Here is a 60,948-nt window from a genome sequence, read left to right as displayed (position 1 = left end):
CTGGGAAAGTTTCTCTGTGTTCACCTTGAATCTGAGTTTAAGGCTTATACTTACAGCATGATTTGTGACATCAAAATTAATTTGGAGCCAATCATATGCAACTTACACAATTGTGTAATTGAAGCCTCCAGTGCACAAATACTGAGAATGGACTTTTCAGTCAAGTATAGGAGACATCTTGTGTCAAGTAATTAAACTTTTAAACATTGCAGATTTATAGATTCTGGATTTTTCAAGGAGGGGAAAGGAATATAAGTAATTTTAAAAATTTGTAATGTAATTTAACTTTTTTTTTTTTTTTTTTGAGGAAAAACCATGTCATAAACACATTATCATTCAAGGTTAGAGAAGGGAGCTTGTGACAAGAAAGTTGCCTCAGAATCCTCAGACCAGCAGGATAAATCTCGGTGGGATAAGTGAAAAAGTAGTGCTTGACTTTTCCTCATTACCACCACTGAGGTGCCCTTGAGCAAGGCCCTTAATCTCAAACTGCTCTAGTGGAGCCGCTCAGTGGCCGGCAGATCAGACTGTGGCTTCCAGGCATGAATGTGTGTAAGTGTTTGAATGTGATCAGGGTGTTCCTGCAAAAGAGAAGCTTCCTCTCAGTGAAACTCCCTGAATAACTGTGGTCAAAAAAACAGAGTATTTTTATATTTATGTCCTTATTTTTTATATGTCTGAGGAGGATTTTTAAACAATTGTCATTATCAAGGCTGAGATATCTTGACTTTTAGTCTCAAGTATAGGTGAAAGGCCAAAAATACTGAATCCTATATTTCTCATAATACATCTCTTTAGTGCCTCCCTGCCTGTAGATGCCCATGTCTTTCATACTCCATGCCAGTTGGTGATGGAGTCTTCCTATTAAAAAAAAAAACACACACCTAAGCCAAAATAAGCTTGATGACATCATCAAGGTTGATAAATGGATTGCACTTATGTTGCACTTTTGTATCGGACAAAGCGCTTCACAGTTTGCCTCCCTTTCACTCATTCACACACACACTCACACACACAATGGAGCAGCCATGCAGGGCACTGCCTCCCATCGCTTCAGAGTCACTTTGACATGTGGACAAAAGCAGCCAGGGAGTGAACCACCAACCCTGCAATTTATGGACAACCTGTTTACCTCCTGGGCCACAGCAGCTTTCCAGGGTTACTTGGAATACACAGAACATATAATACAACTATTTTCTCAGGCTAAGCAGTACTGACCTTGATGAGTAAACTGAACCTGATGTGCAAAATATGGGAACTGCACCTTTAATATGCTACTATAACAGCCTAGTGAGGTCAGGTACTGATAAGCGGTGATGGGGCCCAAAGGTGTTTGATGGGTTTCCTTCACACCAAAACTGAAAATCAGTTTCTCTTTGTGTACAGGGACATCATCATGTTGAAAACAGGGAAAGACCGTTCCAAAACTTTTCCTTAATTGGAATCAAGAGGCCGAGTCCAAACATGAGAACCAGTCCCAGATCAAAAGTACATAAAAGTATGTGGGCAGGGAAGAGAACAGATCAGAATAGAAGAGTGTGTATGGTGGAGAGACTAACAAGAGACATTTATATAGTATATTACACTATTAGGTATACTACATACGTTTCTATGTATAGCCAGAATTATGTGGACACAGGAAAATTACACTTGTGTGTTGTTAAGTATCTCATTCCAAAACCATGGTCATTAATTTAATACAGCCTCCATTCGTCTGGGAAGGCTTTCAACAAGATTTGGAACCTCTCTCTATGAAAATCAGAATCTATGAATATGCAAACATTTCTTCTTTCAAAAGTTTAACTACTAGATACAAGATGGCCTCTATTTCACAAAAAAGTTCATTATCAGTTTATGTGTACCAGAGGTTTCTCGTTTTCACATCACACTTGTGTAAGTTGCATACTGGACCATGATGGTTATGTGTGATGTCACAAAATCCTGTTCGTACGAATGTAAAAACAGCCTCCCACTGTCAAATTCTACACATACATCATTCTGCACAGTGAAGCTCAAACATCCAACTGAAGTAACAATAAGTAAAACACATTTTTGAGTGGAGGGGAGCTTTAAATAGTCCCAGGAGGGCCAAAAATGAAAAACAACCCCAGTCAGAAGGTACACGAAATGTGTAGACAGGGGTGTCCACATACCTTTGGCCATATAGTGTATATGTTATATACAAAGACACAGTTAAACAGACAAAATTAAAACATAGAAATGAATATGGGTACATGTAGACAGGACAGATTCAATGAGATGGACTGTCATGTGGCTCTCTTACTCTTTAAAAAACACATTTGAAAAACATGACAGCATGGTTTTTGTAGTTCTGTGCGTCGTCTCCGTCTGCTCTGACACTCTCCAGGGCTCTTCAGAAGTCAGCCCCAGACTGTAAATGGGCGTTGCAGAATGCAGCTCGCCCGGGGTGAGTTGCAGGCCGTTGCCATGGCAGTGGAAGGTGACGACTGTAGAGATCTCCCCATGCTTCCCATTGCTCACTGCATCCAGTAATGAAGAAGGTAACCTGTCTGGCCCTGCAGCATCTGCAACTAGACCTGTATAACTCTCACACACATTCACACTCACACCCTACATCAACTTCATACTTGAACCTCCCATTGCATGTCTGCAGCCTCCAGGCTCCATCAAAAAAAAGGTGTGTGTGTGTATGTCTGTCTGTGGCGGAGAGGGTGAAATAGGCGGAGGAAAAGAGAACGCAGCAGAGAGGGAGCATCAGAGGGAAAGAGACGAGAGACTGTACGAAGTGACTGCTCCTGCCCCCTCTATTTCATCTTCTTTTACAAGCTGCACTGCCTCCCCTGGCCTGATGAATATTTGATAGTCATTTGCTGCTTCATCTGCATGCTTTACAACTTGGGTCATACGACCGCAACAGCGGTAAAGGCTGCTGTACCAGCCGTTCTTTCACCCACGCTCTCTGTTCTCCCAGAGGTTCCTTTAGATTTCTTCAGAAGAGAGCAAGGGAAGGAAAAAAAAAAGGGTATTTCCTCTGCTGTTTTTTTCTCACATACAGGTGCCTGCTGTGCTACCATGCAGTGAGCTGCATTTAGATAACAAAAAAGTAAAACTGGAAGGCGCTGTCAGCACGAGGGTAACCAGGGCTCAACTGGTGTTTTACTCCAAAAAGGTTTACAATGTTGTGCTTTTAATGAAAAATCTTCTGTCAAACACCAACACCGGAAAAGAAACACCACTTTATTTATATTTGTATTAATTTTTTTATTCCTCATCCCTAAAACATACAGATCATGGACAAGAAGCTAACTTTCCCAGGATTATATTGAGTGGTCTGTCTTGTATATTGTAATGATATAAGATTAAAACACATATTGGCGTGAATTTATGTCATCTGTACAGATTCATCATCCTTTCACAGATGCAGTTTACTGTCATAACAGCAGCCTCTGATATTAAAAGCTTTCAACTACAGCTCCCCATCTGTGCTAATATAGAGGCTGTGAACATCAAAGCTCTATAAGGATGGGAAATATTTTTACACTTTATGCTGTACAGCCGCCTAAGTAAAGAGAAGGTTATATAGTTACCAAGTTTGTGCTGAGTTTGATGTGGAGATGGTTATGACTACTATTTTGTAGACAGTGTTGTGTTAGGGAAGTAATCCAAGCTCTGTTGCTCACCAGAGCAAACTCTGAGTCAAATCGATCAGGTGTGTGATAGTGTAGATTAGAAACAGGCCACTTTAACTTCATATATGCACCTTCCTTACCCTCAGTAGAATCAGTCACACTGTTAATGGCCAGTGGCATGACTGCCAGATCGATTGCAGCTGCCTGATGAAGATGATAACGGCTGTTGAAAATTGTTCATTTCCCAAAGGAAAAGTCAACCAAAGGACGGAGAGTTTGTCAACCAAACCTAAGATGCTGGTACAAAAATCGATTTGATCCACAAGTACCAACACAATTTCCCAGTGAATGGTGTGAGTGTGTAGTGCTACAGTATCTTTCCAATTGATGGCAATACAAAAGGTGGTTCTTTAACTAAGGACATGTTGCCCTGTTCGTCAAAGTAAAATGTGCAGCTAGTACATCCTGGATAGGTTGCCAATCTGTCACAAACAGACAAACACACTGAAATTCACCTTCTGTGTCTCATGTTGCTATTATTATGTCCCTTCTCCTGCTGGGATCCCTCTGGGTTGAGTACCTCATCTGGCCTCAGTACACTGATAAAGTGTATACAGTATAAGTTCTAATATGCTTAAATACTGTCTAATAGTGTAACAGGAAGCTAGATTTTAATTAATTCATATAATTAATCCAATTACAGCATTATCGTATCATCTCTGTTTGACAAACAATACAGAACAGGTGGGTTTTAATTAAAGACCAGATGTTTCCACAGACAGTCTGAGTGGTTTTGTTGTGTCAGAAAACACTAGGAATGTGTACACGGTGATGGTGAGCAGTATGTTAGGTAGCTGTTTGTGAAAGCAGCTGGCAGGGGGGTTACAGGGGTGACGCAAACGTTTATCTTTTTTTTTTTTAATTTAGCCTTTCCAGACTCTTGCTGTTGTGAATTAATGGAATATGACAGTTATGAGCTATAGCAGGAAATACTAAATACTGTGTGCTTCTTAAATACCGCTAAGCTCTTAAATTACCTAATCACACACAAAAAGAAGGCATCTGTGAGTGTGTGTGCTTGACTGTGTGTGTAAGAGTGTTGTAATAAAGTCTGGGCTTCTATCAAAGTGAGAAATGACAACCTCGTCTACATTATACCCACAGATATCTGAAAGCCCCATCTGACAGCACACATACAAATAGCCTGGAGGAGTGGTGTATATGTGTAACGTGTGTGTCTGTGTGTGTGTGTGTGCTTGGAGGAGCTTTCATGAGCTGTCTTGTACTATGCAAGTGATGCAAGCGTCAACAGACAGGTGTGAAATCAGCTTGTCAGTAAAGAGAAGAGTCTTCAACAAATATGGGCAATAGCTAAGAAATACATACAATATTCATCTGTTAAAATTGCGCATGCTGCCCACCCACCCACACACACACACACACACACACACACACACACACACACACACACAAGCACACATCTGTCTATATAAATTGGTTTACTTTCCTCCTATATTTTTTCATCAGCATGTTTACACAACTGGCAAACATAGCATGTGTATGTTCATGTACAATCAAATAAATCAAATATTCAGTCTTTGCTGCCCTCTAGAGGTTGCTTGTGGTTCCAACCAGGTTCTCTCAGTGTGTTTCTATAGAAAAATCACGGAGCTGCTTTAAAAAAAAGTGAATACTGAAATGATGACAGCACTTTTGGAAATTTGACTGGGTTTCAGTTGGGTGTAATATCTAACACAAAAAATATATAAGCACACAGAGTCACTCACCAATTCATTGTCAAGGGATCAGTGTCATTTCACGATATTTCTTCAAGGTTTGATGCTGTAATTCCAACTTTGTGGGACAGTCGACCTTATTTGCTCATGTTGAGTCTAATTTACAGAATCACTATTTTCTTCCAGTGCTCCTCATGTGCTCCTGGTGTCTTATTATAAAATCACACAAAAATGCGGTATTTTATGTTGTAGTAGGTAAACTGAGAAAGAGGGCAAAACAGGACAGGAATACACATTTGTATTGTAGTATATATATTACCACAGATGTTTTGACAATACAGACCGTAGCCTGAATGATACACTTTGCGGTCTACATTGGGGGCGCTCGGCTAATTCCGATATTTCCGACAGCACAGGAAGGTTACATGAACGTTACCATTCATGACGACGGAGGAAGTGAATGTATCAGCCAGTTAGCATTTTGCTCTGAACAACAGGCAAGTTATACAACTTACACCGTACTCAATAAGGTAACGTTATTGTTGTAAACATTTAGTAAGTAAGTTATCAAGTTTGACAATGCGTCCGTCCATGTTCGAGGCGCTTATTTTGCTCAGGGTCGTGGTCTATCTGACCAACCTTCGTTAACGTTAGACCAACACCTGCCATTGAAAGTAGCTAACGTTATTGCTATGTTGGTAATGCTAACAACTGCTAGCTGCTAATGTTAGCTAGGATATGTTTTAAATGGCATTGTCAGTTTGCTGAGACGTTAAAACCGAAAACAGTAGAATGATACAGCAGCACACTGGTTGTTTTCTCTTTTGATTATCATTCCGAAGAATGTAACTGAAGCTAATATTAATTTGGTTAACGTTACTTAACTAACGTTAAAGGCATTTCTTAGAGCGGTGGCAGTGTGTTTGTAACGTTTAGGTTACATACGTAACAGTTAGGTAACTAGGTTACGTGATGTAAAACCAGCAAACTACTTACCACAGTTAGCTAATAAGTCAAGAGTTCCTATCATATTCTCTGATTTCACTGGCAGCTGGTAACTAACTAGATTAACATCTCATCTTTACTTTGAGTAATACAAAAGTGTTGCTTGTAGACTGTATAACTGTTTGTTGCCAGCAAATCCACTGTGACTTGAAGTGCTCTTTGATGACTCATTCTTGAATTGTAGATTAAAACAGTGTATGCGTTTTGCCTTTTCAGAGACCGCATCTTCAAGGATTGCCAGATGGATTCTCCTCGGCAATCTAAGAAGCCTAACCTAAACAGAGAGCCGAAGCGCAGCCAGAATCAGTCAGGCACTCCTCCTCAGAAAGATGCCTACGCCAGGCTTCTCAGTCAGCACCGCAGCGCCAAGTTCAGTATGTATTTAGAACAATATGCAAAGGAGTCGTCACTTCAAAGGGATGGACCTGGGCCGAGCACAGTGCTCAAGGCTCAGAGTGACAAGCTGAATATACCACAGCGAAAAAGGGACCAACTGCCAAATGACTTCTCTGATTCAAGTGACTTTTCCCCCTCATCCATGAAAAATAAAGGAGAGGAGAGCTCCCTGTCTTTGTACATGGAAAAACTAAGCAGTCGCAATGCACAGCAGGACTGTGAAAGGAAGATGGGTGTGTCTGACAGGCAGCGACGGGGACAGAGAAGGGACACCACCACCAGCCAAGATGGAGACATTGAGTCGGGTGAGGAGCTCAGTTCTTTAAAACCAAATGACTCGAAGAAACACCAGAGGCAGCAGAAGAAAAACAAAGACGCCAACAGAGATGTCGCCTCAAAGGAAACTGACCCAGTCATTGGACAGTGCCCCCTGTCCCCAAACAAAGCCAGTACAAATAGACAGGAACAAGAGAAGACGAAGAAGTCAAAGAAAAAGAATCCCAAGCATCCTGAGGAGGAGAAGGGCAGAGATGGGATGTTAATATCTGGGGTTGATGCTCACATGTCAAGGCCCAAGTCCCCTCATGGTAAAGACAAACTGCAACAACCCAGAGGTAAATTGTACATTAGTGTTATGGTTGTCTGTATATGGTTGACTATGATCATGCATTTTTATACTCTTTGATGTATTAAATCACTGACGTAAATTGTTTTCAGCTTCAAGTGCCAATTCTCCTGCTGACAAGAGTAAGAACAAAGGAGGCAGAGGATCAAAGAAGCAAGTGTTTGAAGCCTACATGACCTCCGAGGAAGTTTCCCATGGCCTTAAAAGAGGAGAACTCATTCAGGTATAAATGTAAAAAAAAAACAGCAAAATTTGAGCTGAGTATGGATGAAATTACACAAGGTGGTCAAATGATGTGGACATACAAGTTGTATTGGTGTTTTGTGGTGGTTAAACATAATTTGATTTAGAAATATCCAACATATAATCCCAAAACTGAAGAAACAAAAGTTTTAAAACTGGAATTCGACACAGGGCCCCTCTTCAATTTTCAGTTCAATTAGCACAAAAGCAGTCGACACACACAAAGTCTGGAGGCTGTGTGGCCCAGTGCAGTTTCCCACTTTGCCCAGTTGATAACTCAGCTTTGATGCCACTGAGTTTAATGTCAAGTTCCCTCCTAAACAAACACCTGGTATGGTAGCAATTCCTGTTGAAGCCGTGAAGGCCTCAGTAAGCCAATGGGGTAATTTCTGAATTCTTATTTTCTCTTCAGGGACAGTTACGAATCAACCCCAAGAAGTACCATGAAGCTTTCATTCCATCTCCTGTAAGTTGGTGTAACTTGCTTTCAAGCATTTTTGTCCTTCTAACCAATCCATTAAGAATTTGTCACATAATGTCAGTTGAGATCTGTAAACCTGCTAACATCTACCTTGAAATGTTTACATCAAAGCCACACAAAAAACAAGCGATCTCTTTCATGTTTGCAGGATGACACGAGGGATATATTTCTGGATGGGATTGTAGCTCGCAACAGAGCACTAAATGGAGACGTAGTAGTGGTGCGAGTCCTACCTCGGGAGCAGTGGAAGGTAAACTACGCTTAGCTATCTATGTATAGTACACAGTACTGTTAGTTTCAAGCCCTGTGTCCTTAACTTTGGTAACAGCTTTCAGAAGTTATATTATTGTAACAGGCTATTTTTCCACAGGACAGTAAAATACACCAGTAGACTGTATCAGTAGGAAATAGATGTTCTTGTCTGTCTAGGTTGTGAGGTCTGATACTGACTGCGAGGGTGCCAGTGAGTCGGACACTCAGAAAGAAAACATGATACAAAAAGCACAGAACAAGACAGAACGCCCCCCGAGGCTTGAAGTTGCTGTGGAAGACCGGTGTAGCGACCAGGATGAGCTCATCACCAGAGTTCAGAATGTCACCCTCACTCACCCAGGTACTGTGATCTAGTAGTGACTATCGCAGCCATTTCAAATCATAATCAATATAGGAAACGTGGCCATAAACTATAAATGTTTCTGCTCGTATTGGGCATTGTTCAATATACTTGGTGTTCAAGTATTAATTTACTGTTTTGAAGAGTGTGTCAGTGTACAGAAGGTCTCCAGAACAAAGTGAAGTAGTAACAATAAATTAGTAAATTTTTCCTCTCATCCGGTGGCAATAGGGGAACCTCTGGAAGACCCCTCAACTCCACAGTCCAATGGGGAAATACTCCAAAAGACCGCTAAAGTGAGCTCCCTACACACATGTTATTCTGTATTTTCTTTATCAACACTTCTGTTACATTTTTCCACATTTCCCAAATTAAAATAACACTAATGCAAGGTTTGTCCTGCTCAGTGTGAGACTACAATAAGGGAATGACAAAAAAGGCCCCACATGCATATTTATTTAATGTTCACCCACATCCATTGAACACCTAACCTCTTCACCCTAACAAAGTCTCTTAAGTAGGTAGTAAAAAAAAAAAACCCTTAAGCCTTAGATTTCAAATCATAGCCATACTCTCCCCCCCATCTTCCATCTCTGTCTACCAGGTGGTGTACATTGTTGAGAAGAAACACTCAAGAGCTGTGACAGGCTTCCTGAAATTTCTACCAGACAAGCCTTTCGCCATGTTCTCCCCTGTGGACCACCGTGTGCCACGGATCAACATTCCCCTGACTGACTGTCCCGAAGACTTTTCTTCCCGTCCAGGTGACTACACCAGCACCTTGTTCATCTGCCGTATCACCAACTGGGCAGCCGACAGCAACTTTGCAGAAGGGTGAGTATTATATCTGAAGCATGATACAGGGAATTATTTAAACAGTGTAACTGTTCTCATCTTGGCTTGACAACAATCCTTAATCTTCTTTCCATCAGTCAACTGGCTAAGACACTGGGTCAGGCCGGGGAAATCGAACCAGAGACAGAGGGCATCCTGACAGAGTACGATGTTGATTTTTCTGAGTTCCCAGATGAGGTGTTAGACTGCTTACCGAAGAACCTGCCCTGGACCATCCCACCTGAGGAGATGAGCAAGAGGAAAGACCTTAGGTGGGACTTATAGGCTTATACATGCCTGCATATCTTTTTTTTTTTTCCTGACAGATCTGTAGTTCCTGTTTAATCTTTAGGTGGTGTTATGCTGTATGAGTTAAAGTCCCAAGGAATGATATGACGTGTGTAGACCTAGAGTATTAACATATGATACTAATGATTCCCTGATGCCTAAAGGTAATTGTGTGTTTATCAGCCTTCTGATTATTGAATTAAATGTGCTATATGAAGACTTCATCATTCATCATCATCATTTTTAGGAGGGAGTGTATCTTCACAATCGATCCTGCTACTGCCAGAGATTTGGACGATGCCCTGTCCTGTAAACAGCTTCCAGATGGTAAACCACTCGTGTCTAGTGAAGATGATGACTTCTGATTATAGATGACTGACAATTAGAATTGTGTCTTTTTTTATGTTTGTTTGTTTTTTTCTTTCTTTTTTGGTCGTAGACTGTCTTCTAGGGCTGAACAATTTTGAAAAAATATCTAATTGCAAATTAGATATTTTGCAAATTTTCATTGCAAAACATATTGATATGATTATGATGTGATTTTTTTTTTTTCGGGGATCTGTACCAAAGAAAAGATATTTTCGTAAATGCAGCATGACAATATGAAATTTAAAATAGTATTTTGACACATTTTGCAACATTTCACAAATATTGCAGCTCCTGCAATTTAAAAATTGCAGAAGGCCGTATTGCAGTTTCGGTTAAATTTCAATTAATTGTTCAGCCCTACAGTCTTCACAGTATATTTTTAATACAGGTAACTTTGAGGTGGGGGTCCACATTGCTGATGTGAGTTATTTTGTGGAGGAGGGCAACGCGCTGGACGTCATTGCCAGCCAACGAGCAACGAGTGTGTACCTTGTTCAGAAAGTGAGTGCTCCCGGATACCAGTTTTTTTTCAATAACCGGTTACTTCACATGGTATCATAATTGAAACTACTAATTGATTTGTTATATTATTTTGCTTTTTAAACAGTAGTCTGAAATAATTTTACAGTACGTCACTGTTGCTTTCTCTGTTGTTGCTTAATTTTTAATTTTCTTCAAATTTTCAACATGTTCATGTGTTTTGTCACTGTCCAGGTGATCCCCATGTTGCCAAGGCTGCTGTGTGAAGAGCTGTGCAGTCTGAACCCTATGGCCGACAGACTCACCTTCTCTGTCATTTGGAAAATCACACCAGAGGGGAAGGTATGTTCATACACCTGGAGCACCTGTTACAGCTGCACTCAAATAATAATTTAATGTAGGTTCAAAGGTGAAGTGCAGTGAAGGGTCTGATGGTTAATTAATTAACCTAATTTTCCTCTTGATGCTCTTTATGCCATAGTGATGATATTTAGTGGGTTTTTTAAATGTGTTTCTCTCCTCTTGATCCACCTCAATGGTTCCATTTCACCTGCCTACCCCCAGATTCTGAGCGAGTGGTTTGGCCGCTCAGTGATCCGTTCCTGCGTGAAGTTGAGTTACGACCATGCTCAGAGCATGATTGAGGCCCCTGAGAAGATGTTCTCCGCTGAAGAGCTGCCACCCGTGGACCCCAAGTACCCCATTGATGAGATTCACCAGGCTGTACTCAACCTGCACTCTATTGCTAAGAACCTCAGAGCTCAGCGCTTCTCTGGAGGAGCTCTCAGACTAGACCAGGTTAGTCCTCCTTACTTTGCCTTGTTTGCTCCTTTTGTGCTATCTATCCTATGTTTTTCTTTTCTAAATCAAGCACAATGACGTGTGACAGCAAGATATCCATCCACTCTTGCTCTAACTTATTAAAGGTTTCAGTCACAGTCATAATTTTTAGGTTTGGAAAATGTATAAGTCTGTCCATATATAAGTCTGGGATACATTCAACCAAAAAGGGATACGTTCAACCAAACTTCTGACTGTTGTCTTGGAGATTTGTCATTTAGACCCTGATCAGTATGGGATCCAGGTTTCAACTTTCTACTCAGGTTCCTTTTATTTCAAAATAATAATTCACAGTCAGAAAAGATAATTAGCTGTCGGCTGGCAGAGATTTAAGTGATAATTGAAGATGGCTAACCATCATATTACCCTGGAGTGGTTTAGAAATATATGGAAACAAGGCCCTGATTCTTACACTGTGTTTAGCTTGTTGCCATAACTTCTGTACATTTGATGTTTTCTTTGTTTCAGTTGAAACTGTCTTTCACCTTGGACAAAGAGACCATGATGCCTCAAGGCTGCTACGTTTACCAGTACAGAGACAGTAACAAGTTAGTATCAAACCTCAGATGTATTTCTGTGTCTATCCCATCTACATCTCTTCCAAAATGCACATTTATTTGACATGACAGATGTATAATTTTAGGTAAAATGTGTATGTCTCTGGAGTACTTGAATATTAGCCCTCCTTTGTACTTAATTCCTTGTCCTCTAGGTTGGTTGAGGAGTTCATGCTACTGGCTAACATCGCCACAGCCAACCACATTTACCGCCGCTTCCCTGACCTGGCCCTGCTCAGACGACACCCTCCACCCAAGACCAAGATGGTGGATGAGCTGCAGGAGCTGTGTGACCAGTTGGGCATTGACATTGACCTGTCCTCTGCAGGAGCATTGCATGTCAGTACTCATTATACAGATGTAGCACAGTGTTTAATCTCTCAGAAAAATGTTTTGTCTTCTAGCACACTAGTTCTGAATCAGCATAGTTCAGTGCGCTAGGTTTGATTTAAGCTTTTCTGAGCTTTAAGAGTTTCCCCAAGTGATCAAATTCAAAATTACAGCATTACAAGTACTGTATTTTAATTTCCTGTTTATTTGACACAGTGTAAGATAGGTCAAGAATTTCCTATTCATAAAAGAAAATGGTGGAAATGTGGCACTGATAACCAGATTTTAAATAACTTTACTGCTGTAAAAGACTTGAGTTATTTTGTTTTGTGGGTATTTCCCTCTCTCTGGATTATCACAAAGGTTCTGAACCTGAGTAAGTAATTGATAAAGATTTTCAGTCTGTTGTTAAACTGAAAGTGATGCAAAAGAAAATCTCATTAATAATTGACATTTCTTTACTTTTTTTCCAAACATGCAGAGGAGTATCAATATCACTCTTGGTAATGATGAGTATTCCACTGCCAGAAAAGAAGTCCTCACCCACATGTGCTCCAGACCCATGCAGGTAAGAGCTCAGTATCCGCTGCTTAAAGGCAATTTCCATCTTCAGAGTAAAATATACTACATTTATGTTTTTCTGTTTTTGAAGAATGAGAATTACTACAAAATGAGGAAAATATGACTAATAGTTGTTGCAATAAAAGGACAATGTGACAAGTATTAAGACAGCTGTAAAAACAGAATATATACTGAATATGTATGTGTGTGTATATGTATATATATAATATATGATCAGATTCTGTATTTAATCTTAATGGTATTTCCTAGATGGCGTTGTACTTCTGCACAGGTGTACTAAGAGATGAGCAGCTTTTTAAACACTACGCCCTCAACGTTCCTCTCTACACTCACTTTACATCACCCATCAGACGCTACCCTGACATCATTGTGCACCGGCTGCTGGCATCCTCACTGAGTATGTACCTTCACTACTGAAAGGCTCCTCTGATACAAAAACAAATGCATACATTTAAACAAATAACAAATGTTCTTTTGTTTTGAACACTGCTTAGTTGTATTGCAGGATATCTGCTTGATGAAAAAAAGATTGCAGAAAAAAACAAAGCATCCTCAGATCTCACACTGTTGATGTGGTGTTTGTCCTTTGCTTATGTGTCTGCACTTCTGCCTCTGTCTGATTCTGTTGTGTGTGTCAGTGTAAATATGTGTGAATGATCATTTTTCTTCATTCTTTGTCCACTAAATGTGCACATGCAGACTGTGGGTCTAGGTTAGGGCTGTCAACAGAACAAGTCCAAAAACAGGCATCACACTGTAACGACAAGAAGACTGTGTCCAAAAGAGTCCAGGAGCTCAGCTCTGAGCTGTTCTTTGGAGTGTTTGTAAAGGTGGGTATCAACATCCTGACCAATGAAAAAACATACATTTCATTGCTGTCCTGTAAAAACCACTTATCTCCAAAATATGACAACAAGCAGCTGTTTTCAGCTTTGTGACAATGCATTTTTCAGATAACCAAATGGCTTATATGTTAAGAGGTGAGATAGTCTTCTGAACCCAACTAGTTCACACGTAATTCAAGAGATACTTTGACAACCACACTTTGCTGTTAAAGCTGTAAACAAGTATATTTTTATCTTTTTGATGCAGTGATCATGAGTTAAACAAAACACTTGAGAGTACAATGAATCAAACAGCAGGTACAAATATTAGGAAAACCTCACAGTACAACTCCTTACTGTTTAACAGCAGCACAAACTACAGTCTCAAATATCTACCTCTTTTATAGAAATCCTTGTGAATGTAGGATTTATTGCAGGACTGTTGTCAGACTGCATTAGCTTGTGTACCTAATAAATTGGCAACTGAATATGAAAGGTAGTTCACAAATATTGAATAACTTTTTAATTTTTACTTTTTTGTAAAAAAAAAAAAAAAAAAAAAAAAAAATTAGATGTAAGACAATATTTTATATTTTCATTGACTAACATTTATTTACTCTTTTTGTCGTGATTACACCAAAAATGCACTTTCCTTCTCAGTGTAATAATGTCAGCTGACTTTGGGTGGTCATGAAGATCTAGAGCTTATCTAGTACATGATAGTGCTCAGTATCCAGCACTGCTGTAATTTCTTGGTCTGTGCTCAATAGGAGTGTGGCCCTCTGGACTCTGAGGCCATGGTGATGGGGGTGCTGGATCAGTCATTCGATGTGCTGGTTCTCCGCTACGGAGTGCAGAAACGCATCTACTGCAAGGTCAGCTGCAATACTCTCCATTTACAGAGAACTGTTTCAGTCTTCACGCATACATTTGTACACACACTATGGAGTATAATTATGTAAGGATTTAGTTTTTCATCTGCAGTACACTCAAATTTATACAAGTCCTCTCATACATTATGTAGTGTAGTTTTATTTAGCACTGAATGTCAGTATAATTATCATTACATTGCCCTTGGTATTGCCTCTTTAAATCTTAAAAGCGTTATTGTCCTTAATTGTTTGCTTTATTGATTACTTATGCAGTGAACATATTTGGACAAAGGCTTTTGACTGAATAGATGGCTTTGCATTCAGTTTTGAAAAAGCTTGATCAAGAGAGAGAAAGGACACAGAACAAAACAGTCCAACAAGTGAACATCACAGTAGCAGGTCAAGTGACAGTATGATTTGAAACAGTTTGAAACCATTTGCTTTCACCTTCAGTCTGTCACGGGCCTGGACTCATTCCACCATCGTAAGGTGGGGAAGAAATCAGAGCTGACTCTGGTCTGGACACCAGAGGACCCAGAGAGAGGTCCAGTAGAGCAGGTGAGAACCACAGCCACTGAAAATGCTTTTATTATTGTCTGTCCTGTCAGTAGGTAGTAAAAAGTTATTGAATATAAATAAAAATTGACACATTGATTTAAGGTTTAATAGTTTTTATGTAATTCTTCACTGGATGATAATATGAAGAATTTGATTTAAAGAAACTTGATCAGTGGTACAACAGTAATATGTGGTAATTGTGAGCAACAGAGAATATCAACCTACTCATAATTTTAGCACATCATCATCATCATCTCAGGTATTGTGGTCTTTACGTAGCCTTTTCCAATGCATTATTGATTTGAGATCAATCTCAAAGTGAATAACAGTATATAGATTAAAAAACAGAAGAAAACAAGATTATTAACTTGTTCCCTGAAGAGTTAGACAAGCTAGCTGGAGTAATGCTTAGAAAATGTCTTTTGACCCAGCAGTTTGACAAAGGGCGTTAATTTCAATGTTCATCACTTGTCGATTCCTCCACAGGTCATTTCCATCTTCACATTAGTGGAGGTGCAGCTCAAAGCGGACAGTGCGCCCATGAAATACAGTGCAGTGCTCAAGAGGCCTGATGAGAATGGATCATAAACAATAACATGTGCCCTCGAGCACACAAAAGCTTATATGGAAGATTGGAATTGCACATTTTCTTTTTGATTGATAAGACTAGACACAGGGCTGTGCGATATGACCCAAATCTCATACCCCGATACAGGTCGTTTCATATCCAGATAATAATACATATTACAGTATAGCACGTTTTCTGTAAATTCAATTAATGGATAGTTTATATAAAATGACCAGATGGAGAGGCCTATTTCTTATTTCATTTTGGATGATATACTTGACAAATAAAAGGTACTTACTCGTATTTGATTATTTTTCTCCTTTTATTTAGAACCTTTGTGCAAATTTTCAATTAAACATGAAACAAAATCTAAAATATCAATGTATAAAATATAAAAAGGTCAATAGAAAACACTTTTCAACTATAGTTGCAAACAAATAAATACAGGCCTAAAATTTGAATATGGTCAAAAATAACACAACCAAACATAATACTCTTTAACAGTAGAACTGTTTGAATTATAGCAGCAAACAAAAATAAATACAGGCCTAACATGCATATTGGTATATAAAATACAAAATGTCAACATGGAACTCTTTCAAGTTTAAACTATAGCAGCAAAATAAGGCTCACACTATAAATATATAAAATATAATAAGTAAACAAAACACTCCTTCAAGTTTGAATTATAGCATTATATGACAACTAGTGCCACAAACAAAGTAGATATTTGGCAACAATGCTACAAAATGTTTGCTTTGTGTTGCTGAATCTCAGGGAGTTGGTTTTACAGGTTGAGAACCACAAATACAAGCTGGTCAACTCTTTCTCGTTCAAGTGATGACCTCTGACATGTCACAATGTCCCCACTTGTACTGAATGCCCGACAAACGGTCAACAAGAGAAGCCATGTCAAGCAGCTCCTAAGTGTTCTGGTCATCATACTTCTCATTTAAGTAGTTTAGAATTCCCTCTTTGATGGTCATGGTTAGCTGAGTGACGTCATCCTGAGACTTGAGTACCGCGGTATTAAAAACATGGAGGACCATTTTCAAGTAGGAAACATTTCTGTACTACTCCACAGACAAGGCATCTGTAAACTCCATATGAGGACTCAATGCCTTGTTCATGGAATCCAGTCATGTCTTTGCAGATGTAAGTTGCAATGGCAGCCATTACCTCCTACCATCTTAACGATTCTTTGCCATATGGTGTGCCACTGCAAAAGCCTCTTGCAACATCTGAGTCTAGGGTTTGTTTTGAGCACTCAACTGTACTTTTGTGGCTCTCATCCGTAGACTCTCTCATACAGTTTGACATGATTTTGTGTAAGTGGTAAAAGAGGTTAGTGGTGTTTGAATCTGTTGTGGGGATTGATCTGCAGCATAATTAGCAAAGTATGGTTTTCTGGTCCATGTGAGACTTTTCATACCCAACTCACGTCCATGTGACAGAAGCAACATCTCTTTTAGGTACAAGCTCCTCATTTTGTCTTGGCTGGTCAGAGTCCTTCTCCTGTTCAGAATTATCCCGTTTTGTGTCACGTTCACTCTCCTCCATGTTCGTTTGAGTTTCTTTCATGCAAATTTCCTGCCTGCATCGATTGCTGTATGGAAGAACGCAAAGCGTTGTCTAAATGATGAAAAGTATTGCCGTAAAGAGTGATTTGCGACACAACAAACTAAACAATAGAGCATAATATGAAACGATAGACATTTTTCTATCAACACACAATGTATATTGTCATATCGCACAGCCCTAAATAGACATGTAAATTAAATTGTAGTTTAGAAGCAGTATTATTGTGGTAAGCATGGAAATCACTGATCAGGTCAGAGACAGATTTCAATTAAAATTCCCACTGATTTGTAGGCCCATTCCAATGGTCTTACATGTTTTAGCCCACTTACTTCAAATCATATACATGAAACTCCTAATCCATCACAGGTATAAGGTCTCTGCAAGTTTGCTTTCTTGGAAAATGTTTGACTGTAATCTAAAACATATATGATTTATAGTAGGTGGTTTGAAGCATGAACTCATTAATGGGCAGACTTTTTATGTAGTGTGGATTTCAAAGTGAATTTTGTCCCAGATCTGACTGTGAAAGAACCAAAGCAGCAATGAGTTTTATTTTGCTGTTGATTTATTGACCTATTTAGGTCAGTTTTGATGTGATATAATTATTGTACACAGTCTAATGTGTGAAAACTGAATTTGTAACTATTTTCAGTTAAATATCCGTTTCTAGATGGAAGAGGCTCATATTTGTGTTTGCAAGGCAATATTACTGAATGTTACTTTTTTATTTCGCCATCTTTGACTTGCTATGGTTGCTGTAATAGAATTAGTTTTGACCACAGTCAAGCTACATGGGTCAAACAGTAAAAATGTAGCAGTAATAGTAGTCTCGCAGAGCCAGACCTATCTCCACACTTTGTTTTAGCGCTGTGCCAATGCAGGAGAAAGATCTGGCTGAACACATTATCATTCTGCTTCAGGGTTAAAAAATATTCTGGCTTGTATGTATTTCTTAACAATTGTCTTGGGCAGCGCCAAGCCCAGGATGCAGCGATGTTGCCCTTTGGGGGGGGGGGGCTTGTTTTGGTGGAGCATTTGCATGTGGGAATGCGAGCCCTGGCATTAAAATGGCTAAATCCCAACAAAAGAAAACGCCACATAAAAAGACATATGTCAATTATGTGATACGACTGTTACCAATTTTAAAAAAAAAAAAAAAAAAAAAAGGACAAACATAATTTGATCATCAGTGTCCTAGAGGTGAAGCCTGCCAATACGTGAGCTCTGGAGGAGCTCTGGACTGGACTCTTTAAAACCAGACAATTTAATAGCTGTATAGATCTCATGGAGCACGTTATTCAACAACCACCAACTATTCAGTAAAAGAACCAAGCAGGCTGCCTTATTGTAGAATCCAAATCTTCATCAAAACTTGCCATTTTCAGCATGTAGGTTGCTAGCTCGGAGGTTGTTGTTGTTTTACGTAGGAATGGGGATTTTGAAAACGGTAACATGCAGATAGCAGAAGGGGAGGAGAATTCCAGCTGAAATAGTCGGTCGATGGCAGGCTTAGTCTACATCCTATGAGTCAGACTACAAAAAACGTTTATTACATCAGATTTACAGAACCAGTATAGCAGCATTAGCACAGAAACAAACAGCTACCACGTGTCAACCACTAGTTTTTATATTGTAATATGTATGTTTTTATAGTGTTTTAGTCAGTTTGCCTGTTGTGTTGGACCTTCATATCACAGTCATGAAGTACAGCTCGCAGGACTTGTCATTTGATTAAATCTGTCTAATAGATCTAATAGAACAAACCTATTGTTTTGGTCTGAACTAAGGTACATGTTTTATGTATGAGTGTGCAAGTCAGACCAAAGCTTAATAATTTATTAACTGTTGTTTTTAGGAAAAGAAATAGGAATGACTTGAATGTGAATTGCTGCTGAAACTAGTTGGTGGCCTTGAGATCTTAAAGGATTTTATGTTTTCTCTTGTGCTTTGGAGTGCTCCCAACTGTTTGTGTGTGTGGGGGTTTTTTTTGGTTTTTTTTTAATACTCAGACTTGGTTTGTGCAGCATAAATATGTTATGGACCTCAATATCAACTGTGAATTTCAGCCTTAATTTAATCATGTAAACAAAAGACTAAATTTAATTGCACATTTTTAAAAACCTCCCGTTGCTTAAACCAAGTCTATGTGCCTCTTTAGTTCTCACTTATCCTGACTTAAGTTGAACAGTGCCATTTAGTGACATACAATTAGCTGCAATGTCTACACAAATGTTTAGAAAAAACATTTTTTGAAAGACCACCAGCTAATGTTTTAAGTTGTTTTCCATGAACTGACAATTTGTGACATGAACGTTAAACCTGCAGTGTGGAACTTTTACCTATAAATTAATGTCTGTTACATTCAAGCCCTTGCCAGACAAATTCACACAATGCTGATAAAGCCTATCACCACCAGATAAGTCTCTCGGTATTTCACAGTATACCAGAGTTTTTAATCTGGTGTCGAGTTCGACATTCCAGTGCTGGCCGGATGAACGCGTGAAAGCAGATGTCTGCCAGCCAAGTCAGCTAATTTCTAGTTAGCTCTCTGCTAACTTGAAGGGGGATGAGAACATTTAATCGTGTGGCTCCTCTAGACTTTCCAAATGTTAGTGGACTGAATGGATCGAATTCTGATAGTGAATCGAGTCATTTCGTGGGGGGTTGTGTGACACTCAAAACAATTTATCCACCGTTTTACAGCCACAACAGTAGCGACGGAGAAGGCTACAGCAGAGCCTGACGTAAGCATGTCAACAGTGTTTTTGTAATTACTCTCACTGCCAGAAGGGGGAGACAAAAGTCCCACACTCCAGCTTTAAATGTATTTTTAAAACACAGTGGATACTAGTGCTAAATAACTATACTGACTTAGGATGTGTTTCTGTGATTAAAGTTTAAAAAAAAAACAACTGAAAACCTGTGAATTTTGTTAAGTCAAAGGAAAACAGAAGTATGACATGCGTATTTCTTTTGCAACGTTTCATTGTTACATGTAACTTTGGTTCTGTTCAGTATTCGAAGTGCATTTGTACTCTGTTACTACCATACTGGGCAATATACAGCTGTTTTTGTCTCTGGGTAAATAAAAACATACATTGAAATCCATTGAAAAATGTATTGGTTTTTTTTTCCTGAACACTGGTTTTGACACTGATTTTGTTGATGATGGCAGGGTTGATGAAGATGAGGGGAACATCAATTTTAATTAAAAAGAAATTGCTGGGTAATTGCTGTTGTTTGTGGTTTCCTGTTACCCCTAATGAACTACACCATGGTACTGCCCTCCGGTGTTTAGATTATACAATGAATAAACACAGATAATCACTGTGTGTTTTTATACCAGGGAGTGTCTAATTATTTAATCATAAACCCACTCCTAAACCATGTCACAGATAGTGAGATAGAGCGTTAAGTCACAGTTAATGACCCCACCTTTATAAACTACAGGTGTATCCACACCCAAGGGCGTGGATACACAGTGGAATTGGATATCAATACAATTGAATTTATTACTGTCAAGATTTTTTACTTAGACCTCACATTAGGGCTGGCTTAAGTCAGTCAAATGATCTCAGATTTGTTTTACAGTAAAGATTTTATAGTTAGATGTATTGTCAGGGTGCCACATGTACATTTATGCTAGCGACATGGCTCTGTGGATAGCAATGTTTGTCACCACTTTGGTTCAGACTGAAATATCTCAGCAACTATTGGAATGATTGCCATGAAATTTTGTAAAGATAATTATGGTTCCCAGAGGATGATTCATACTGACCTTTGACCCTGACACCAGCAGTTGACATTTGTGGTTTTGAGTGATATCTTTCACCACCATGGATTGCCATGAAATTTGGGTCAAACCGTAGACTGCAATACAGACATTTGTGTCCCTGTCGGGATCAATTGCAACCACTTTGGTGATCCATTAACTTTTCCTTCTGTGCCATTATCAGGTTAAAAAGTTGTTCAATAATTTGGTTTATGACCAAATACCTCAAAACTAAAGACATTCCCATCAGACTTTACTGTTTATATGCTAAAATATTAGCATGCTAACATGTAAGATAGATGTTAAGAGGTGGGGGGTAGACAGTCACAGACCTTTACATAATAATAGAAAAAGCTGGTCACCACATTAAGCTGGTCACCACCTAGTCATATCACTAAAGGCTGTAGCAGTGAAACCCCTGAGTGTGCTGAATTGAGCAAAGGTGCATTTTATTGCTCATAGCTTTGGCTCTTCATATCTAAAAGGAAGAATTAATTTATTTTTCTTTCAAAAGTTATGTAGTATTGCTTGAAATTAAAAAAAAGAAAAACTCTTTAGGACGCTAGCTCTGGTTCCATGATAAATGTAGTCAAAGACCAGGCTGATGAAGACAAGCAGCATCATATTCAGTCATACAGTAAGAAATTTTTACCATCACTACACACAACAAGCAGTGGTAAACTGACCCACCTTTGGGACATCATTACCCAGTAGTGCGTGCAACTGCAGTGATGATGTGTTGTTTATAAGAGTTTCTATTTTCCATTTAACCAGTGCTAAAGTCATAATGTGGGGATTTCCTTATCAGAGCTGAGCACACTGACGCCAGTGAGCAACCAGCAGTGGCCCATAGCGCCTAGCCGACGATGTTGACAGTAATCCCACACCTCATGACGCAAACTTTTTACAGTTGTGCAGATACTCATATTTGCCTATTAACAGACGTTTCACTGAAGGTTCGAAGTACAAGACATAACCTGATACAGATAACTCACACTTAAGTTACACTTTAATGATAATCTTCACCACTGACAGGAAGACCCAACTGAGACATTAGACACCACCTAATCCCTACAGTTTACTAAATAGGTGCGGTTTGAATGATAACAGCCACACTCATGGGAGAGATCACATACCCCTTCAATTCCCAGAGGATTAGTTTAATCACACATTCACATCTTTATTGCAGTGACAGTCTGTGAGAAGCCCAGCCGAGTTTCTGACCTGATTTATACAACCAGGGTCCAAAGGCTGCACATAAATTCATTACAACACACTGTTTGACTCTGGAATCTACAGCAAGGTCATTCATAAAAACTATTGTTTGACATCAATATGTGAATGACTTCCAATGATATAAAATAGTCTCTAAGTCTTAGCTGAACATGACTGGAATTGATTGGATTGATAGGACTGTGTTGCATCGAATAGACCAACATGGCCAAGAAGACTCCTCCTCGATGACGAGACTGATGTGCACCCCCTGCGTGACTGATCACTTTGTCTTACTCCTCCTTTCTCAGTCAGTACAAAGTCAAAGTACCATAAAAACAATCTGTCAGTGGTAGGAGAAGTGTGCTTCGTCAGTGTGTTTCTTCCTTGTTCATGTTGAAACAGATTAAAGGAGGAGTTCAAGACAAGCTCCATGGTAAACTGAGTGAGGAATTAATGAAGATCATTGATAAAAGGATTGTTGGGTAAGTGTCTTAATTGTTTTTTTTTTTGTGTGTGTGTATACATTACATTACATGTCGTGTTAATTTATTAGCTATGTAAACCTTGACTAGTGGAACTGAACACAACAGTAGGCTGTGTTAAATGTTTTTCATTAGGGTGAGCAGATATCTGTTCTGTCTCAACTTTACCCTTAAAGCCAGAAAAAAATATAAAGTTGCTTTTGATGCTGATGAGCTCAAAGTGTAGCTGAACATAATTTGATGTAGTCACTCACTTTTTCCATTTCTTAACTGTCTTCTTCTTGAAAAATGTATCTCATCATGTGGGTTTCTTTTTTTAGGGAAGAGGAAAGCTGCAAATTTGGTGATGCTGAGAAAGGTAAGGCTGAAAATTAGTCCCTCGGTACTGACTGTGGAATTATGAGTATGGATTTTATTGAGCAAACTATTGATTGTTAGAAAGCACTTTATCATTCACTTGTTCCCGGATGTAGTGTCACAATTCCCTGCAATCATTATAGAAGGAAATACAGTAAACTGATAAAGGTAATCCCGTCCCGTAAATTGTGTTTTCTGAAGGATGTTAAAATAAAAAATTATGTCATTAGGAATATTAACATTTTTATTGTGCTCTCTGTTTACAGGGAGAGTGGGTGTGGGTGGACTCAGGCATCGGGGTGCCCATTGGAGCCAGGGTCAAAGTAACACCATCTGGTCAGCGATTTCTGGTCGACGATGAGGGAAAGGTAAACACCCTTTTCTGGAATGAAGAGTTCAGCCTTGAAAACATCTAAAATATGTGTAGTTTTATTTCTCACACCAATAGTTTTATTTCCTTCTTGGACGTGTCCCAGGAGCAGAGTCTGTCCTCGGAGCAGGAAGCCTCTCTCAAGATCATGCACCCTACATCAGTGGAGGGGGTGGATGACATGATCAAACTGGGAGACATGACTGAGGCCGGCCTCCTCCGAAACCTGCTGCTCCGACACAAACAAGGAAAAATCTACGTAAGGCACATGTGTAACATACAAACTATTGTAGTCCTATTGGCCACTGGGGTGAATTAATTTAACTTGTGTCGGTCTCAAATGTCTCAAATTAAGTTTAATCTTTGTAAAGTGTTTTTGCATAGAAAAAAAAGGGAACTGATCTCATGTTGTTGGAACATTTTTAAAGGGTTGTTTCATTTTCAAAAATAACATTCTCCCCCCTTACCCCAAATGGTGTTTAGACATGCAGATAGTTTTGGTTTTATTTATCTGTTCCTGAGATTTCTGCCTCCAACCCAATACAACAGAATTCACAATATTTCCCCACAATTCAATTTGTGGGGAAATATTGAAAAAGTATTTTAAAAACTCAACCGCAACATGTCTTTTGAGAATCATTGGTGCACTTCTGGATAGTCAATAGATCTCACTGTTAAACCCTTTTTATTTTATTTACCTTCTGTAGAAGATAGCTCCCATTGAAAACAGCTCACAGTGTGTTTTCAGTGTGGTTTATTTCAAATAACCAGAACATTAGTTAGACAAAAAAAAAAATCTTAACTAAAACTCCAGCTGAATTTCTGGAAAAAGCTAGAAAGTGGCCCTTGAGTTAAGCATGTGCTTAAAGGTCAAGAATGAACTTTCACACTCAATTTTAAATAGTTTTTGGAGCAACATGTTGCTGTTGAATTTGTCAAATGTGTTAGTTTTCAACGCTTTGAGCAGCACAAACAAAAATTCCATTCACCACCATGGTGTTGTGGTGGCGGCGCAAATCTCAGAGGCTGAGCTGTCAAACACCTGGATAAATAAAAACTAAATTAACTGCATGGCTAGATATCACTAATAGTAAGTGGGATTTTTTTTCTTTTTCTTTTTGTGATTTGAGTGAACTGACCCTTTACAAACAATACCCTTAAAAAACTCCACGTTAGATTAAATAACATAAGGTGGAAATTATTTTAACCAGAAAGTCATAAATGTTTAATGATTCTTGTAGACCTACACAGGCTCAGTGTTGGTGGCAGTGAACCCATACCAGGATTTTCCCCTATATTCAGGCGACCAGGTGAGTCTGTTCACAGTTTAGCACTTTCAGCAGACTTGAAGCTGAATCTGTTTATCAAAGATTAAAATGATTTGTTTCATGTGTTTATCCTGTTGTCCTTCAGGTGAAGTTGTATCATGGTCGAAAGCTTGGGGAACTCCCTCCACACATCTTTGCCATCGCTGAATCCTGCCACTCTAACATGACGCGCAACCTCAGGAACCAGTGCTGCATCATCAGGTCATAATGAATAACTCACTATAAAAATAAAGAAATTATGTTGGGTATTATAGTTCCATCACTCATTCATTTATTTCTTTTTCTCTCAGTGGGGAGTCAGGAGCGGGGAAGACGGAGAGCACCAAGCTGATCTTGCAGTACTTAGCAGCAGTCAGTGGTGAGCTCTCTGAACAGCGGATCGAACAGCAGATCCTGGAGTCTAACCCAATACTAGAAGGTACTATAAACGTCCCAGGACATGTGCTCATACTCAGAAACAAGCCTACATAACACACAGGATGTGAATAAACTGTCTTACTTTGTACCACAGTTAAAAAGGTTAGATTCCAGTGCCTTTTGAGACACACATACACAGAATAAGTGGTTGAAAGTTAAAAAAAAAAAACAACCCATCAGTGACAAGTGTTCAAATGTTCCTGTTCTGTCCCATACAGCTTTTGGAAACGCTAAAACAATCCGCAATGACAATTCCAGTCGCTTTGGGAAATATTTGGAGATCTTCTTCAATAAGGACGGAGTGATTGAAGGTGCTCGGGTGGAGCAGTACCTTCTGGAGAAGTCTCGTGTCTGCCATCAGGTGAGGCAGCTCTTACCAAACACACCTACACCTTCTTATCTCCCCACAGGGCAGGGCTGCACTGCTGACCTAGGAAAGCACAGTCCACTATCTATCTCACAGCTTTAGTAAACACCATCTCTGTTAATATGGACAAAGCAAACATTCATGTTACCTCTCTATCAATCACTGTAGATTTAAAAATACAGAAGCTGTGTGAAACATTCTAGTTTATTCAACTGTATTTATTTCCAACCACTTGACAGAAGTCATCATTTTAATACCTTGCAAAAATGTTGAGTTGAGTTTAGCTTTGTGTAACGCTAATAGTGTAATTTCTTGCTCCACAACCCCAGGCCCCAGAGGAGAGAAACTACCACATGTTTTACTGCATGCTGGCAGGAATTACAGCAGAGGAGAAGAAAACTCTGAGCCTCAAAGATGCCAAAGAATACAAGTTCCTCACCAAGGTATTACACTAACTATCTGCCGCCCATTCAGAAAGCTAAGTTACATAGTAATGTATGAGACACTAAATTCATTAGAGAGACACAGATGCTGTTGTGTTAAGGTACATTACAACAAATATAACAAGATGAGAATTGTCACATTAGCTAAAATACATTACATATTGTCTATCTATAGTAAGTGATATAAACCTTTCTTCTCTTGTGTTGTAGGGTGACTGTATCAAGTGTGAAGTCAGGGACGATGCCAAAGACTACAACCGTATTCGTTCTGCTATGAAAATCCTGACCTTCTCAGAAAGCCATTGTCAGGAAATCTTCAAGCTGCTGGCAGCCATATTACACCTGGGAAACATCTGCTTCGAGGGTGAGTGTTTGCAGTCTAAGAATATCTACAGTATAGTTTATATAAATTTGTTTAAATTTGCATACAAATTTTAGGTCTTTCGTGTTCATTTTAGTTAATTTTATGATCCTGAAGAGTGTCACAACAAAAAGTGTTGATAAAACAGAAGCAGCATACATTTGACATGATAATACAACTATACTCTAATGTATGCTACAATATGATTCAAGCAAATAAACACACAGGTAGGAGGTAAGCACACATTATAAAATATATCTGATGTAACTGTGGGTGGAAGAAGTACTAAGATCCTTTACTTAAGTAAAAGTAGAAGTACCACAATGTAAAAATACTACATTACAAGTAGAAGCCCTGCATTCAAGATGTTACAAAAGTAAGTATTAGCAATAAAATGTGCTTAAAGATAAATTAACTTGTTATTTACACGAATATAATATGACAAATGTTATTCGGACAGTTTCATATTATTGGATTGTTGTTTTTGTTCATTGCATTTGGGTGAGGTGGAACTAATTTGATGCATTGTATTTTACAAGCTGATCATAGTTTTTATATAAAATAGCTTCATCTCTAAAGTAACCAGTAACTACAACTGTTGAATAAAGCAGCAAAAACTACAATATGTCCCTATGAAAAGTATAAAATAGCGTCACATGGAAATCCTAAAGTAAAGTACAAATACCTCAAAACTTTACTTTAGTAAATGTACTTGGTTACATTCCATCACTAGATACATACACATAGTTTCACAGGATTGTTTTTTGTCCCAGTATGAACAGTTGTTATTGTTGTTATTACATCTGATCCTGTGTTCCCATCAGCCAACACACAAAATAACTTGGACACCAGTGATGTCAGCAAGTCAGAAAACTTCAGCATTGCAGCGTCACTACTGGAGGTGGGTACTGTGAGAGCTGACATAAGACCAAATCCTTTAGGCCTCTAATTGTGTTGTGAAAAGCAGATTGATTGAACATGCGACATGAAGAGATCGTCATTCCTCAGCATGAGATGACGTTGATAAAAGTTTTTGTGTGTGTCTTCCTTCCGCAGGTACAGAAGTCCTCTCTGGCGAACAGTTTGACCCATCGTTCCTTCATGACCAACAGAGAGTTGGTGACCAAACACCTCAGCTCCGAACAGGCAGCTGACTGTAGAGACGCCCTGGTCAAGGTAATGAGACAGAGTCAGTAACGGTAAATCAGTATGTTGTGTGTTCCCTCATTGGATCTTGACTCAGGATGAAAGAAACATTACCCTTTAAATGTTGTAAGCGTCCAAATCTAACTGTGTGTCAACCTTTAATCATTTCTAAAAAGAAAAATTAAGTGCTTGCACTTTTTTGGCAACATGTATACAATTAGGGAGCCCGTGTCCAGGGATTTGAATCATGCAGTCACATCTTCTTCTTGTGTCTTGTGTTCTAAAGACCTAATTTAACAGTAATGTGTGTCTCATCTCTCAGGCGATCTACAACAAGCTGTTCATATGGATTGTTCAAAAAATCAACCACGTCACCTATAAGAAGCTGAACAAGAACCCCAAATCCACCTTCCTGTCCATCGGTCTGCTCGACATATTTGGCTTTGAGAACTTCCAAACAAACAGGTCAGGAGATTTCTGTGTACATCCTTCATGATGTAAGTATATCACCACTCCCACAACTGAACAAGCGTCACCCCCTCATTTTACAGTTTTGAGCAGCTGTGCATAAACTTTGCCAACGAGAAGCTGCAGCAGTTCTTCGTGGGCCACATCTTCAAGCTGGAGCAGGAGGAATATCTGAAAGAGGACATCTTGTGGAATAACCTCAAATTTAATGACAACCAGAATGTCCTGGACCTTCTGGCGGGGAAACCCTGTAACCTGCTGGCTCTGATTGATGAGGAGAGCCAATTCCCAAAGGTGGTGATCTACTGTGGGACATTCTTATTTGATGCGTTTACTGTCATTGTGGCTTGTTTTTAACTCAAATTATCGTTTTGGTGCATGAAAGGGCACGGACTCCACTTTGCTGAGCAAGATGAATCAGCAACACAGCGGAAACAAGACCTACATCGCCTCAAAGAGTGAACATGAAACAGACTTTGGGATTCACCACTTTGCAGGCGTGGTTCACTACGACTCCACAGGTACGCAAACAAATTGCAGTAACAACTAAAGATTAAATGTTTTGCTGTGAGGTGCTCAGTGGTTTTATTCTTTCTGTGAAGGGTTCCTGGAGAAGAACAAAGACGCTGTCAGTTCTGACCTAATCAAGATGGTTGAAATGTCCACCAATAAGCTGCTTCGTCAGATATTTGAGTCTGAGTTTTCAACAAATGGAGTGAAGTTGACTAACAAGAAGATCGTCATTACACCCAAGAGCTCTCTACGGGTATGAAAGTATAACCCGATCTCTAATCAAGCTGCACACTGCAATAAATACACCTTTAACATGTAATTTAGTTTCATATTCATACATATTTTATTTCTTTACTTGTTTCCAAGACAGCAAATATTTCACTTTTTTCCAGAAAATAAGATTTTAAGTTTGCAACTTGCTTTGATGGACATTTATTTGCGCTGCATATTGAGATACAGTACAAGTGTATTGATAATGACACTGGTGTCAGAGTCGCCACTGTGCTGCTGACTTGGCATCATGAATTTCGTCTTCTCTCTGTCATCTATGCAGGCCCAGACTGAAAAACGGAAACAAGTGCCAACGCTGAGCGGTCAGTTCCGTCAGTCTCTGGACTCCCTCATGAAGACTCTGTCCTTCAGCCAGCCCTACTTTATCCGCTGCTTCAAACCCAACAATGACAAGCGGAGTGAGGTGAATAACACAAGTGCAACAGGAATCCACAATCACTGCAGCACAGACACATTGTTTTCTTTGTGTAGCACGTTTAAGCATATACTTACTTTAAACAGATGAGATAAGGGTTGAGGTGAAGATAAACTCCATGCAAACGCGCCAGTTGTGCTTGTTTTTCTCAAAATTATGACATTTCCCGTAAACCCTGTAGTTTCCTAACATAATGAAGCATGCTTGTTTTTTTTTCCAATAATGAGGCATTTGTTTCTTTTTTAAAGATTTCATCAACCGATGTGTGATAAAAAGTCTGCATTTATGCCCTTCTACCATCTGCCCTGGCTCTGAATAAACAATGACCTCTTCCTGTTTTGTGCCATAAAGCAATTAAGCAAATTTCCTGGAAAATATGACCTGCTAACACACACACACGGAAAGCTTTGGTTACCATTTTAATCTGTGTAGTTTATCTTCCCTCACAATTTCCATCTGCTCTGCTGTAGGTGTTTGACAGAGAGCTGTGTATGCGTCAGCTGAAATACTCTGGCATGATGGACACCATCCGTATCCGAAATCTGGGATATCCCATTCGCCACACCTTTGAAGAATTCTTGATGCGCTACAGGGTGCTCCTGAGGACGACTGTCTGTGACCCCAAAACTGTTAGTTACTGTTGATGATGATACTTTACATCTTCACTGTTAATTTCATAAAATCATTTGTCATATTTGTAAAACCTAAAATGTAAATGTCACTCAAGAGGATGTTGCTATGATGGACAGATGGGTGGATTATTTCTTTTTGTCTTTCCCGTGGAGGAATTTGGGCTGTCAGTTTTTTTTTGCTTTTATTTCAGCACTTACCAAAAAAATGCTCTATTGTTTCTCCAGGCGAAAACTGTTGCGTGTTGTGAAGCCATCTGCAATTTAGTGATTGAAGGAGAGGACAAGTGGAAAATAGGCAAGACCAAGATTTTCCTGAAGGTGCAGAAAACTCATAATTCAAACCATGTTGTACCACAGCTTTTCTCAATTGTTTTGACACAAGATGTAATGACACAGAAGACCATCACTGCAGGTTAACATTAACCAGTAATAATTACAGTAGCACTGGTGAAATAGTATCAGTATTATACACTAGATCAACATCATTCTGAAGGATTTATGTGCTGTTCAGTTATTATGCTGCTGTTTTTTATGCATTTGGTTCCTTTTTATGAGACTTAAGGTGATTTAATCTTGGAACATTATGGCATCTGATTGAAATGACTTCCTGGACAAATCAAGAGACAGAAAATGTGTCTTTTTCACTCTATTTCAGGATGCCCATGATGCTCTACTGGAACGACTGAGGGAACAAGAACTCAGCAGGGTAGCTCTTGTGATCCAGAGGGTCATGATGGGATACAAAGACAGGTACAGCTACAGAAGAGTGAAAGGGATATCACACAGAGATTACAAACTCAGAATTAAGTGAGGGGTCATGTGTATGATACATCATCTTTGTTTACATTAACTCAACCTGTAATAACAGGTATATGTGTTCCTATACTGTAGCTACAGATAAGATAGTGTTATTTTATTGGCATAGGTGCTGCGAGATCATGTAGGATGTTAGAAAAAGACATAAATAGGTTGGTGTTTACCAAGTGGCTGAGGGACTATGTTTATTTTTTCTTGCTTATCTTCTTTTTGTAGAAAGTCTTTTGTGCAGAAGCGGAGGGCAGCTGTGGTGTTGCAGAAGCGCTGGAGAGCTTACATGGAGGAGAAAGTGCAAAGAAAGGTCTGATGCTCAAGAATGGATTTGTGTAGAGCTTGAAGCTGATATAATGCTCTCACCTTGACACATGTTGCACAAAGAAGACTCATCTCAGGTCCAATGACCTTGTCCTTTGTTTCCACTCACACTCCAACTAGATCCGTGGTGGCTTTGAACGGCTGGTGTCTAAGATCCGTAGTCGGAGGCTCCGGTTACAGTACCTAAGACAGCGAGCAGCAGCTCTCACCATACAGACCCAGGCATGTACTTAGATATTGTAGTTTAACATATAATATGGCATACAAAGTCCTATCTATGAAGTGCAGTAAATGTATAATGCAATATGTAACAATTGTGTATTTATATACTTTGATATATTAGAATATATCAGTATTTTTTAAATTTACTTTACATTTATTGAAGTGATTTTTGAATGCAGATGTTTTAAGAAATCAAAACATGCATTTGTTACTTTAAAATTTCACATTTTGTGTTTTGTGTTTCAAATGCTTTTTAAATTTATTACAATAATTTAACACAATTTTCTTGTCTGAAATGCAAATTTATTTTATTAGTATTTTTATATTTTAAATGTATTTTAAATTACATTTTTTTCTGCATGTCATTACAGATAAGTGAAAACCATAAAATCAACTTTTTGTTAAGTAAATATAATAAGTGTTGATTAACTATAGGTAAGAGGCTACAAGGCGAGGAAGGACTGGAAGCAAAAGAGAGAGGCAGTCATACTGCTGCAGGCTTACACCAGAGGATTCCTGGCCAGAAGATTAACTGACAGGATAAAGAGCGATGTGAGTGCTGAAAGTCTTGAAACTGGAAACTTACACAGAGTTGCATAATGAATATAAACATTGTTTCATCCTCTTTCCTTAAACTCAAAGGAGCAAATGGCCCTGGACCTTAAGCAGCAACTGGAAGATGTTATTGCCCAGTCAGAGCAAGCTATCAAGGAGTCTGAGTCAATCAGTGAACAGGACATGGGGGATAACGCGTTTGGTCTCCGGTCTATAACTGCTGTGGAAATGGTGGAACAAAAAGCCTCAGAATCAGATGAATCTGAGGTAAGTGAATAAATCTGTCATTTGGTGACATTTAACTTTAGACTTTTCGTTTTGTAATCTACCAAAATGACATCAATAAATCTCTTGCATTTTATCATATACAATTAATTTACCAGCTGGAAATCTTAATAAAAATTTATTTTGACTGTCAAGATGGGGCAGAACATGCCAGAGTCGATGGAGGAAATCTCTGGCGAGACCTCAGAGCCGGAGTCAGAAATCAACCTCCTAGCCCCGTCCCCATCCCCACCCCCGTCCCCGTCCCCGTCCCCACCCCCGTCCCCGTCCCCGCCCCCATCCCCGTCCCTGTCTCCATCCCCAGACCCAGACCCAGCCCCAGCCCTAGCCCTGGCTCTGGCCAGGGCCCGGGCTCCAGCCCCAGCCCCAGGCCCAGCCTCAGCCCTGACTCCGGCCCGGACCCGGGCCCGGGCTCCAGCCCCAGCCCCAGGCCCAGCCCCAGGCCCAGCCCAAGCCCTAGGCTCAGACTCAGCCCTGACCTCAACCGCAACAACCCCAACCCCATCACTGGACGAGGATGATGATGAGTTTGATGACGGCAGTGACGAGAGTTCGTTCTATAGGTTCAGTATCCTTCACTTCCAGAGCAACACTAGCCACACGCACATCAACCAGAGACTCAAGCTGTCTCTTCTGCCCCATGACGATGAGGGGGACGCACTGGTGAGTGGGAGGACGTTCATACTGTCGCCCCTGAGGATTTCTGTGTTTTGCCAAAGCTCATGAGCAGTTTCTCCTCTCATTCTCATCCAGGCGTGTCTGACCATCTGGTGGATTATACTGCGCTTCATGGAGGACATACCAGAACCAAAATCTGTGGACTCAGTATCTCAAGCATCCAGCACCATCTCCCGCCAGGTGCCTCATAGGTACGGCAGGAGGCTGAGCAACCTGGTGGGACTCGACCAGGTAACACTATTACATTATACAATATGTGAGTAAGAATGACGGCACATTTTCTGCCACTCATAGTTCATGACTGGTTGTATTTAACCCTCAGAAAAGGCTTAAATACATATTTTTCCACTATATTCACATAAAAGCATCAAAATAATAAGTTTATCCTACAGAATTTTAATACAGACAAAGTGGAAAAGCCTCTGGAACAACATCTGAACCATAGGACACTAAACCTCCTCACAGGAAATAATGATAATCAAACATGTTTATTCATACTTAGGTAGAAACCATTCAGAGTACTGTAAAAGCGTTAGCATTAAAAATGATTTTAATTAGCATTATAATCATTTGTACATCTTCTTTTTATTTTCTTCTACTGTATAATATGGAAGATCAACTTGAACGTCAAACATCAGTCATTAGTCTTACATCTTATTATAATGTATTCTCTCAATAGAAAATACTGAGGAAGAAGAAGAAGGACGGAAACAGAAGAGCTTCTACTATTCCTGAGGAGGTAAGTCAAAATGTTGCTTTGATGTTCCTCATGAGCTCATGATTTGTATGTTGCTCATTATGTGTCTTGTTTGCTAAGTGTCTTTAATGTTTTCATCTCAACCAGCCAGAGGACCTAACAGAGGACCAGGACGTTTTGATCGGAGAGGGTCCGACACTGGACCGGCCACTTTCAGCCCTGGAAAAACTGCACATTATCGTTGGATACGCTCTATCAAGACGAGGGATAAGGTGAAAATGAGATAGCTTTTCACATTATAATGAATACAAAGATAAAATGTCTACATACAGTGGAGAAACATTGTATCAAGCATGCATTTGTTTTAGAGAAATATGTGTTTTAGCTTAGACTTAATTGAACTAGAAAAACACTGGTGAAAGTTTAAATTGCACATATACACATAAAATAATGCTGTTATTTTGATGGCAGCCTTAAAATAATGATCAAATAAAATATTATATCAGTGTTTGTCTTCTTCTTTTTTAAAGTCCTTCATTCATATCTTAACTCCTCTCAATCTAAGTGTTTGGTTCTTCTAATACTGTATCTGTCTTGTTAACATTGTCTCTTACTGTTTTTGCCTTTCTCTGTCTGTGTAGGGATGAGATTTACTGTCAGATCTGCAAGCAGCTGGTGAATAATAAGAGCAGAAAAAGCGTCATGCTAGGCTGGACCCTTCTCTCCCTCTGTCTTGGGATCTTCCCCCCAACAGACTTCTTGATGAAGGTCGGTTGGTGGCAAGTTATTTAGTACAAGAATCATGTAATCAAAAAACTAGTTCCTGTTTGTTGCATGTTGAAGACGTCTTTTTTCAGGGGTAGCCATCTGCTGGTAACTCTTCAGACTGTCTCTGTCACTGTCAAGGGTTTTATCAGAAGTGTCGTTAAGGGATGATAAACACAGTTACTCCTGCTAGTACTTCATGGTGGCCATGTATTGATATAATCATGGTAGAAAAATAAGATAAGATCAAAAACACTGGATAAACCCTCATAAAATGTACATAAACGTTGGATAAGAGTCCAATTGAAACCAACCTCAGATTACAGAATACAAGCTGAAAAAAAAGCAAAACCTGGGAAAGATGGAAACCTTTACACTGTACATACTTATCGTCTTCTGTAAACTGAAATTTATGTACAATTTATACAACACCCAAATGTTTTGCATCTACTTAAAAATATACTTTACTCTGTTATACTTTTGAGTATTTCTATTTTTTAAAAATATATATACGAAATTCTGTGTATAAAGAGGAAATATGTCCCTTACTTGAAATGTTAAACTTTATTATATTCAATTTTTTTTAAGGAGGAAAAAAAATGTTTTATTTTCCGCTCAAAATCCCCAGATGTATGCCACTTCAGTTTGTGCCAGTTATAGATGGCTGCATGAAGGCACTCAGAGAAAACTCTGCTGTCATGTTCACTGTTCATTTTGGTATCTTGAAATATATAAATAGATAATTCTACTCTGCTCCACAGTATTTGGAGGCCTTTGTCCGCAGGGGCCCTAGTGGCTATGGAGATTATTGCACTGAACGCCTGCGTCGTATCATAGCTAATGGAGAGAGAAATGAGCTGCCCTGTTGGATTGAGATGCAGGTAAAATTCCATTTTTGTTTTGTTTTTTACTGTGATATTTTACATCTGTAACTTCTCTGCTTGGCATTGATAGTCAGTTCTTGTCCAGGTTTATTATATAGGTTCTGTGATCATTACAAATCTGTTTTGCAACTGTTGTGACAAATGAGGAACATCTCACATCATTCAGCCATGAAAATGATTTGAGTGCTTTCCTGATTTTAATTGTCTTATCTCTTGCTTCCCCACTGACAGGCTGCCAAGACAAAGGAGCCCATAGACGTGTCTATGACTCTGATGGATGACCAGACTATTAGTCTGCCCCTGGACTCTGCCTCCACCTCTGCTGAAGTCTGCCAAGCTGTGGCTGACAAGATTAATCTTCAAGATACATATGGATTCTCCCTCTACATCAGCCTCTTTGATAAGGTGGGTTTATCTTCCATTGATAACGTAGATTGACTTTCCAAATGTTACAAGTTTAAGTATAATATTAGCTTATATCACCCTTCCTTCCGAATAATGTTGTCATAATAATGTTGAATGTTGTTTAATCACTGCTTCGACTCCAGATGTGGTCTCTGGGCAGCTGTGGGAAGCATGTGTTGGATGCGGTGTCTCAGTGCGAGCAGGAGATGAGGAGACAGGGCAAGGATGAGAAGAACACCCCATGGAAGCTCTCCATCCGCAAGGAAATGTTCACACCCTGGCATGACTGCTCAGTGGACCCAATCAGCACAGATCTAATCTACAGGCAGGTCATCAAGGGCATCAAGTTGGGAGAGTACACCAGTGAAAAGGTGAGGCTCTGTAATGAAACAGCATAGTTTACTTATAAGTTCACCACATACTCATCATAACTTAATTTCATAGAAAACATTGGTCTAGTGTTCAGATGGAATTTCCCTTCAAAAACTGGTGTTTCTTACTGTTTTATCAACTTTTTATATGATGAAGTGGCAGCACTTTAAAAGGCCTATCATAACTCAAGAGACTTTATTGCCATTTACACAGGCACAAGGTACATGCACCTTGGACTGATGACACACTAAGAACAAAAAATTATATGTGTCCAATTCTGCCTGTTAGCTTCCTGATTAAGGCCAATAATGAGTTTTGCTAGCATTTCGAAACCTATAGTCAATATTTTTATATTAACAATAGAACAAATTACTATGTGTAATGTGAAAGGTGTTGCTTCTATTGACGTACCCACCGAGAATTATCACCCGACTGCAGTTCCCCTCAGCTCTGCAGAGCATTTTAGCATCTTTCAGCTCATTGTTTTGGTTTTACAGCCCACAACTGAACTGTTTTGGTTCAGTCTCACTACTCTAAACAACGTAATTTCCAGCTGCAGCTGTTTTCAATGAAAAAGCTTTAAAAGCCGATTATACACGACCTGACCGGCACCAAACAGAAGACAGACACAGTTAGGGACTGGGTAGTGAACATAGTGGAGCATTTAGCAACTTTGAATATTGAACTTACATGACTCCAAATGAATGCTAATGTTGCTCCCTATCCACTGGACGAAGATAAATAAGCGACTGTTTGCTAATATGGTGATATGTGAGTGTTGTGTGTACAGCTTGTTTCCACTGCCCTCAAGTGGCCAAAGAAATCACTTCATGCAGGTTTAAAGACAAAACCAAGCCTAGAGTATATTGTCGTTGTGCTTAGCTCAAAACATAGTGAAAAGGGTCTCAGTCTTGTTCTGGACTTGTTACATACACACTGTTTCTTAGGTTAAACTATTATTAGACAGCAACAATACATACCAGCTCTACTTAGAACCTTAAGGAGACCACAGTTGACAGCCCCTACTTCCTTGTTGTAGACATCAATGTTCCTCATGCAGCATGTTAGATCATATCAGTGTATCCAAAAACAACAAAAACCAGTTTGTGTATCCAATAAAAATGTATTGCATCTTCTCAGGAGGATGACTATGTCCAGCTGGCAGCAAAGCACTATTACGTCAAGTTTGGCTCTGCATACAACAAAGAGAACGTCCAGAAGGTGGTTGAGGAGTGCATCGCCACGCCACTAATTGAGAAAAAATCTATGGGAAAATGGATCCAACTCATCAGCTCAGCACACTTACAGGTATAGTGCCATACTGTCAAACAAAGGGACAAAAGGAGCTAATGTCTTTTATGAGCATGGCTGGAGACTGATATCTTTTGTCTCTCATGTATGCCTTTCAATCCTGGTCCTGGGGCACGCCTTCCCTGCATGTTTTAGATGTTTCCCTGCTCCAACACACCCGATGAATGGGTCATTATCCGGCTTCTGTAGAGCTTGATGATGAGCTGATCAATTGAATCAGGTGTGTTAGAAGAGGGAAACATCTAAAACATGTAGGGCAGAGGTGCCCCAGGACCGGGATTGAAAAAAACTGATGTACAGTATGCAAAATGATATAGTCTCTTACAAATTTGTTAAATTCCAGTGTATTTGATTGTGTATATTTATTTATTTATGCTGAGTTTTATTTCTGTGTCATATGAGCACATGTAAAAACACTGAGGTGAGTCACATCAGGATAATTCTTGCTTGCTGATCATCCAGGGTCCTTACATCAATGGGACAACGAGCAAAGAGAGTGTAAAAGGAGAAATAGTCGACATTACCAGAGAGAAATGGCCCCTCGACTTCTCCAGGTTTTATGACGTTACAATGCTATCAGGTCAGTCAGCACACAGCATATTTCTACAGTATTTTACAAGGCAATATACGTTTTCCTCACTACCCAGGGTCTTAAAATGCTTTGGATTTATGGTTGTTATGTTTTTTCCAACACTGGAAATGCAGTTAATAAAATATGTATGCAGTGCCAAATGATATTCAAAGAAAAAAAAATACTAGAAACCATGTACAACCCTACTTTTGAAACATTTGCATTCCCATATTTCTCCACAGGACCTCCTTTGCCCAAAAACAGGTTTGTTGCGGCTGTAAACACGACTGGCATCTTCTTCATGGACGGAAGAGACAGGAGACTCCTTGAGCTTCCTTACATAGAGGTAAAGGAAGTCCACAGCGTGAGGTATGGATAACTTCTTAATCTTTTAATGTATTCCTTTGCAAATCTCTTTGTAATTGTTTTGAAAATTATCATACAAATAAAACTCTGACTTTTATAACCCATCTAGTGACTCCACTGCCCATTCTGTGAGTTTGGCCACAGTCCGAGGAGATTTTGTCCTGAAGTGTGATGAAGCTGTTCATATGGCTGCACTTATAGAGAAAAACCTTGATGGGCTGAGAGAGCGCTCAGTGTTTGCGCTGGTGCAGCAGGACACCAATAAACCAGGTAGGAGTCTACAGCACCTACAGTGCAGTACAACAGATTCACACAAAATCAAAATGTAGTGCATATATTTATATATGCACAAACAGGAAAATAACTACATATACCAAAAAACACACATGTCTCTGTCACTCCTCCTAAAGATGACCCCATGTTCGTGGTTTGTAAGCGAGGGGACCTGTTGCTGGTAGAGAAAGATGAGGAATGTTCCCCTGATGAGAGCTGGCTCAAAGTAACTAACCAGCGGACCAGTAGCAGCGGTGCTGTCTATAAGGACACAGTGCAGTTTCTGCCAACTCTCACCAGGCCCAATGACGAAACGCTGGTATGGTTACCTTTACATGTCACACTTTACTCAAGAAGGTAAAATGTATGACAAAAGATGTGGGAGACAGGATGTAGTATGACAGATTGTGTGTATAACAGCTGCAAAATGAATTAAATAATCAGTATATCAGAGAGGCATTAGAATAAAGTGGAATTTTCAGTATATACTGCAAATGAGTACATGAGCAGCTAAAAGAAATATTGTATAGTGAGGTTTCAGCTCTAAGCTGCATTGATTTATCATTGATTTATTGAACAGGACAGTGTGCAGTATTAAGCATAAATGATGCACTGCACCAGAGTTAGCTTGAAGCTAATTTGCATCTGTAGTCCATTACAATCAAAACATACAACAGCACAACAACAAACAGTACAAAGCAAAAAAAAAACCCCACAAAGAACACACCATACAAAATACAAAGCTATACACAACAGCACATCACATACACCCACAATGTCAATTAAAAATTAATAATGTAAACTAGGCTCAGTGGTCACACAGCTGATTCGTCTTCAGTTGATTTTTTAATTTGGCCTTGAATGTATTGATAGAACTACAGTTCTTCATATCATCAGGTAGGGCATTCCACTGAGTAGTAGCTTTCACACAGAGAATGCTGACTGCCCAAATGCAGTGTGACGAAATGGTTCAGTACAATCTTGTTTTGAGGATATTCTGGAGGATCTAATAGAACTTACTGAGCGAGTGTACACAAAGTCACATAGTGGACGAGGGGCCAAACCATTTAAAATTTTATAAACTAGGCACAAATTTGAGAATAATCTAAAATTGTCAAAGCTCAGTAAATTGTATTTCTCCAGTGCCCTACAGTGATGGAAATGCATTGGCTTTTTGTTTGTGAGTTTTTAGAGTTTGTTTGTATAAGGACTCAAGAGGTTTTATGGCTGTTTCTCCAGCCTGCCCCCATCATGTAATGCAATAAGACATGTGGGAAAGAATCATAGCATGCATAAATATCTTGGCTGCGTCCAAAGAGAGACAGAATGAGAATGATGGCTCCCTCTTGTGGTGTAACTGATAAACTGCTTCTACCCAATCAGGATCTGCTCAGTGTGGGTCAAAAGAAACCTGCCGCACATAACGCCCCACAGAGAGACGAAACAGTGGCTCCAGTCTCTTTAAAAGAGTTTGCACTTGAGAACTTCAGGTAAATAATTTGTGTTCTTTAATATTGAATATTCATCTTACAATAGGTTAGTCTAGATTTGGTTGGTAGTGCGATGCTGAGTATGTTTAAATGACATTACCCAACACTCTTTAACATGCTGTGCAATCTACATTCACACACATTTTTAATTATATGAATACCAGCTTGTTTTAAATATTGCAAAAAGCAGAAACAAAACTCAAGAAGCAAGCAGGACTATTTCACAGATCTGCTCACACTGTGTTTCCTCCCTGTCTCAGGCCTCCAGGTAAAGAAGTGGGTAAGCTCGGTGCATCCAAAGGGATCGGCAGGGAGAAGCTGTGGGCTTGTTCCAGAGAACCTATCAAACAGCCGCTGATGAGGAGCCTGTTACGCAACTCTGACCTTAGCTCCATGGCCTGCAACGCCTTCACTGATATCCTTAAAGCCTTTGCTTCCCTGTTGCAAATGAGGACACATTTGAAGGGATTTTTTCCAATTTCACTAGTGCAACATGTAGATGAATTTAGAGAAAAGCGCTTTAAGTGAAAATATCAGAAAACAGCGTTATTTAAAACTCACAATATTGCTTATTCCACACAATGTCTGTAATCTGTAATTATACAAGAAAGAGTCTTTCTGTCTGAAACCCATAAAGGTACCCTGTGTGACCACAAGCTAGTTTTAATACCATCTGTGTGAGTCCTTAACCTTTGGTTGCTACCTATCATGAAGTACATGGGCGATTACCCCATCAAAAATGTTCGCAGTCCTATAGAGCTGACTGACCAGATCTTCGGTCCAGCCACCTTACATGAAGTTCTGCAGGATGAGATCTATTGCCAGATTATGAGACAGATGAGCAGCAACAGTAACAGGTATCTCCCTCACATAGTGTTTGTGGGCTTGTGTGTAGTTTTCTGTTTTAAACTATTCAAGTGCCAACATCTCTAAAACCCCCTTCCTCTTGCTCTCACTCACTCTCAGGTTGAGCATGGAGCGCGGGTGGCAGCTGCTGTGGCTGTGTTCAGGCTTGTTCCCGCCCAGTCCGAATTTGATGATACACGCTAAGCGTTTCCTGCAGTCACGGCCCAGAGACACGCTGTCTGCTGGCTGTCTGCAAAGGCTGCAGGATATGGTCAGGTGAGGCTGGAGATAGAAATAACAAATCACATGTAACAAGATAACAGTAGGGCTGGTCACTGGCAGTTGTAAGAACTTTGTAAACTCATGACTATTTATCAAAATACTGACAAAAAAATGCAAAAGGTATTTTTATCTTATATATAATTTACATCCTTATAGAGCTGCAACGAGTAGTCAATTTATCAATTAGTTGCCAACATCAAGGAAATAATCGACAGATTAATCGATAATGAAAATATTTGGTAGTTGCAACACTACATCTTTACTATATGTAGGTACAATACCCAACTTGAAAACTAGTTGCCTATATTTAGGTAATAATGATGCTATTGAACTGACAGTAATTTGTAATGAAATGTATATGTGTTAGTGTTTACATTGTTGTTTTGTAACAGTGTGTGTCTCAGTATACACCATATAACTTGTTAATAATACTACTTAAAAACATGAGTCTGGCTTAATACTACTGTATGTCTGTGTGTGTATGTCAGCAATAAATTGATTTGAGTGCTTTGCACCTTCAGTAAGGAGCCCAGGAAGCTTCCTCCCCATCAGGCAGAAGTGGATGCCATCCAACAGAACAGCACTCAGATCTTCCATAAAATCCACCTCCCAAATGACTCGAATGATGTAAGACACAACACTTTCCTCTAAACTCTGAGACGAGGCCTCCGTTAGTGTTCACACTCTCAGCACTGGTTTAACTCAGTCGATTCTGACAAAGATACTCACTAGCATTGCTTCTTGAAAATATTTTTTTCTGTAATTCACCTCTAGATCTGTGTGTTATGGGTTATTCTATTGTTATTGGTATCTATCCTTCATACAGTATATAAGAAGAAGAAAGACACTCAAGCATATTTTCCCCAATATTTTTTAACATGAAGTTCCGAAATAACTTCTACATTAAGTTTGATATATTATACAGTACTTTTGGATATCTTCTTGAGTGTCTGTACTTACTGTACTTGCTGTTGTGCAGATATATGAGGTGACATCGACAACCACAATTAAAGATCTGTGCTGCACTATTGCCTCCGAGCTCAGACTGAGCTCAGCCGATGGATACGGCCTCTACCTGAAAACGCCAAACAAGGTGGGGTTAGGTGATATTCACACAGTCTGTCACATTAGTCTGTAATTACTGGAATATCCAAGGACATGATAATGACAATTATTTTTTTAATATTTTTTGTTTGTAACCCTCAGGTCCAGAGTTTGGAGGATGAGAAATATTTCTTCGACAGTTTAAGGCAGACTTCCGACACTCCAAAGAAAGCAAAAAAAGTGAAAGATGGTAATGTATCATACTGACACTTACAGTTTTTATATTCCGCTGCTTCTCCATATTTATGATTGAAATTTTGCTTCCCAGTCAACGCAGCCAACATGAACTACCTGGTGATCATGAAGAGGAAGCTCTGGTTCAATGTGAGCCCAGGGAAAGACCTGGTTGCAGACCTGACCTTCCATTTCCCACAGGTATCTGATAAACACATGCTTTATTCTGCTGGTGGTTTTTACTCATTTTCAACATGCCGAATCGTCATGATACAGGTCCTCTGTTTTGCTTCCATATAGGAGCTGCCTAGGTACCTGCGGGGATACCACAATTGCACCAAAGAGGACATGATCACCCTGGGTGGGCTGCTCTTCAGAGCTGAAGTGGATTCGGACAGGACACAGTTTGTCATGATCCCCAAGATGCTGAGGGATCTTGTTCCTGCTGACCAGATAAAAATCATGTCCTCTGAAGAGTGGAAGAAGGTAAAGGAAGAGTAAAAGGAGCCAACAATGAAAGAAGAGAAGCACAGACAGAAATTAATTACATTTCTCTCATCTATAAAGATAAAAAAGGATGTTTGGGAGTGGGGATCAGGACAAACCTAGCTTTCACATGATCACTGTCGACTTAGATATTTCTTTTATTTGATTTTCTTCTACTCGCAGAACATCATCTCCTCCTACAACAAGCAGAGCGGCATGACGGTGCAGGAGGCCAAAATCGCCTTCCTGCAAGCCATCTCAAGCTGGCCAACCTTCGGCTGCTCCTTCTTTGAAGTTAAAGTAAGTTATCGTGGTGAAGTGAAAGCAAAGTCAGCAGTAAACAATTAAAGGAAAATGATCATTTGTATTTCCATTTGACTTTGCAGCAAACGTGTGAATCTAGCTACCCAACGATAGTTTTGATTATCATCAGCAAGCAAGGTGTCAGCTTAACAGACCCAAAGACAAAGGTATGTACAATAATTTGACTCATATTATAGATATTGATATGTTTTCTTTTTCTTATTAGTGTCAATATACATACAGTCTTCTCACGTAGTCATAGAGTTTTACTAATCAAGTCTGTGCCATTTCAACTCTGGTTATTATATTATTAGGCTATCCTGTCCAAATTTATATTTTTAACAAATTCTATTAAACTCTTTTTGTTCTTTATCACTAACAAACCATTACATTTGAACATATCTTAATCCTATGTGAACCTGTAGGAGGTGCTGGTCATGCACCCGTTCAGCCGCATCACAGACTACTGCAGCGAAGGCAACTTCTTCGAGATGACCATCGGCACCTTAATTAGGGGCTACACCTTCGTCTGTGAAACCTCACAGGTTAGTGGCTGGAATTTAAATACAATTTTATTGCATTTACAGAAGAAGGCAGTACACACTATCCTGTAATATATCTTTCCATACGTGTTTATTAACCCGCTTGAAGTGATGATTGTGAAATGAAACATTTTCTGACAAAAACATCTGTCATTGTTCAGGCTTTCACAATGGAGGACCTTCTTAGATCGTACGTCAGCATGTATGAGAGACAGAGGACGACCTTTCGACCAAGAAACCACATGTTCTCCTGAAGCTTCAAGGGAAAAAGGATAGACTGAACTGCTGTAATTAATATCTCATGATCAATGTCTTTACATCAACATAGCTGTGTGCAAATGTATCCATAACACTAACCCTAACTCTGTTCACGACGTTCCCTTTATTCTTTCCATTTTCTTATTTTGCATTATTATAATTCATTAATTCCTGGGAGTTATTTTTTCCTTTATCTAACCGTAACAAGAAGGTTGCATATTGTCATGTTTCATCGTCTTAATCACAATGACATTAAACTTAAACATGTCCATCCGAGTCATTTATCTTGAGATATTTAACAGTGATTTATTATTCACAGGAGCTGACACATTTTACTATTGCCTAATTATTGTGTCATTAAGCTACATTAAGCCCTTGTTTTTGCCTTAATTTTGTTATATATTTTAATATACTGATTTTACTATAACTGATTTTTATTACACATTTCAAGTCTCATAGTTTTCATCTTGTAAAAAAAATCTAAATTGATTCCCTGATTTATAACATAAAACACGACTGTATTCCATTTAGCTGTGCCAATTCCAGGCACTGGTGCAAGCTTGCTGGCTTACTGGGACACCAAAATGGAATGGAGATGTAATTAATGTGATTAGTTACACCTGTGCTTTGCCCGCTATGACAAGTCAAACTGTCTGCTGTGCAAAGGACTTTTAAAGGTGTGTTGATAGTGGATATGAAAATAGTAAAACATTAAGGATTACATATTCTTTGAGGCATGGGAAAATTTACAGGTAACATTTAATTAACTACTGTATATATCATACATATGTTTTGGTATGGTGCATTCCTGCAAGGGTGAGGTTCAATTTCCCAATTTTTATCCCAAATTTTTTGGGGTTGGGATATATATTTATTTAAAATCCAGAACTGCAGACTTAAGTGCTTCTTGGAAATGACAAAATCATTTTCTAACTACAGCAACATAAAGTTTAAAAGAGTGTAACAGAAAGCATTGTCTACTTTTTTTTGTTGAAAGTGTTACATCTCTAAAGCTTGATGTGTTGGAGTGGAGTGTTGATTTGTGATTTATTCTTACAAAAAAAATAAAACTGTGTGTTCAAGCAGTTGTGAAATGTACCTTGTGTAATTGTACAACTACTACTTCCTTAGCAGTGAATTTTTTTTTTCTCCAAACTTTTATTATGATTTGAATAACCATTATTGTTATAGGCCACAGTTGTGTGTCTTGTACACAAGCTGCAGGCAGTTTTCAAAATGTCAGCCAACACTCCCAGTTTTCCACCAGACATTTGACGCTCCTGGAATGTCCCGACTGCTGCTTGAATATCAGTCACCCGTTACCCCTTTCCTCATAACTCTACTCCAATTTCATACCTGAAATGACATCACAAACTCTGTATGTGAAAGTGCGTGTGGTGTGTAGTAGTGTAATGTAGTACTCTGCTTATACAACCCTCCTCATTGCCTGTCAAGACTATTGCTCTGTTACCATGGAAACCATGTGACCAAAAAATCAGGTTACCATGGGCAGGTGCATATGAGGTGCAGTGTGATCGTTTGTGCCTCAGTACGTTACCTGATGCAATCTGACTGCAAGGGAAACTGGGGTTTGACAGACAAAATACCCTTTTACAGTGTGCTTACTATTACTTTGAATGCCTCATCTGAACCCATCAGATTACATTAGAATTTACTTTTCAATTACTAGAGGTTCTTTTCTGTATCAGGAAAGACACACATTTGCTGACTCTCAGCTCACAGTCAATAAATGTATTGTCATCCGAAATAAATGTATTTCAATCAAAACAAATGGGAAAGGAATGTAAAAATAAGATGTAGGCCAAACAGTTGGATGTCAGAGAGTCTGTGTGAAGGCAAAGGCATTTTGATGCACTGCACCAAATTTGGAACAAAAGACCTTATAGCCCAGACCACATCACTATCCTCCCACCTGCACACCCCTCCCTGCAACTTGTATTTCAAGACTGAAAAACAGCATATCAAGACCACAGCCCTACCTAACACACAGACCCCCCCCCCCCCCCACACACACACACACACACACACACTCACGCACTCACTCTGTCAAAACAACTAAACACATAGGCCTACTGTTCTACTACTGCACATGCATACTGTACACACACACACACACATATATATATATATATACATATATATATATATATATATATATATATATATATATATATATATATATATAAGAAGAGAAAAGAAGAATTAGAAAGTGTGTGTGTGTGTGGGGGGGGGGGGGGGGTGGTACGTATAAAAAAGTACATAAAAAGTATAAAAAACATAGAAAACATAAGTACAATTAATGTGTAGTATAGTTAGCAGCAGGTGAAGAGACAATATATTGACTACATTTATCCTGTATAATATACACGCATATATATGTATATATGTATGTATATGTGTATGTATTGATGTGTGTGTGTGTGTGTGTATATATATATATATATATATATATATATATATATATATATTTATTTATTTATTTATTTATTTATTTATACATACAGTGTGTGTGTGTGTCCGTGCGCGTGTGTTGTGTATGTTGTGTACGTACAACTAGGTGTGTGTGTGTGTGTGAGAGAGAGAGAGAGAGAGAGAGAGAGGGAGAGAGAGAGAGAGAGAGTGCGCGCGCGACTGTGTGTCGTCTGTGTGCGCGCGCGTGTGTGTTTCTGTTTTCCTTCGTTCTCCTCAACCAGACAGGAACTTTCGGCCATCTTTTCGGGGTGTTTGTTGTTTTCACCCAAACAAGGGGCTGTTCTCAGGTCAACGCTGAGTGGAGCCTTCCTGTGAACACACGGCTAGTTTGGAGCAGAGTAAAATGATCCCAGATCAGTGTCTGTGTCGGTGTCATGCCATCCCCCTCCTCGCGCTGCTAGGTGAGCGCCAGCCTCGCGATAGCCTCGCCTCCTAGAATCAAAGCTCCGCTCGCGAGCTGGATGCTGACAGGCGCGCGGTGCGGTCATCATGCAAAGGTTAACGTTACATCGGATCCGTTTCAACGAGTCTCTAATGAAGAAGCTGCTCCTCCACAGGACCCGCACGGCCCACACAATGCGAGACGTCTAGCGACGTAAAACCGTACTAACTCGGCCGGGTTTGGCTACAAGCAGGTGTGAAACGATGGACGCGAGTTTGGGATTTTCCGCGAACGGCAATGTGTACGCTGGCTCCTCTCGGCGGTAAAGTGGCTTCATGAGTGTCCAAAGTAACAGTGGAAGTGGTGGTGGAAGTTTGGAGGCGACGCCATCTTGGTCGCAGCTCTCCTCGTCCCCAACGATTTCTCAACAACATATAACGGCGACCGCAAAGAGCAAGGAAGGTATATCAGCTCGCCAAGTGCACGACCGACTCTTATTCTCCTTTTAAAAGTATGTGTTTGCAGGAGAGGTGGATGATTCTGGCCGTGTCGAGCTAACGTTTGCTGGAAGTAAAAAATGGATGTCAAGTTCACTGATGCCGTGAATTGGAAGCCAAACGTCAGCTGTCAGTTCAGTTGATGGCCAGTCGAAGTAGCAGCAAGCTATCATGTTTGCACAAAGGCAGCGCTAGCTCGCTGTTTTTGTTTATGGGACCGTCAGCTTTCATGATTTCTTGTTACTCGCAGCTGTTGATGCGTTAACAGTGTTTTTGTGACAGTTTATAACACTCGCCTCCTATCAACAGCATCTAGTTGGGATATTAAAACAGCGTAGCTCTACATGCATCCGTTAATGCATTGCAATGCATGTCCTGCTGCTGTGAACTTGAGAATAGGCCCTGGCTTTTACTTTTGTGGCCAGTTTGGATGCGTCCTTTTTGTTTATTGTTTTCGACATGCTGAGACCAATGTTGTTTACTTCTGTGTTGCCGAGTTGCGGGATATTATGTGACAGAAGGGTGATCTTAAGCGAAATCCTTTAGTTATAGGACACGATATGCTGAAAATATGTTTGGAAAAGGATGGTGTTAGTAGTATGAACGAATACCTGCGTAATAAATACTTTACTGAGAATATCATTTTACATTTTCGGGTAGATACTATTAACACTAACAAACTGAAAGACAAAATACTGGTGTAATATCAAGCTTCAGCTGTATAGCTTAATTAACCCAAACCAGTCTCTCCTCTGTCCTTAGGTAACCTCACACAGGCCTTGTTGTGTGCTCTCTGGTTCATAGCACAAGGGTTTCATAATGTCCATTATGCCTTTTAGGGCTCGCCCCTGTGCCAGAAGCTGTAAAGATGACAGCCAGGAAATGTCCAATAAGGAAACAAACACATGCAGCAGTAGTCAGCAGGGAGCAGAGGATCCTGTGTGTCTCTCCCTGGATACTGGTTGTCATAGAACAAGGCCCAGTCTGGCTGCATTTATATACAGCCTACTGCTAGTGTGTGCTAAAGTCATTTTATGCACACTGTGGCTCAGATTTACAGCTGCAAGGTTTAGCACTCAGACATTTGCAAATCTAGCTACACTGAGGATATCTGAAAGGCTTTTTTCAAAACCTAAATGGCCTGTAAAACTAAAAGCGGTGTTCAGTTGGAACAATGTAAGGAACATGGATGCACATGTGCAGCATTTGAATTAGATAAGAGAGCTACTGCAAGGCCCACATCTTTTTCTCTTTGACTGTGCAGCACATAGAAAGATATGACTTTGGGATAAAACTTCCAGCGTCCTTATCTAAGCTGGTATTGTACTGTAACCAAAAGGCTTCTGAGGTATTGAGATCCCTAAAGGTCAGAGACTAGTTTAGCACTGTGCAATGAGGCCACTGTGGCAGTCTCATTAGTGAGATAATACACGGGCTGGTTGAAGATTTTTGTGTCGACAAACTTGTAGACTCACTCCATCGGCCTTGGCTCTTCTCCCTGAGGCTATCCAGAGGTAGAATGACCTTCCTACTTTAGTTAGAACAGCAGCGTCACTCCACAACAGTATCTCCCATCATAGCATGAAAGTGCATCTTTTAAAGAGCTACCTACTGCCCAGCTGAATCAAATCCATTTTTCTATTTTTATCCTCTAATCACTCTAATTTTCTCTAATCCTCCCACAGATACTGTCCTCTGCTCCTTCTCTGAGTGCTCATTTTTTATTCCTTTACAGTCGTAGGAATGTGTTCAGGGCACAGTTGCTCTGATTTCTTGCGGTTGCCGCCACTGGTCACTTGTAATAAAACATTTAACCTTACTCTGCTGATGTCCTTGTGCCAGGCCCCATGGAGGAGCTGCACAGCCTGGACCCCAGGAGACAGGAGCTGCTGGAGGCCAGGTTCACGGGAGCTGTCAGCGGCAACACAGTAGGCAGCACTGGGAGCACCAGCGGAGGTGCTAAGGTAACGGCAGCACAGAAAAACGAAATCCTCATTTTTGAGCTGCGTCACACACCGTACACAAACAAAGTTGACCATGTTTCCAGCCAAATAGACCCCAGGAACTGAGGAAGCTCATGAGCTGAAAGGTCCTTATGTGCAATCCTGTTTGCATTTTCTGCTACATCTGCAGATTTGACTGATAAAACTACCAACTTTTTTAGACTACTAGGAAGGTTGGCTACATTGTTTAAGTGCCAACAGTGTTACAAGAAACTCCAATTTTAACTCGGTGTGTGACTAACTCCACCACAGCAAGTGCTATGTCAGTAGGTTCCCATGGTGAAAAAAGCAGGTAAAGTTCCTGTTTTCCTAAAAAGGATGCAGGTTTCCTGGAAAAGTTGTTGCATTGGAAAAGGGCCAAGTGACACACCTAATAAATGAAGATCTGGATTCCTATCAGACGTGGCAGGCAAGAGGCACGCCTCGCCTTTGTTTCACTGTTGTTTACATTTCGTGAGGTCACTGAATTTGGAAAGCGTCACACACCTGGGAATATTTTCATATTGTATGCGCTCACTTATTTGTTTGAATTCTCATTGTGTGTAGGGTCTGGCCAATGAATCCTCTAACCACAGCTATGGAAGTCTCGGCTCATCCAGCGACAAGGAGTCAGAGGTAAAACACACACACATACACACAGTCATTTCTGCAATGGAGGTGTTTTTGTTGATCACTATTAGTTACGACAGTGTTATACAATGAATTATCCACTGAATTTTATAGTCAGGTATTACTGCGAAGATAGGACAAGAAATAAAATATCACACAGTTTATTAAATGCACTGATTTCGACAATGAAACCTAGTTAGATACAGTTGCGCTGTGTTTTTTCCTGTGCTCGGCCCACTCGACTTTGAGTCTCTCCCACTACATCCACCTCTCCCTGTTTTCTCTTCCTAGAACTCTGATTTGAAAAGAGGGAGCTCCCCTGCCTACTCAGTATGTACTCTTTTCTTCCTGCTGCTCTTTCCTGTTGAACACCTCCACTGGAACTAGTTTTGTTAGGTAAAACACAGGGGATTTATGTTTTTTTTTTTTTTTCTGTCTCTCTCTTCTATTCCATATTGATTAACAGACTCCGGAGAAGAAGCACTCTGAATCGTCCAGAGGGAGAAAAAGGAAAGCTGACACCTATTCAGAGAGTAGTCAAGGTACGACTGACACCTGCAGAAAATCGCAGCATCTATGCGTCACTGATATCTTGCATTAAGTCTTTGTTCAATATTCTGTGCAGGGAAGACCTCCACACGTGGGCCCAAGATCAGCGACTACTTTGATGTGAGTATCGCAGCAACTCTGATATGTTTCTGCTCTTATCATTTTGAACTAGAATCTTAAGTCTGTACATTTCTGTCTCTGCAAAGTTCCAGGGTGGAAATGGTTCCAGTCCAGTCAGAGCCCTCCCGTCAGCCCGCCGCTCTCCACAGAACTCACATTCTGCTCCTGGCTCAATCGTAAGTGTTTGGCAAACAGTAAAAAACGTCTTACACAGGGATTTCTGATGGGTTATTTGCGCATGAGGTGCATGTGAGTCTCTGCGTGTTGTTAGAAGGTTTAACAATACCTCTGTGTCTGTAGATCCGGCAGAACAGTTCCTCTCCCACCAGTCTGTGTTTCGGGGATCACAATCCCAAAGCCTCATCCAGCAAATGTGTCCAGGTAGTATGACGCACACAGAAAGCACATTCCTCTTGCACATTTATTCCTGCAGTATACATTGTATATTTAGTAATACACTACTTGGCTGACTCTCTTAGACGGAGCTAACAGGCTTGAAACTTGCTGCTCTGGAGAGCAACAAGAGTCTGGACCTGGAAAAGAAAGAGGGGCGAATAGATGACCTTCTCAGGGTGAGTTCAATGTCTATAACACTGAGTGCATGGTAGGATGACTGGCTAATGTACTACAGAACGTCATTTCATGTTTTATTTATGTTATATGTATATATAACCACGCAGCCAAATTTACTCTGCTCCCACTGTCTCTCCTTAACAGGCTAACTGTGACCTGCGGAGACAGATTGATGAACAGCAGAAACTCCTGGAGAAGTACAAGGAGAGGCTCAACAAGTGCATCACTATGAGCAAGAAACTACTTATAGAGAAGGTATCTGTCTTTGTGTGCATGTACATCAGCTTATTGTGTTCTTAAGTAGAATGTACAGAAGTTTTCAAGCTCATTTGTTGCAAAGAAGAGGCTCCTCACATGCAATATTGGTATTCCTTAACAATCTAAGTGCAGTATTCCTTGGTGTTTTAGCTCTGCTTTGGTCCAAAACGCCCTGAAAGGAAAAAACCTGTTTTTGGGTTGGTAGATCATTGAATCTCTTCACCTGCCACCTGTCCCCTCCAGGTTTTCACCATTTCGTGCTGGAGCCTTATAGAGCTGCACAGTGGTGTGTTCATGGGGTTTAATGTACAAGCAGTTCTTTCACATCACACTGTCTGGAGTGTTTAAATTTGTAATGTAAAAATGTAGTAAATAATAAATGTAATAAATCAATAAATAATGTAATAAATAAATGTATTCATGGGGACACTTGAGAAGGTAGAGACGAGGGCTCACGGGAATATCGGGCATGTTTTAAGAGAAACACCTTCTTTCCTCACCCGCTGCCGTTGAGACACCTTCAACGCGCTGCGTGTCATTTCTAACTGTGTGCGTACGTGTGTCCGCCCGGTTTTGTGCACAGAGCACCCAGGAGAAGCAGTCGTGCCGAGAGAAGAGCATGCAGGACCGTCTCCGCCTCGGTCACTTCACCACCGTCAGACACGGAGCGTCCTACACGGAGCAGTGGACCGACGGATACGCATTCCAGAACCTGATCAAGTGAGAGATTACAAACACACACATCGTTTTGACACAACTAATCCCATTCCTTTTAGACTTTGCGTAGAGCAAAAAACATGTGAAAAGCTGTTTATTTTTATTGTCAGTATTTCCCCTATGACCCATTCCCTCCTCCTCCGCATGCAGGCAACAAGAGGGCATCAATCAGCAGAGGGAGGACATAGAGCGACAGAGGAAGCTGCTTGCCAAGAGGAAGCCTCCAAACCCTGCGTCTCCCTCCCTCTCTGTGGCCTCCACCTCTGAACCCAAGCAGAGAAAAACCAAGGTGGTCAACGGCAACGACTCTGACCCCTTCCTCAAGCCCTCCTTGCCCCAGCTGTGAGTACACTGAAATAAATACATACCGTCTGTGAAACTACTAAACTATCTTAAGGCGTCTTTTTTTACCTCACAATTTAGTGCTCTGCTCACTGTAATTGCACAGTATCAGTGTCAAAGGCTTAAAGATATCATGTGGCCAATGTTTGGATGTCATTGCCTTTGATCTGTCAGCAACGTGTGGGAGTCTGATTCTCTCTTAAATCAGAGGCTTTAGAAAGCACTGAAGATGATGTGTGTTTAAATGTAAGCAGACTTCCAAAGTGTTAAACGAATGGTCCCAATCAAATGTGTTTTGTTTGGAGATTTTCACTCGTCCACATTTTTTGTCAGACTGACCCTCGCCGAGTACCACGAGCAGGAAGAAATCTTCAAGCTTCGCCTCGGACATCTGAAGAAGGTCAGTAGCAAAAAAAACATGAACCAGTAAATTAACCAGCCAAGAAGAACATGTCATGACCAAACATTTCAGTTCAAAACGTACATCAAAACATTGAAAACATAATTAAAATCGAGATGTTCACACATTAATCTTGACACTTGATGAGTTTCAAGTTAATTGAACCTCCTAACAGGAAAATAACTGAAACGTAACATGTTTCTCTGTGTCATGTCATGCAGGAGGAAGCTGAGATCCAAGCAGAGCTGGAGCGGTTGGAGCGGGTGAGGAACCTCCACATTAGAGAGCTGAAGAGGATAAACAACGAAGACAGCTCAGCGTAAGTCCATTCAACACACCTGAAGCTGCACAGGAACCTTTTCCACCAATAGTTAAGACTGTGAAGAGAAATCAGGACAATGAATCATAATGGTAGTTCACAGAAAAACGTGTATTAAATGTATAGCAGCGAAATGAAAATGGATGATGTCAGCTGTAGGTAAAAGATGTTAATGTATGAATCCAGAAGAACAATAAAAAACGGATGTCAGACTAAGTTCCTAGATGGTCTGGTACAAACAACGAACATTTTCTCCACACGCCACCTGGTTTCTTCTCACAGGTTTAAAGACCATCCTACTCTGAATGAGAGGTACCTGCTGCTGCACTTGCTGGGCAGGGGCGGCTTCAGTGAAGTTTATAAGGTAACGTCTGTATGGCTGCACTAGTTTTTTTTCCCCCCATTCTCTTACTGTGCAAAACATTTTCAGATACAAAATGTGTTTTCTTTGTCACACACAGGCTTTTGACCTGTTTGAGCAGCGTTATGCAGCTGTTAAAATCCACCAGCTCAACAAGAACTGGAGAGAGGAGAAAAAGGAGAACTACCATAAGTAGGTCCTATATACACACACAGATATCTTACATACATGCAGACAAAGTGTTTCTCCAGTAACTCACACACAAACGCTACATTGACATTTATTTCCTTCCAGGCATGCATGCAGGGAGTACAGGATACACAAGCAGCTGGACCATCCCAGAATAGTCAAACTGTACGACTATTTCTCCCTGGATACTGACACGTGAGTCACCTCTGACCTCTGCCAGCTGCAGCCCTGCTGGGCTGATGCATCCTGAGGTTGTTTATCACACGCAACTGTATTCAACAGCATCTCTAAAGCATTCTTTGCAGTAGCTTTAAAACAACAGACTTAAAGGCCTTACCCAGTAAAGTTTGTAATCTGCCTCAAGGCTGTACGTCAGAGGGTGGCTAAAGTAAATGCAAACAAGGGGGTGTTATCAGGTTGGGATTGGGAATGCATGATTCAGCAGAAACATGCCCTGACATTGGAAGTTATATTTAAAGCCTTGACTTTTAGCTTGTAGGGTTATTTGTCATTTTAGCCTTCAGAGTCTCCTCCAGCTCTTAGGAAACATTTTGCTGGATGAGAGGTTGATCTTTCTTCTTTTAAGATCAATAAACAAATGACATAGTAAGCACATAATTATCCTTTTCTCTTGTGCGTAATTGTGTAACATTTCTGTCCGTCCTCTGTCCTGCCAGGTTCTGCACCGTACTGGAGTTCTGCGAAGGCAACGACCTGGACTTCTACCTGAAGCAAAACAAGCTGATGTCAGAGAAGGAGGCACGCTCCATTGTCATGCAGATTGTCAGCGCCCTGCGCTACCTCAACGAGATCAAACCTCCCATCATCCACTACGACCTCAAACCCGGTGGGTCAAATGTTGGAACTTAACGGCTTATTTACTTTAAAGGGATGAATGGTACACAGAGTTAGATTCAGATGACTGAGACGTGGATGGATACACAGACAGTGCTCAGTTTGCAATATTTGACACTTCTTAGAAGAGGCTTTCTTGTCAATCTGTGATGTGATATGGACCCTGCTGGGGCTTTGCATGTTTAGCTCTGTGCAGTTGGTGATACCGCTGCTCCTGTGCCACTCTCTCTCACTGTCTGTCTCGTTCACAGGTAACATCTTATTAGTGGATGGTACTGCATGTGGAGAAATCAAAATCACAGACTTCGGCTTGTCAAAGATCATGGATGATGATAACTACGGCGTGGACGGTATGGACCTCACATCACAGGGAGCAGGCACCTACTGGTAAGACGCAGACACACACACACTGACACAGTAACGCAGGTTAAAACTCTTTTCACTTGTATGCTGTGGAATAATGATAGAAAAGTCAAGGATCTATGAATGAACTCTCTGTTACATTGTATGACATGGATTGTATTCTGTGTGTGTGTGTGTGTGTGTGTGTGTGTCGCAGGTACCTCCCTCCAGAGTGTTTTGTGGTGGGAAAGGAACCGCCTAAGATTTCAAACAAGGTGGACGTCTGGTCTGTGGGAGTGATCTTCTTCCAGTGCCTCTACGGACGCAAGGTAACAAACTCAACACCACCCACTACACTGAGGAAAGAGCGACTGAACTCAACAATCTGTGTTTAAACATGCAAGAAGAGCTTCAACTCTGGTAGATTGTTCCACATGGGATTGTTAGCTGAATGCGTTGGGTCAATTACATCACCTCTGTGAGGCATTGCTTTGAAATGTGGGGAGGAGTGAAAGTGTGATTGCAGTGTGTGACTAACTTTTCTCTTGAATTCAGCGTCCCAGAGGAACCACATTGGTTTCAGTGTAAAAGGCGTTGGAACAGTAGTGATTTGAATGCGTTTTGTTTTTTCCAGCCGTTTGGTCACAACCAGTCACAGCAGGACATCCTCCAGGAAAACACCATCCTCAAAGCCACAGAGGTCCAGTTCCCTGCTAAACCACAGGCCAGCACAGAGGCCAAGGTAACACACACACACACACACACACACACACACACACACCGACATAAACACATAGAGTAAACATTCATACAAACAAGAGATGGGCTAGTGTGCTAGTTTTATTATATATACTCTGCTAAAAATGTTTGATGTTTGACATCTCATTGCCAGATTTATCAGACAACATTGACTTTGTTCAATAATCCAATAATAATCAATACAATAATGATTCAATAGTGATTCAATATCAATATATATATATATCCTGATACAATAATCCAGGTAATAATATATCTGAAAGATCAAGATACTTCACACATTGATGCAAAAATCCTGTAAATCCAATGCTGCCAGAAAGCATTCCTGCCTAATAATGTGCAACATTTCCTGATTTGAGTAGCTGAACGTCTGACAGTTGACAGATTTATATGACTGCGTGGTAAACATTGTGATGTTGCCTGGCGAGAAGAGGCTTGAAGGTTGAGACGTGGTGTATTGAAATTATAGTCGCAATAAAAAATGTATGTTCACACACACTATGATTTAAGTATCAATGTCTACCTGAGTTTTTGGCGGCGCAGTTACATGTTGACACACGCTCGTGTATTTATAAAAAGATCAGCAGCGTCTTTGCCACCAGATAGACAAAAGACAAAGGTTGCAGGGCCTCTTTCTTATTCTATCTATCTTAGAAACTATAAAGAGTCTAATGAGAGATTCACATCAAGCTGGTTCTTAACACACAAACACACACAGCCTGGAGCTCAGTGTCTAAAACGCTCTCCTCCGCTCCGCAGGCGTTCATCCGGCGCTGTCTGGCCTATCGCAAGGAGGACAGGTTCGATGTTCACCAACTGTGCTCGGACAGCTACCTCCTCCCCCACATGAGACGTTCGAACTCCTCCGGCTCCCTGCAGCCCTCCGCCTCATCTCTCCCCACCTACTGACTTGGCTCTCTCACGTGACTGACAGGACCCTCTGGCCAATTCCAAAGCAGGAATGTGGGAATTTGAGGACGACGGATGTGGATCTCTCTCTCTATCTCTTTCTTTTGTTTTTTTTACCTGAGCTGTTCCTAAATGGATAAATTGGCGAGAGAAGAGGAAGAAAGGGGGATACTGGAGTTGCATATGTTGTGCCCCTGAACTCAACTGCGTGAGATGGGGGGGGGGGAAGAAATAAACTGAAAAACAGAAGAGAAATTCAAAGAGAGAGGGGAAAAGATTTAGAGAGAGGCAGTGGCATTGTTTGGAACGAGAGCTAGAGATTTTGTTTATGGATTTTATTAATTAACCCCTTAGGAGACGTTTAAACAGCTGTAGGAGCTCCTATCCAAGCCCACCTCTTAGCTCCACACCATGATACACCTCACAAGACGGCTGAGAATGGTTTCAACAGAAAGACACTGGTGGTCTTGTTGCTTAGGGTGGCGGTGGGGAACAGATAGAGGAGGTACGAGTTCAACCTATTCAAGTCAACTCTGCAATCTGTTTTTATGAGGCACAAAATGATGGTTACATGTCACTGAATTCACCCTTGAGAGGGTCGACTTAAAAGTAATGATGTAACCTGGATGGGACTTGACTTTAAAAAAAAAAAAAAAAAAAAATTCCAGATAAAATTTCTGGGTTTGATTTGCACTTCCGATCCAGATCGCGGTCATCTGGTCTCACAGATTTGGCATGAAGTACCACAGCGTGGGTTAGTTCTGGACTTATCAGTAGTCAAATCCTCCGTTCAAACTTTTGTTGTGTTGCAAAGCAATTCAGGTCTACTGCCGGGTTTACAGAAAGATCTGTGAATCTGTCTTAATCCATTTTTGCTGTTCAGATTATGGAGTCAAAATGTTTCAAAGTATTACAGGACCATGTTGTCATAGATGTCCTCGTCTGCCTGCCTGAAGAGAGTTGGACTGAAGCGAGGGACTGGATCAGCTGTCGCTGTACTGCAAAGACTCCCGTGGTTACAGGACTGTTTCCAGGGGCGCAGAGTTAAGTGTACATTTCACATGCAGGAGCAGACATTACCCACTAGCAAAATCTATAATAATGAGGCTTATCCTTGCTTCCCAGTGTCTCACTTTGCTCTGTTTATTTGTGTTTCCTCCTGAAAGCTGTTCTCAGTTTGCTGCTATAAATGTTGCTTTTAGTTTGTAACGTGTGAATGGTTTTCGCCTCGCGTATGTGCATACTTGAACACTCTCCAGAGCCTCTTTTCTGAAATGGACACCCGCTGTGCTATTGGAAGGGGATGCGACACGTTCTTCTGCCACAAAACATCACTGTCCATCTGGGTTTTTGTTTACTTTCATGTAGAAGTCTAACAGACATCATATGGAGCAAAGTCCCTGTATGCTGTGTAGTGATACTGGAAATGGGTGGGGGGGTGGGGGAGGGAGGGGTGGGGGGGGAGGGTGGTCACACCTGTTCATGCCTGTACAAGTGGGCACGCTCCAGGTTGGCTGTGTTGCAGCATGATTTACTGCAGCTAGAAATCAAGCGGATATATCACAATGTTGTCGTCCTGTAAATAAAAACACTTAACATGTATGTTGTTGTGAACGTTTTAAGCCTTTTCAAATGTCGGCAACTTTGACTCCGCCTGAGGCAAACGGTGTGTGTGTGTGATGTCACCTGCTTTAAAAATAAGTCTTAATTCTCTGAGTGCAAGCTGTTAGATGAACAAAAAAAACAACCCCATACACAGATACACTTTCAAAAACATGACAGGTGAATTAAACGGCAGGCAGTACCTGCTCCCGGCTTGCTGCTCCTAAATGAAAGCAAGTGATTAAGTGCAATGAAACAGCTGAAGTCCATGTCCAGTTTGATAAATTGTAATTTCATCCACTCGGGTGCAGTAAGGTGTAAAACAAACCTATCCCCTCTTGTCTAGTTTTTTTTTTTATTTTTTTTTTTTAATCTCTCTTCTACTTGACAAAACAGAAAATGGGTGCTAGCATGAAACGCATACTGTTTGATTAATGACAGCCATGTGTAGACAGATGTAAGTACAGCCATTAGTAAGCAACATGTCAAACCACATTAGCGACGGGGGTGCAACGCTAGGCCATGTCGTTCATATGCAATAAAAATTGCCTTAATTCCTGCAGTGTGACACATACTTCCTGTGTAGGGTTATGCAACCTCACTCAAAGTGTTTGACACAAAATGGAGCACGGAGGAAGGTGATAATATCCATATGAAGACTGGAATATTTAAATATTTTGGCTCCACTTATCACAATATTTAGCCAAGCTGGAGCTGTTACATTCGCATCAGTTCAGTCAGTAGGCATTTCTTACAATATGAGACAAATCAAGATAACCCAGCTCCCACACATTACCAACACTAATTCATTTAATAGATTTCAGAGAACTAACACCGAGGTCTGCAGGTCTTAAGCCCCTCAATAACCTCTGAGCTGGAAGCTGTTTAGTTTAGCTTTTGGTTAAAAACCAGAGTATTTTGAATGTTCAGTAAACAGGATGCACCATTTTGTTGTTTGCTGTAACCTCAGCAAGCTGATTCCGTCTATTGTGCAATTTGGTGGCAATGTGAAAATTGCTGTTGTTACATTAACACATTGAGACTTTTAAATTATGGATTTTTAGTCATAAATTGCATCAATTCATACTTTTGTATTATTTGGAGATATGGGGTGGGTTTTTGTACAGTCCTTTACTTGTTGCTCATCATTACATATTTCCCTGTGCACCTGTCTGAATGCAAAGACTGTATGACTTCCAACATGAGACAAATCTCACCGTCCCGTCACCTGTAGTGAAAACACTGCTGTTACTCACACGAGACATCGTGCACTCTGATGTAATTTTCCCATCTTAAGAGCACATGAAGTCAAGTTTTAACTTGAGCCACATCTTTACTTCGCTCTTATTCCTCTTTCATGACAATTTTTTTATCTTTTTACTTTGTGTTCATGTGTAAAGGTCAAATTACAAGACAAGCAACATAAAGACACAGAGGCGTCACGTAAAATTAATTTGGCTTTATTGCTCGCACTGTGCATACTGGAGATGTTTTCAGTAAGTTCTTACAGCGACATCTTGCGGCTGTACGGCATCACTGCAACTCTGCCTACCAATTCACTTCGTGCCATGCCAGAAGGAGACGTACTGTGTATTTAATAAACCTGCACCCATGTTTCACCCTACCAACTAATCACCCGACAGCAAGCACACACCCTACTGAGTAGATCATGTAACTGTAAACCTCCGTCCCTTCTGGCATGGCGTCCAGGCTGTTGCCGTCTGTGTGGTAGAGACGGGCGGGTAACTGTAGAGTTCTGGATATAGGTGAAGACATACGAGGGGACAGACATAACTAATCATTTCAAAACTCAAAAGGTGGTGCAAAATAATGCAGATTCATTTACTGGGTGGGGACACTCATACAGCAAATTCAACAAAAATTAATACATGTCAATCAAATATATCTATTGGTCAGGGGTCAACTAACTAATAAGAGGTTATACATTAGGGCTGGACGATACGACCCAGAATCTATCGCATGATAAATTCATATTTACCTTAATAGCAATGAGTGTAACAACTACTTTCCAATACAGCAGTGCATGATATTTATTTTCCTGTGTTGTCCCACTTCTGTTCTGATTTATTCCAGTGTGACCAGTTGAAGAACTCCTAGACTGGACTGTGAGCTGATTGGTTGGTTAAACGTCCATTTGTTGTCATTTGTATTTGTAACTTTTCTTACTTTATTTATACAAGATTAATGGTGTGGGTAATTGAGTAAATTCGGTTTATCGTCCAGCCCTATAAACATACACCGTTTATATAAAAAAAAAAGTTATGTGAAACAGAGAGGATTGACACATCAGAAAGGTGAAAATCCTAAGATAGTTCTTTGCCTTGTTGCACCTGCAGAAGTGCGAAGCGTACTACAAACCGAAGAGTAGACCTCGTCCTCCTCATACAGTAGCTAAGGCGAGCTGCCATGCTACCAGCTTCTCTGCAATATATCAATCTGGCAATAAAGACATGTTGGTAAGACCAGTTTACATCCGTCCTCCATTCTTCATATCCATTCATCCTTCATTGCTCCACACAAGCCTCCTCACCCATACCTGGAACATGTCGACCTCTATGTCTGAACTGGTGCAGCTGTCTGACTGTCCCTCTTGGCCAAATAAATAGAAAAAAAATAACAGAGAAAGACAGATGGGGTAGAAAGAGAAACCAGGTGTGTGTGTTTTGGTTTGATGGCAA

At 40.2% G+C, this 60,948-nt stretch overlaps 4 protein-coding genes across 5 annotated transcripts in view; 3 read left to right on the top strand and 1 right to left on the bottom strand.

The window, feature by feature from the left end:
- The first annotated feature begins 5,767 nt into the window (after positions 1-5,767).
- On the top strand, positions 5,768-20,501 carry dis3l2 (DIS3 like 3'-5' exoribonuclease 2). The gene is made up of 21 exons (XM_044367756.1): positions 5,768-5,877; positions 6,569-7,362; positions 7,466-7,596; positions 8,029-8,082; positions 8,246-8,347; positions 8,527-8,710; positions 8,942-9,006; positions 9,315-9,544; positions 9,643-9,816; positions 10,080-10,159; positions 10,590-10,702; positions 10,916-11,023; positions 11,246-11,479; positions 11,990-12,069; positions 12,234-12,417; positions 12,890-12,976; positions 13,240-13,387; positions 13,690-13,820; positions 14,585-14,689; positions 15,140-15,244; positions 15,731-20,501. Exons 2-21 carry the CDS (start codon positions 6,594-6,596, stop codon positions 15,830-15,832), a joined length of 3,186 nt encoding a protein of 1,061 aa, XP_044223691.1. The 5' UTR covers positions 5,768-5,877; positions 6,569-6,593; the 3' UTR covers positions 15,833-20,501.
- Positions 20,502-22,101: 1,600 nt separating this feature from the next.
- Positions 22,102-45,052, top strand: LOC122993360 (unconventional myosin-VIIb-like). The gene is made up of 51 exons (XM_044367476.1): positions 22,102-22,687; positions 22,783-22,862; positions 23,183-23,220; positions 23,486-23,587; positions 23,696-23,848; positions 24,831-24,899; positions 25,003-25,118; positions 25,208-25,335; positions 25,553-25,695; positions 26,031-26,144; positions 26,355-26,508; positions 27,330-27,406; positions 27,562-27,681; positions 27,974-28,116; positions 28,203-28,413; positions 28,505-28,640; positions 28,722-28,885; positions 29,186-29,326; positions 29,809-29,967; positions 30,196-30,288; positions 30,626-30,720; positions 31,003-31,087; positions 31,222-31,323; positions 31,759-31,875; positions 31,966-32,145; positions 32,299-32,826; positions 32,917-33,072; positions 33,521-33,580; positions 33,686-33,810; positions 34,180-34,306; positions 35,065-35,184; positions 35,419-35,592; positions 35,736-35,963; positions 37,105-37,272; positions 37,738-37,855; positions 38,089-38,215; positions 38,322-38,482; positions 38,623-38,804; positions 39,869-39,975; positions 40,236-40,390; positions 40,679-40,832; positions 40,942-41,097; positions 41,625-41,730; positions 42,083-42,196; positions 42,310-42,397; positions 42,476-42,582; positions 42,682-42,867; positions 43,051-43,167; positions 43,254-43,337; positions 43,596-43,715; positions 43,874-45,052. The coding sequence occupies exons 3-51, from the start codon at positions 23,209-23,211 to the stop codon at positions 43,964-43,966; spliced, it is 6,675 nt and encodes a 2,224-aa protein (XP_044223411.1). The 5' UTR covers positions 22,102-22,687; positions 22,783-22,862; positions 23,183-23,208; the 3' UTR covers positions 43,967-45,052.
- A 1,607-nt stretch (positions 45,053-46,659) lies between these two features.
- Positions 46,660-57,856, top strand: LOC122993702 (serine/threonine-protein kinase tousled-like 1-B). Of its 2 annotated transcripts, none has more exons than XM_044368078.1 (22): positions 46,660-47,307; positions 49,185-49,306; positions 49,892-49,960; positions 50,246-50,284; positions 50,421-50,496; positions 50,580-50,623; positions 50,716-50,799; positions 50,924-51,004; positions 51,103-51,195; positions 51,341-51,451; positions 52,038-52,174; positions 52,322-52,513; positions 52,847-52,913; positions 53,135-53,232; positions 53,515-53,596; positions 53,694-53,785; positions 53,888-53,977; positions 54,460-54,629; positions 54,889-55,024; positions 55,197-55,308; positions 55,614-55,721; positions 56,498-57,856. In XM_044368078.1, exons 1-22 carry the CDS (start codon positions 47,181-47,183, stop codon positions 56,645-56,647), a joined length of 2,280 nt encoding a protein of 759 aa, XP_044224013.1. In that variant the 5' UTR covers positions 46,660-47,180; the 3' UTR covers positions 56,648-57,856. The 2 variants fall into 2 exon arrangements, with proteins under 2 accessions (XP_044224013.1, XP_044224012.1); XM_044368077.1 differs by having other exon boundaries at positions 50,710-50,799.
- A 1,837-nt stretch (positions 57,857-59,693) lies between these two features.
- The window catches only part of LOC122994111 (Golgi reassembly-stacking protein 2-like), a 6,685-nt gene continuing 5,430 nt past the window's right edge, over positions 59,694-60,948 (bottom strand). The window contains exon 10 of the mRNA XM_044368620.1: positions 59,694-60,948. This exon is cut by the window's right edge and continues 301 nt beyond it. The gene's annotated coding sequence lies outside the window, so the exon portion shown is untranslated.

Source organism: Thunnus albacares, chromosome 12, assembly GCF_914725855.1.
Source record: "Thunnus albacares chromosome 12, fThuAlb1.1, whole genome shotgun sequence".
Taxonomy (NCBI): Eukaryota; Metazoa; Chordata; class Actinopteri; order Scombriformes; family Scombridae; genus Thunnus; species Thunnus albacares.
The sequence above is the reverse complement of the archived record's forward strand: the minus strand, read 5'-3'. Positions and strand labels throughout refer to the sequence as shown.

What these genes read in the sequence shown, in the direction of transcription:
- LOC122993702 (XM_044368077.1), top strand. Translation starts at nt 47,181, where the DNA reads ATGAGTGTCCAAAGTAACAGTGGAAGTGGTGGTGGAAGTTTGGAGGCG. An exon ending in GCCTCGGACATCTGAAGAAG is followed by an intron (nt 52,914 to 53,134) that starts GTCAGTAGCAAA and finishes CATGTCATGCAG; the next exon opens with GAGGAAGCTGAGATCCAAGC. An exon ending in CAGGGAGCAGGCACCTACTG is followed by an intron (nt 55,025 to 55,196) that starts GTAAGACGCAGA and finishes TGTGTGTCGCAG; the next exon opens with GTACCTCCCTCCAGAGTGTT.
- LOC122993360 (XM_044367476.1), top strand. An exon ending in TGGTCGACGATGAGGGAAAG is followed by an intron (nt 23,588 to 23,695) that starts GTAAACACCCTT and finishes GACGTGTCCCAG; the next exon opens with GAGCAGAGTCTGTCCTCGGA. An exon ending in AGTCTCGTGTCTGCCATCAG is followed by an intron (nt 25,696 to 26,030) that starts GTGAGGCAGCTC and finishes CCACAACCCCAG; the next exon opens with GCCCCAGAGGAGAGAAACTA.
- dis3l2 (XM_044367756.1), top strand. Translation starts at nt 6,594, where the DNA reads ATGGATTCTCCTCGGCAATCTAAGAAGCCTAACCTAAACAGAGAGCCG. An exon ending in TCTTTGGAGTGTTTGTAAAG is followed by an intron (nt 13,821 to 14,584) that starts GTGGGTATCAAC and finishes TGTGCTCAATAG; the next exon opens with GAGTGTGGCCCTCTGGACTC. An exon ending in AGAAACGCATCTACTGCAAG is followed by an intron (nt 14,690 to 15,139) that starts GTCAGCTGCAAT and finishes TTTCACCTTCAG; the next exon opens with TCTGTCACGGGCCTGGACTC.